The 60,948-nt window shown below is 55.8% G+C and overlaps 2 protein-coding genes across 2 annotated transcripts in view; one reads left to right on the top strand and one right to left on the bottom strand.

Annotated features, from left to right (window-relative positions):
* Positions 1 to 9,969: 9,969 nt before the first annotated feature.
* Positions 9,970 to 34,571, top strand: RCC2 (regulator of chromosome condensation 2). The gene is made up of 13 exons (XM_075551203.1): positions 9,970 to 10,169; positions 11,234 to 11,520; positions 16,629 to 16,722; positions 19,812 to 19,955; positions 22,087 to 22,218; positions 22,563 to 22,651; positions 23,920 to 24,034; positions 26,395 to 26,561; positions 27,931 to 28,111; positions 28,376 to 28,481; positions 30,009 to 30,081; positions 32,108 to 32,185; positions 32,592 to 34,571. The coding sequence occupies exons 2-13, from the start codon at positions 11,242 to 11,244 to the stop codon at positions 32,694 to 32,696; spliced, it is 1,563 nt and encodes a 520-aa protein (XP_075407318.1). The 5' UTR covers positions 9,970 to 10,169; positions 11,234 to 11,241; the 3' UTR covers positions 32,697 to 34,571.
* Positions 34,572 to 53,665: 19,094 nt separating this feature from the next.
* The window catches only part of LOC142460365 (protein-arginine deiminase type-4-like), a 23,966-nt gene continuing 16,683 nt past the window's right edge, over positions 53,666 to 60,948 (bottom strand). Inside the window, exons 10-16 of the mRNA XM_075562485.1 lie at positions 60,332 to 60,439; positions 56,710 to 56,864; positions 55,867 to 56,011; positions 55,571 to 55,673; positions 55,182 to 55,252; positions 54,589 to 54,720; positions 53,666 to 53,899 (exon numbers count right to left, since the gene is read on the bottom strand). Of these exons, the coding sequence (XP_075418600.1) occupies positions 53,666 to 53,899; positions 54,589 to 54,720; positions 55,182 to 55,252; positions 55,571 to 55,673; positions 55,867 to 56,011; positions 56,710 to 56,864; positions 60,332 to 60,439 (948 nt within the window). The remainder of the gene's footprint in view (positions 53,900 to 54,588; positions 54,721 to 55,181; positions 55,253 to 55,570; positions 55,674 to 55,866; positions 56,012 to 56,709; positions 56,865 to 60,331; positions 60,440 to 60,948) is intronic.

Raw genomic sequence — 60,948 nt, 5'->3', positions numbered from 1 at the left:
ATATGTAGATCCTTATGATCGGATGCCCCTTTCTACCCCACCTTAAATCCCTTTTTTAAAGAGTTGGACATACATTATCACAATCCGTTCTAAAGCCCTCCCTGTCCCCGCCCCCCCAGCCCCGCCGCTCCCACAACAACTTTTAAGTTTATTTTTTCCCACGTAGGCCCCATGGCCTGGTGCCTGGCGCACAGTCAGTGTCACTGATGGGTGCAGACTGGGACTCCTTGGTTCAATGTAAGCACTTCTTTCTTTCATCTTGGTCCCAGCAGGGTGGGGGCCGGGGGGGGGAGGGATGGTGTAAATGGTGGGGATGTAATTGCTCACCTAAAGGCTGGTGGTTCAAATCCACCCAGCCGTACCATAAAAGACAGTCCTGGCCATCCGCCGCTGACAAGATCACAGCCAAGATGGCAGCCGTTCTCCTCTGGAACAGATGCTTCTTCCTGATTCAGGTCTGCCGAGTGACGGCGAGGACGGGGCAGTCCGGGGATTTGGCACAGTGGGTCTGATTTCTTCCTTTTCCAAAGGGTTATGCCTGATACGTCTGGAGACAATGTCTCCAGGGTCACCTGTCCCATCAAGCACTCCTTCTTGCCTGTCACTCCCCTTCCAGGCAAATCATGCAGCAGCTCTCGAGCTGTGGCCTCAACTCTTTTTTTTAAAAAGCGTTTTATTAGGGGCTCATATAACTCTTATCACAGTCCATAGATACATCAATTATGTAAAGCACATCTGTACATTCATTGCTCTCATCATTCTTAGAACATCTCTCTCCACCTAAGCCCCTGCATCAGCTCATTTTTCCCTCCTCTCCCCGCTCCCCCCTCCCTCATGAACACCCGATAACTTATAAATGATAAGTTATCTGTCCGACGTCTTCCTTAACCCACTTTTCTGTTGTCCGTCCCCCAGGGAGGAGGTCACATGTAGATCCTTGTAATAGTTTCCCCCTTTCCAACCCACCCTCCCTCCACCCTCCCAGTATCGCCCCTTACACCCCTGGTCCTGAAGGGATCATCTGCCCTGGATTCCCTGCATTTCCAGTTTCTATCTGTGCCAGTGTACGTCCTCTGGTCTAGCCGGATTTGTAAGGTAGAATTGGGATCATGATAGTGGGGGGGGGGGCGAGGAAGCATTTAGGAACTAGAGGAACATTTCATGTTTCATCATTGCTACACTGCACCCTATTGGCTCGCCTCCTCCCCGAGACCCTTCTGTAAGGGGATGTTCAGTGGCCTACAAATGGGCTTTGGGTCTCCACTCCCCACAACCCCCCTTCATTCACTTTGGTAAGATTTTTTGTTCTGATGATGCCTGATACCTGATCCGTTCGACACCTCATGATCTCACAGGCTGGTGTGCTTCTTCCATGTGGGCTTTGTTGCATCTGAATTAGATGGCCGCTTGTTTATCTTTAAGCCTTTAAGACCCCAGATGCTATATCTGTTGATAGCCAGGCACCATCAGCTTTCTTCACTACATTTGCATATTCACCCACTTTGTCTTCAGCGGTTGTATCGGGAAGGTGAGCATCATAGAATGCCAATTCAATAGAAGAAAGTATTCTTGCATTGAGGGAGTACTTGAGTGGAGGCCCAATGTCCTTCTGCTACCTTAATACTAAACCTATAAATATATGCACATAGACCTATTTCCCCATCGTCATATATAAATATATTTCCATATGTACATGCCTTTATTTAGACCTTTATAAGTGCCCTTTGCCTCCTAGCTCTTTCCTCTATTTCCTTTTACTTTCCTCTTGTCCCACTATCATGCTCAGCCTTCATTAGGGTTTCAGTAATTTCTCTTGGTTACATTACCCTTGATCACGCCCTCTTAGGCGTCCTACACCCTCCTCACCACCTATTTGAATCACTTGTTGTTCCCTTGTCCCTGGGTTAGTTAACACCACTTCCTTTCCCCCCACCTCCCCTTCTCCCATGTCTGTCTGGAACTCTTGGTCCTGTTGTTTTCTCCTCCAGATTGTTCATCCAGCTTATTTTATTTAGACAGACCTGCAGAGATAATAAAATGCACAAAAACAAGATAGAACAAAACCAAGCAAAAATATACAACAAAACAACAGCAAACCAATGACAAAAACAAACAAAACAAAATACAACAAGAAAGAAAAGCTTGTGGTTAGTTCAAGGACTGTTTGTTGGTCTTTAGGAGTGTTTTCCAGTCCAGTCTGTTGGGGCACCATGCCCTGGCCCCAAAGTCCACCTTCAGCATTCCCTGGGGACCTTGCCGCTCCATTCTCTTGCTGTTCTGTTGCACTCCCTTAGTGTTTTGCCTCGGTGTGGTGGGATCAGATCGGGCACAATTTCCACACTATGTTTCCAGTGTTGTCCCTGTAGGGCTATGGGTCAGTCAGTGAGGGACATCACGTCTCATAGTGGGACCGACCATATGGTCTTCTCTGTGCATTGTCTGCTCTAATCGGGAACATCGTCGTCAAGGCCTGGTGGTCCCGGATGCGCTCCACTCTCTCCTCCTTCCCCTTCATCTGCTCCTGTGTGCTCTGATCAGATATGCCCCTCTCCCGGAGCTGCAGATTCAATGTCGTCCTTTGAAATAAATACTTCTGGGTGGAGGGGCAGGTGTCCACATAGTAGTTGGGATTGGGGCTGGCCCCTCAGACCTCTCCACTGGTTCCCTACTCCACGCTGGCATGTGTGGCCTCGACTCTTGTCCCTTCAAAGCCTCGAGTTTCTTGACCTCCCTGGAAAGGCTCCTTTCTCTGATTGCCACCTGTGATTCTGTTGTCCCTCTCCCTCTCGGTCATCTCAAATCCTGAGTCCACACTGCCGACCACCAGGGGAGTTGGAATCTCTGCCAAAGATGGCTTTTATTTTTATTTTTTTTAATTAAAAAAATTTTTTTTCGAAGATGGCTTTCATCGACAGCGTGAGTGAGGGACCATCTGAGAAAACGGCAGTAGAGCTATTGATTAGAAACCAAGTTGTGGGTGCTAACCCGGGCCGGGAGCACAGCACGAATGTGAGCTTGTGATCAGAATCAGGAGGGGCGAGGGGGATGCAAGCAGCCTCCCCAACACTGAGAACATGGAGTTCCCCCTCATTTTCCCGGGTTTGTAAAATTGGATTTAACCCCCAAGCTGTGTCCATTTTCATTTCCTGTTTCGTTGGGCCTCTCCTGTCCTAGGGAGAAATACAGGGTCAGCCAGGGGCAGAATAGTGACACACTGTGGATGGTGGGGCTGCCACTGAGTTGTTCCCCGTCTTGAGGCGGTGACCACATGCACGGTGAAATGACACACTGCCTGCCCTGTGCCTGCGGTTCCAGCTGTCGCTGCGGATCGCCCCGCTCTGATCCAGAGGGTTTGGATTGGCTGTTTGTCCTAAATAGATTGCCAGGCCTCTCTTCCGTCTTACTCTGGAACAGTGGTTCCCGAACTTCCTAATGCCGCGGCGACCCTTTCCTGCAGTCCCTCATGTGCTGGTGACCACCCCCCCCAAGCATAAAATTATTTTCGTTGCTACGTCATCACTGTCATTTTGCTACTGTGATGAACTGTCACGTAAATATCTGATAAGCAGGATGTATTTTCATGGTTATAAATTGAACGTCATTAAAGCATAGTGATGAATCACAAAAACAATGTCATTACAGATTGTGAAATATTTATTTCTAATGACAAAGAAATGATATTGTGTATTGGAGCATGGTGTAGCATGGGTAACAGTCTTCATGCCGGGTGCGCTTAGGTGGGCATCTCTGCAGGTGGGCAGACCCGCCTGGAGACAGATAGAGGAGCGGTGTCTGAGTTTCCAAGACCATCAGAAAGATGTGTTTTCTGGTGGTCTTAGGCAACCCCTGTGAAAGGGTCGCTTGAGTCTCAAGGGGGTCGTGACCCCCAGGTTAAGAACCGCTGCTCTAGAAGTGCCCTGCAGAATCCTGCTGGGCAGTACAGCAACCCCCCCCCCCGCCTCGCTGGCAGAGGGTGGTAGGTACACTTCAGCTCCCTTGGCTGGCAGTGCAACCCAGGTCTCCTGCGGAGCAGAAGATTCTGCCTGGGAAACACCCCACCCCACTCCCGCCGTGGGCAGAGGAGAGGCTCAGCCCAAATGTAGCTGCATTTCCTTCCATCGCAGACCGGGAGAGGCCAGGATGCATTGGGCACCCATCAGCTCCTCACCTGGAACCAGACCACTGACAACTTCCCTGGGACCCGGGTAGTGTGAGAAAGTTGGCCGGTGTACCTTACAGCTGTGCCTGCTTCTCAATGTTCAAAACTCAGACCCAAACTCCTTGGCATCGCGTGACCCTGCGGAACAGGGTGGAACTGTCCCTGTGGGTTCCTAAGGGCCCCTCAATCGTTAAGATGCATACAAATCAGCTGGGGTCCTTTACGTTTGTTTACTCATGTTCTAGCACACAATACACACACCAGACCCTTCACCAAGGTCACACCCGCCATGCACTGTCATGTTACACTCTTCAGCGCAGGCAACCCTTGTTGCTGTCGCTTTGCAAAGCCTTCAGCCACCATTAACATAACGAGCTCTATGTTGTCTAAGCACCGACTCCCTTGCCCTCCCACCCACAACGCCACCCATCAGCTTCGGTTTCTGAAGATTTGCTTAGTTCACGTGTGACCCCGCTGCAGCATCTCGGTTTCGTAGGTCGCTCCACCGGGTGACAGGCATGTCACTGAAGGGTCCTGTTCTAGTGACCTTTCTGACTCAGCAGTTGGGGAGTCGGGCTTGGGAGTCTATTTCTCACCAGCTTCTAACTGATGTGGATGCAGCTGGTCCAGAGGCCACACGGGGAGGCAGGGTAGTTCTCCCCTGGTTCCAGGGGCCTGTGCTCTTCTCAGCTCCACTGCCAACCAGCTGTGTGACCTAAGGGGGGCACAGAGCCGTCTGGCCTTCATTTCTTCATCTGGAAACGATTTAGACCAACAAGCAGATACAGATAGCTTACTGCACGCCAGGCTGCTCTGGGTACTTGCTGAGAAAACATAGATGGATCAGCTACAAGCCAAGCCCAGGAGGCAGTCACAGGAGGGGGACCTGAAGGCCCCAAACTATAATATTTAAAGGCCCTGGCAACTCTGAAGCTTTATGACTTCGTGGCAGGAATTGGGTTCTAAGATCTTTAACTTCCAGAAAGCATCTTTCTTTCCCTAAATCCTCTACCAGGGACCCACCCCATAGCCAAGTACATGATTTTAGAATCAGTCATGATGAAAACCTCGTGACGGGGAGGATCGGCCACCATTCCCTGCCACCACCATGCCGCTGCTGTGTGGATCCGGGGAAAGGTGAGCCTCGGAGCAGAAAGTGTTGGGCTCAGAGTGAATGACCATTCCCCAGCCAGACTGACTAGAAACAGAATCTGGGCCCCATGTTTTCCCAAGGAGTCATTTTAAATGTGCGGTGCCAAGTTCTCAAGGTGAAGAGTGAAAAGTCACAGGAGAAATGACTGCTAATATTCCACTCAGCCAATGGAGCCCACACATGATCATTTTAACATGTGACCAACACAATAAAAGGATCGAGATAGTTTATACTTAAAAAAAAGGTGCTGTCTTTGAAATCCAAGATGATTTACACTCAACGCAGGTCAGGTATAAGAAAAGTGCTCATTGCCCACCTGCCTGGGTTTGGTGGCTGCCATGTCGGGCAGGGGTGGGGGTGTCTATGGTGAGTCATTCCATTGCAGTCCAGTGATCAGCCCTACAGACCCCCAGGACCCCGCTTCCTTCATGCCCATGATCCGGGGCTTCATTTCTGATGTGCCGTGAGCCCGGAATCATGTCATCTTCAGACTCTCTGTGGCCAGGTTGAATGGAATTACGCTCCTGGGAGAACCCGAAAATGCCTTTCTCCATCGTATTTGACTTTGTCAAAGAAACCCCCTTCCTCTCCAAAACAAAACAAGAAGAGACAAAAAATAGAAAAGAAACCTATTTCCGTGGAGTCGATTCAGACTCATAGGGACCAGGTAGGACGTGGGTGTCCGAGGCTGCAATGTTTACAGCCACATCCTTCTCCCTTGCAGCAGCTTGTGATTTGAGTCCCTGGCCTTTAGGTTTGCTGGGTCAGCAACAGAGCACTTTAACCAGTGTACCACCACAGGCCCTTCTGAAGAACCAACCCAACCAAGTTCCCTACCATTGGGTCACGTCTGACTCAGAGTGACCCTGGAGGGCCGGGTGGAAGCAGAAAGCCTCATCTTTCTCCTGCAGAGTGACTGGTGGTTTTGAACTGCTGGCTTTGTGGCTGGCAACCCAATGTATACCCACTGTTCCACCAGAGCTGCCCCCTCCTGAAGCCCAGAAGAGGCCAAAAGGCAAATGGAAGCCACTGCTGAGAGGATTCTAACTCCACCGGGAAGCAGCTCACCAGTCCTTTCTTCCACGGAGCCTCTGGGTGGTCAAGGGCTGATCCATTTGCGACACTCCCACCCCCTTCCAGGGATTCCTTAGACACCTGGTTAAATAGCCAGGAGCCTCCACCTCCTTCTTTCCTTTCCCCTCTCAGGGTTTTGCACCAAGTCACACACACTGCCCCCAGAGAAGCTGCTCACTGGGAGGGAGATCAGATTCATAACAGATCCTGGGGGCGGAATGCGTTTCCAGCTTGCCTGGGAAGGTGCATCTCGCTTTTGCATTTGTTACATAAGCGGCCGTGTGACACACCTAGCTGACGGATGTCTGCAGCACACCCTGGGCAGCCGGGAACGTCACTTGGGTCTTCCCTCGCGGAGCGGCCCTGTGGAATGGAGGGAGGCATGTGCTTGTAAAACTGCGGTCCTCGGACGAGCAGAGCCAGTTCTCCGATTTTAGACTCAAGGTGCCTTCCTCCGGCAGCCCAGCCTCCAGAAAAACCAGTTTCCGACGCGAAGCACCACACCTATGGTCATATGATGCAACCTGATATTAGCGTCTCATTGCATCAGTGTTCTGAGACCTGCGTCTTTTACGCTGGCAAAAAGCATGATAATGGGGAAGGAGGGGTGGGGGGCGGAGCGGGGCAGGGGGGGAGGGGCTCGCTGGCTGAAGACCAAAGGTGCTTAGCTGTCAGAGCTGTTTCTAATTGGCCACACAGGATGCTTTGGAGGAGAAACACCCAGCCAACCACAAGACCTGACAAGTATCAGCACGCCACTTCCCGGGGGTGGGGGGAGGACGTGATTCATATTTGGGTAGAATCCTTTTCTGGTTGATGCTCCTTAAGCTTTATATCAAAGCATGAAGGTTGAATCTCCTTTTTAAAACAACTTTAATGCAGGGCTATTAGAAGGGCACTTTGAATAGATGCTTCCATTCCTTGTCTTGATCTTCTGAAAATCTTGGGAATTGACCAGTTTGAGGTTCGCCTCTTTTCCAAGATTTTTTTTTTTTTAAACCTGGTGTTCATGGTTCCCTGGATGGGCTTTCTGGTTTCTGACACCCTTCCATGTGGTGGTTCTTGAGAGTATGGACCGGCTATGGGGAAGGAAGGATCGTTTGCAGAAAATCCCAGCATTCCCTCCCATTTCCCAGAAGGGTCTTCTAAAAGGAAGCCCCTGGTGCAGTACGCCTCAGAAAAAGGGAAGCAGATGGAAATCTTTAGCAGGACACCAAGCCCTAGTGAAAGTGTCCTGTCATAACCCAGGCGTTGTGTAAGGGACAAGTCTTACAAGTCAAAAAAAAAAAAGATGTCTTTTTTTAACCCCCTCCCAGAAAAAGCCAACAAGATCATGTAACTGAAAGCGGCCGTTTTAAAACAACAAAAACGTTTTACTGTGGATTGGTAAAGGTTTACAGAGCAGATCAGCTTTCCATGTAACAAGTTACACACATTTTGTTTTCCGTCGTTTGTAATCCCCACAGGGTAGCATCACTCACCCTACTTCTTCCTGTGTTCTTGCCTTTCCTTTTTCCTAACCCTTCGAAAAGTTGTCATGTTTGAGTGCCAATGCATCCCTCCCTCCTGTAACTCTTCCCCTGTAGACCTGTCTATTGTTTGCATGAACTGCAGAGGTGAGATCATTTCCAGTCCTGAAGGCTAACTAAGGACCACCGCCTCAGGGGCTCCAGCAATCTCTCTCCGACCAGTGGGCGGGATCTTTTGTAGGATAGTGAGTTATGTTCCACACGTGTCTCTCACTCTGGCCCAGACCTTCTAATGTGGTCACTTTCAGAACAGTTGGGGGTGGTAGCTGGGCACCATCCAGTGCTTCTGGTGGCAGAGTGGTGGCGATTCCAATGCTCCATTAGACTATTGTACTAAATGTCTCCCTGTCTCTCCAATTTTTATCACTTCTTTCCTCTGGACAGGGAGAGACCAATAGATGCACCTCAGACGTCCACTCGTAAGCCTTTCAGACCCCAGTCAATAGCAAAATAGGATACAGAACTTAGCCTTTGTGGACTGATGTATCAGTGTCTCCTGAAACCACGGTCCTGAGCCTGTAGGTCTAACAAGGCGTTTGGTTATGTCCAAGAACTTTGTATAACTTTGCCCCGATATGTCTGACAGCACATTCATGGATATATTTGCAGTGATGATAAATCCTCATGTTTGAATATCCTCCGACAACATATGCATATTTGTGGGTACATGCTCAGCCTCACTCTGACACCCGTCCAGTGTGCATGTCTATCACACATGTACTCATAGGTCACTGTTGATGCAGGCTTTATATGAGTATTTACCTCTGCTGCCTTTGACTAATTCTTCTCCCAGTGTCTTCCCCTGCCTCCATCTCTGTTGGCCAACTTCCCCCTTAGTGCACACTGCCTTTCCAAGTGAACATGCGTCTGTCTTCTAGCCAGTGACTTCCCTTCCCTCGCATCCCAGGTAACCACCAGAGAATGTTTCTTTTAAGGTTTTCTTTGTAATTTTTATGATACGAGCCCTTGATGAGCTTAGCAATTACCGGTGAGTCAATTCTGATTCAAGGTGACCCACCTGTGTCTGAGGGCAAGTGGGGAATCAAGCCTGTGGGTGACATGACCCTCCAAGAACTCCTCTGGGAGCTAGCTAGTCCCTGCCTACTTCTGACCCTGGACACAGGGCTCTTTCAGCCCTGACCCCACGGGACGATCGCCCCTCTCAGGAGGCACTGTTCAAGGCTCTAGGACTTTGTAGTACTCCTTCCGGAAAGATTCTGTTCATTTGATTTTTTAAAAAAATTCATCCTTTAAGTTTTTCAGTTTCACTTCCCGTATCCTGGCACTTCCCTGATCCCTGGACCAGGCTAAACTCCCTCGCCATAATGTTCCTACAGGGGTATCAGTTTACGGTATTTCCTTGCTGTAGGGCCGCTAGAGTGGAATCGATTGGATATGTATAATTTCCATCACCCTTACGACAGCATGCCCCAGTAGGCTAGAAATCTTGGTTTCTCAGCCCTCTAACCCTAGCACCCAGCATCTTGAACATATTTGTTAAAAATTGAAAACATCTCCTTCAAAATTAGCCTTCAGTCCAGTGCCCCCATGGTCCTCCAATCAATTACTCAATGAGTAATTAAGGACCACGTGAAACCTTTTAGGGAAGTGCCACATAACGCCACCTCGCTACATACTGGGACACAACCGAAGGCATACAGAACACGGTTTGCTTTGGAGCAGGAGGAAAGTATTCAAATTGTACTACTAAGATTCCAGTCTGTCGATTAGGCACGGCCCTTGGTGGTGGGTGCGTGAACAAAGTAACTTTTTTCCAGCGAGTGTCCTCAGGTGACCTGTCTAGACGAGCTCGGGAAAAACAATCTAGCATACTCCTGAGCCCTGTGACGCGCTGCGTGGAAAGCCGAGGCGCGCTCCGGAGCGGGAAGCGCGCGGCCCCGGGAGCTTGCAGGCTGGCGGCGTGGCGCGCGGCGCAGGCCCGGTGGGCGGGGCCGCCTGCGCGCGGGGGCGGCGCCGGCGCCGGAGTCCGCCCGCCGGCAGGGGGCGCGCGCGCCCCGAGCCGCGCGCCGCCCGTCCCGCCGCGAGCTCGCTTGCAGTCCGACGGCACATGTGTTTCTGTTTTGTGTTGTAGCATTTGTTCTGGAAGCTCCTATTTACATTTTAAGTGTATCTGGCGAGTGGGCTGGAGCTCTCGTCTGGGCCGGAAAAAAAAAAGAAAAGAAAACCCTCCAGGTCGTTTTTGTTGAGTTGCTGCTCTTCCTTTTTCTCGCCGCTTTCTCATCGCGCAACCCAGGTACGGGCTGAAAATCGACAGCAATCAGTTTGCAGGGTCTGGGAAAGTTGTTTTGTTCTTCTTTTTTTTAAAGGAGAAAAGGTTAAAAAAAACCCTAAGGAAGGGGGTTGGGGGATTGAATGAATAAAAAGGGGGAAGGCAGGCGGATCCACGTGGTTTAATCGGAGACAGACAGAGATCCCATTGTTCAAAATCAATTAAAAAAAAAAGGCAGACAGGGCGCGCGCGAGGGGACGCGAGGAGGGGCAGTGGACCGGCCGCGGAGCGGGCCACTTTGCAGCCCAGACCCCGGAGCGCCGGCCGGGCCGCACGTTCACGGAGGGGGAGTCGGGAGCGAGCTGGACGCCGTTAAAGTTTATTTTTCGGGTCTTCGCGAGCAGGTGTTTGGGGGCTGGGGATGGCTTTATTTTGTGAACGCCCCCGCCCCCCTTTGCTCGCCCGGGCCAACCCCCCCTTCCTGAAGCCTTCGGCTAATTAGAGCCTGTGGTCGGAACCCCCGGGGCTAGGGCGAAATCTGGGGCTCCGGCCGACGCGGGCGGGGAAAATTGCCTTTAATTGAGTGGGCTGGGGGGGGGGGGCGCCGAGACAAAAGCAGCAGGTGGGGTGGCCTGGGGAGGAGGGAGCGCCTTCTCCACCACGGAGCAGCCAAAGGGGGCTCATTAAAAGTGGCTCGAAGCTTGATTACATTTGGAGGACCCGAGGTTCCGGTGCTTTGGGGACCGGGCTGCAATTGGGATGCGGTGTCGGCAACCCTAACTTGAGAGTGGTCCGGGTGGCGGTGGGGGAGGGAGGCAGGCTCCCCCCCCTTTTTTTCAACCTCCCCAGAAGCGGTTGCAATTTGGGATTTGGGCTCCCGCACGGGATTCCCCCGGGGAGCCGGCCGGGCCCGAGGGAGGGGCCCCACTTCCTCCCTCCGCTCGCCCCCTCTCCGCCCACCCGCGGCCGCCACTTTGGGGCGGGCAGGGGAGGAAGTGGAGGCCGGGCGGCTCGTCTCCGCTCCCCTCCCCCCCGCGCGCAGTTTATAACCCGTCCATTGTGCGCCGCGGCCCCGTGTCTCCCTGCAGCCGCGACCATGCCCAGGAAGAAGGCGGCGGCGGCCTGGGAAGAGCCGAGCTCGGGCAACGGCACGGCCCGCGCCGGGCCCAGGAAGCGCGGCGGCCCGGCGGGCAGGAAGCGCGAGCGGCCGGAGCGCTGCAGCAGCAGCAGCGGCGGCGGCAGCAGCGGCGACGAGGACGGCCTGGAGCTCGACGGGGCCCCCGGCGGGGGCAAGCGCGCGGCGCGGCCGGCGGCGGGCAAGGCGGGCGGCGCGGCCGTGGTCATCACCGAGCCGGAGCACACCAAGGAGCGCGTCGTGAGTGCGGCAGCCGCCGGGGGAGGGGGGCTCGGGGCGGGGGCCGGCCCGCACTCGGGGTGGCCGGGCGGGCGGGCGGGCGGGCGCAGGCCGCGGGCTGAATCATCGCCGCCGCCGCCTCCGCACAACAAAAGGGCTCGGGCCGGGGGCGGGCGCGGGGCGCGGCCTATCCGGACCCCGCCGGCGCGCGAGGGCCCGCTCGTTGGGGCGCGCGCCACGGGCTCCCCCGCGGCGGGGGAGGGGCGGCCGGAGCCCGCGCGAGGGGGTCATGGCCCCGCCCCCGGCGCCTCCGCGAGCCGACTCCTTCCTCCCCTCCCCGCCCCTCCCCCGCCCCGCCAGGGAGACTTTCTTAAGTTCGCGCAGGCGGAGGGGGGGCGCGGGAGGCCGCGGGGAGCCGCGCGCCCGCCGGCCGGCCCGCACTCGGGGCTGGCGGCCGGGGCGCCGCGGGGGAGGGGGCCGCCGGCGCTCGGTGGGGAGCGGCGGTTCGCGCCGGGCCTTTGAGGTTCCCGCCGCCTCGGCTCCGGCGCCCCGAGGGGGCGGGGCCTGGCCGCCGACGCGCATGCCCCGAGCGTCCCTGCGCCGGCTCGGCCCGCGCGGCCCAGAAGGTGGGGGGGGGGTGCTGGGCCTGGGCGGGTGTGAGGGCGCATGCTCGGGGGAGTCTCTCGGTTCCCCCCCCTCTCCCCCCCTGGCTGAGTGGTGCTTGCTTTGTTTCCTGCGTTTGGGCTGGGGGTGGGGGGCGGCGGCCAGGTGTGTAGCAGGCGCCCCCGTGGCGTGCTTAGACACTAGACAGGGACTTGATCATCACCGAGGGGCCTGCAAACCCCAACCAGGGTCGCAGCGGGCAGAACTTTGGTTGTCTGCAGAACTTGGTTCACAGCCGTGGTTCTCAGTCTAGGGTCTGAATTCTCTCCTTTCGCCGAGAAGTTTGCTGTGGCTTTCAGAGAGGAGAAGGTGAAAGCTTTCACAGGAGCCTCTGAAACCCCTCACCCATTAAGAACTTCCATGAAGGCTCTCGTCTGATGCTGTGGAGAGGTTCTTCCCCCCAGAAACTCAGCTCACTGCTCCCGAATCAATTCTAACACAGTGACCTTGAATGACAAAGTAGACCTGCCCCCCCCCCCCCCCCCCCCCCCCCCCCGGTTCCTGAGCCTGACTCAGGAAACCACCTTGGAGCAGGTGGGTTAAGCTGCTAGCCATGGGGACGCACTACCCCACCCTGGCTTAGGACCAGACTTCTCTCCCCTAGAGGAGCTGAGGGGATGCCTGCATGGTGGACCCACCTTACAGATGAGGAAACTGAGGCACACGATGTATGAGCCCCGTGTCCACCATCATATGGAACCAGATTCACAAGTGGCTCAGGCTTTCTGATCCCCTCCTTCCTCTTGTAAATTGTCTATGGGAAGATTACTCTGTACCTGTCTCCTAGTGGAGGGGGGCACCCATTGGGAAAGGCAGTGAGGAAAATAAAGGAGAGCCAAGGTGCCCAGCACGTTTACTTTGTGTCAACAGGTCTGGCCAGGACTTTGGGTCAGGCCAGAGTATTGAGGAGCCGGAAGACAGGAGCTACTTTCTCAGACAAAAAGTTTCTGGGAGGCTTCTGCAGACACGTTTCCAACCGCAGTGTGGTAGGAAGAAAGAAGGGACGGCCAGGTGGGCTTCTGCCCGGCCCCATTGTACGTAGAGCCACTTTCCAGAAACCAGGACTCCATGTTTTAATATCCACCCCCACAGTGGTCATTTAGAGCACTCTGGTCAGTGAGTTAGGACCGTGGGCTTCCTGGAAGGAAGGGTTCCTGCCTCAGTGCGGGATGCATAGGAACGGGCATGGGCAGCAAGCAATGCAGCCTCTCCATTCAGCCAGCCCTCTGCTTCCAGCAGTACGGCAAGAAGGCCGTTTCTCTGGTCCAAGTGGCCCTTGGGTAGACTTACTAGAAGATTCCGTTGCTCCCCAAGAAGACCCAGCAGCGGTCCGTTGCAATTTGTTTCCACCAGGCACTTGGACAAGGTTTGTGGGGAAGTCTTATCTTTCAGTTCAATTTTCCCCTGAACTTTGCAAAGACCCCTTCATACTTAACAGGTTTAATCGCTTCCATCTATGTATTGATCCTTATTCCTTTTAAAACGCGAGGACCTGCTAAGCTACTTCCTTTGGGATGGGGTGGGGGGGTGGGGGAGGCACACAGCTGGAGCTGCAGCCTCATGAAGACGGCCCTGTGGAATGGATGGTCCAGCCAAACAAGCAAGAATGCTGCTCTTGATGTCTCCTGGGAAGCGAGCCTCCAAGTGTGAAGTGTTTTCAGTAGCACAGGTGGAGTTTGGGTCCAGCGTTCCATTAGCCTAGCATTAGTTACTGCCCCTGGCCGTGCCCAGGTCTCCGGCAGCTCTTCCTGGCTCAGCTTCTGGTCTCCTAGAGAAAGGCAAGGTCTCCCCTGTTGAGCAGTTCCTGGGGATCCTGTCTGCTGCCCCGGCTGCAGCAAGCTCCGAGCATGTACCAGAGGAGCCCTTGCCCGAGCCTCAGCACTGATGAAGGTTGTCTAAACCCTGCTCCTTTTACTCAGCCCAGAGCTGCAGGTGGTGAACTTGTGCAAGGTGAGCCCAGTCCTCACAGGTGAGGGACAAACTGGCTTGAGTGAGAGACGGGTGTTATCAAGCAAACACTGATGGCTTCTGTCTCAGACAGTACCCGGTCGAAGGGCCCCAGGTGTGCAGGTAGTTGTCAGTGAGGATTGTAGCCTGGCTGCCCTGTGAGCGTCACGCCCTGCCACACATGACTCGAATGGTGCTGAAGAACCGTGGAACACAGGTGACTGTCGCAAGCCAGTCCTTGTTTCCCCAGACTGTGAGGGGACCCCTGGACAAACTGTCCAATCTGAAACGACCAAATAAATAGAACTGAGAACTGCTCTTTGAAGTCTGTTTTAGTTAATGGCCCTTCGGGGAATTCGTTGCTGCCGGCAGTCTTTCTCTGGGCGGTTTCCCAAATGGATGTATGTTAAAAGGTTGACTCTCAGCCTCGTAAACATGTTCCTTGCACTCAAGCAATAACTCAGGAATCGCTTTGGACCAGAAATCCCATTTTGTTGATTGAAGGCGCCTGGTGCATTTTTCTGCCTCTTGCCGTTCATCTCAGCCCAGGTTCTGTGACCGCGTTGTCGGTAGGCTGGGGTGAAATGAAATGGCTTGGCCTGGCTGGGGGACTGTTTTGAAAGCTTTTGGCCTTTAGACACAAGCCGCTGTTTTATAGCCAAGTGAATTCATCTGAAAGACAATCTCTGGTCCCATCAACGCAGGCTTGATTACACCCTGGAGGTTCACAGCACCTCTTGGCGCTCCCAGCCCTGGGGAAGGGCCGAGGCTAGCCTTGTAGATGGGGAGGGGGAGGGCGCGGGCGCGGGGGTGAAGAGTGGCAGGAGCTTTACTGGAAGGTGGAGGCATGCAGCAGTAAATAAATAAATGGTGGGCACATAGACTGGGCATGATGATCCTGAGATGCCGTGAAATGCCCTCATTCAAAACCCCAAACTACCCTCGAGTCGCTGCCCACTATAGGACAGGGTAGAACTGCCCCCCCTTCCCCCTGAGGTTTCGGAAGACTGTTTAAGGGAGTAGAAAGCCGGGTCTTTCTCTTGAGGGTCTCTTAACGGTCTGAATGGAGTTTGCTGCTGTTTTAATAAACCCTTCGCTGACCAGATGGGCCAGCACCCCCAACCCTCGCCCCCGCAGGCACCTCCTTGCTGTGAAGGAAACCCCCTGTGCGTAAGCTGCTCCCCCGTCCTTGGTAGCTACAAGCTGCAGTTGTGGCAAGTCTCTGAGTGGTGGGAGCCAGCCTCGAGTCCTCTAGTGAGTGTCGGGTCTTTCCGGCGGCCTGGCAGTTGCAGCGGACGGACGGGGAGAGCGCTAAACGGGAAACTAGGCTGCCCTTCAAGCAATCCGAGGCCGGGTGCTGCGGTTGTTTGCTAAATAATTTAGGTTGTGACAGGTCCTTGATTCCCCAGCTGTTACCTTCCTCCTTTCACACCGACTGCAGGCTGTCCTTGTAATTGGACCACCTTCCCCTGCCACGTGGAATGGACAGCAGAACGGGCCGGGGACCAGGGTGGTGGGGAGGCCATGCCTGCACGGCCACACAGTTGTGGAGTTCACGCGTCACAAAGCGTTTGGTTTAAGAATGCATGGACTGTACTGCCTTGAACCTTCTCAGCCTGGTTAGGACGAGTGAGTCTGCATCTGCAGTCTTCCAAGAACGCTGTTCTGGAAACCAGGACCTCTATCCTGGGAAGGCGTCACTGAAACACGACAGCACATGGGCTGCGGGGTTGTGGCTTCTCGTCAGGGTGCACCAGTAAGTGGCTAGTTGAGGACTGAACCTTTGTCTCTGGACTTGGGGAAAAAACAGCAGGGAATGTTGTAAATGCCCCCCTAGACTTGGCAAGGGACCGTGTGAAAGGACAGGATAGGTACTGGCATCTAGTGTTTGAGGACTGGACCCATCATAGCTTGGTATGTTGGAGACTCCTTCCTGAATTGAATTCACTGGCCGGAGACTACTCAGCCCGGGATTCACCTGGGGCCCAGTGTCCTACGATTTCCCCTCCTGATCCCAGGAGAAGTTCTTGGTACCGTGGGCTGATGGTGGGAAAGGGGATGGCCGGATTACTCTGCCTCCTAGGGGTTGGAATCTGTGTGGGATGACTGATAGCTAGCGTTCAGGATGAGCTGGGCTTCTTGCAAAATACCTGTATAACTCAGCTTGCCGAGAGAAAGAGAGAGAGAGAGAGTGTGTGTGTGTGTGTGTGGGGGGGTGGGGGGCGGGGGAGAAGGAGTGCTGAGAGGGAGGCAGGCCATCTGGCTTGTTTTTTAGGTGGTAAAAGGCATTTTAAAGAAACACAGGATGAAAGCAGGCCTGCTACTGTGGGCAGGTTGGGATTAGGAGGGAGACAGAGGCGGGGCCAGGATTGGGCTAGCTCCGCCCATTGCCTTAAGCTGCCAGGTAGCAGCGGTCACAATGAATGTTTCTCTTTGTTTCCTACCATTGTTGGAGATGGAGCCTTGGAAAGCTGGAAGCAAGCTAATTCTTTCTCCCCTCCCCCGTTCTGTCTCTGTAGAAACTTGAAGGGTCTAAGTGCAAAGGGCAGCTTTTGATTTTTGGGGCAACCAACTGGGACTTGATTGGTCGAAAAGAAGTGCCTAAACAACAAGGTATGTTCGCTACTCGTACGTCACCCACTGCCAGCGAGTCCCTTCCCAGCCCACAGCAACCCTGTGCTTCCAGGGTAGAGCTGCCCCTGTGGGTTTCCTGGGCTGCAGATCTCAGTGGAAAAGCCCCACTGCCCCAGTGCCTGGGGTCCCAACGGCTGACCAAGATTGGCCTGACAGACTGGCATTTAGCCACCGGGCCTCCGCGGCCTCAGTGCACTTTCCTGAGTTGTTTCCAATGGACCCAGCACCGTGCTCATTAGCAGGGAAGGCATCGGTTCTCTTAAACCGGGACAGCTGAGCTCAGGGCCGCACAGCCAGAAGGGCAGTGGAGTTGGGCTGGAACCCTGGTCTTGTGGGAGACTCGTTGACAGGTTGTGCTTTAAAAGGAGAAGCCCCAGGTCGGTTGGTTCAGATGAAGCAGAACACCTCAAGTAAACGCCTCCTTGCTGACACCTTTTTCCGTCTTCCTTCTCGTGTGACTTCACTAAAATCAAGATGCTGGTCCTGGGGGATGATTCCGCAAGCATGCTCCTTTGCCCGCTGCCAAGAGCGTTTCAGGAGCTGGCCTGACGGCACAAGTCAGGTCCGTGGGGAGACGGGAGAGCCACAGCGGGCCCAAGAAGTGCCTTTCTGTCTCCAGTTGCCTTTCGGAAATCTGGAGAATAAATGCTGGCCCATTCAGCAGCCGGAAAGCCGGTACATTTCCCCACTTCATGGCAACTTGGCTTTATTTGGAAAGACTCCCGATGGAACAAATATGTACACGTTGCCACTCCCTTGTCCTTGAAGATGGTGCGCTCTGCCTCGCCCTGACCCACCGCAGTTACATGTGGGCGGGACCTGAGCCACCTGCAGCCGCTCTGGTTCCCACCTTAGGGACCAGGCCATTTACATTAGGACTTAGGCTCCATGCAGAGCGTGCTGTTGTCCAGCCCCCCGCCCCGCCTGTGCTGCCTTCCATGGTGTCCCCAAGCTGCTTTTGAGCCGTGTGGGCCCTGGGCCCTGCTTGGGGACACAGGTGTGGAGGAGGAGGTAGGTTGACGGGGCCTGGGTTAGAGCCTCTTGCCTCTGGCAGATATACAGGGTGCACTGGTGCCGCTCTGGGTGACTAGCTGTCACCATCAGTGCGGCCATCAGCGAGTCCTCCCCCAACCTTCCTGAAGCCAGCCCCCTGGGACACAGAAGTCTTGGATCCTCGTGTTCAAGTTGAACAGATTGACCCTAATTATGAGGCTTGTTCCAGCCTTTCCCCGTTTCCACATTTGCCTCTGTGATTTTCCCCCCTCCAGATGAATTTTCCTGTATTCCCTTTTCTTAAAAGCTATTTTTACATAACCTTAGGCCCTCGGTGACCTGACCCTCTCAGCTGTAAAGGGGTGGGAGGAGTCACACTGGGAGGAGGATCTCTCCCTAACCCGTGTCTTCCCTGTCATGGCCCGGGAAGCCCACCTGACCTCACGACTGCTGGGGGACGAGCGGTAGGCAGGAGCGTTTTGTTGGCAATATCAGCAGTGGGGAGACCTTGCTGGAGTCACTGCTCAGAAGGGGGGTGGTCTTTGGGGGACTCCCCCTGGCTGGGCATTGGGTTAGCGCTGGGGGCCTAGAACAGGCACCGTCTGCCGGGCAGGCGTTAGTACAAGCTGCAGGGGCTGCCGTCTGGGGGCTCCGCTTTCCTTCTGGAAATTGCTGGCCAGTCTTTCCATCTTGAAGTGCCTTCAGGCACGGAGCCTCGATGCCCATTGTGGGGCTTACCTAGGACTTCTAATGGAAAGATAATGTCGCTTTTCAGTGCCGTATTTGAAAGTCTGGCCCTCTTTCTGAGAATGACTCCCCTAGAAGTCATTGAGAGTCTTGGTCGGGTACTTAGTGTTGTTAGCTTCGGAAGCCCAGGAAGTGGAGTAGAACCCCTAGCCTTTCACGGGGTTCCTGCAGCGCCGGCAGTCTGACAGCCTTGATTTGGTAGCTGCAGGTGTTTCAAAACAGCCCCCACCGATCTGGGAGCACGCCTAGACTTCAGTGCAGGAGAGTCCCAGATTGAAACTATGACGTGGAAGATGCCGGGCGTTAGCCATGCCCCTGCTAATGCCAAAATAGGAAACACTTTCATTGAGTAGATGCCAACTCGGAGCCGCCCTGTATGTAGGACAGGGTAGGACTGCCCCTGTGGGGTTCCAAGACTGTTGACGGAAATTCAAAGCCTCTTCTTTCTCCCAAAGAGTGGCTGATGGTCTCGAACTATTGACCTTTCAGTTAGTATTCCAACTTGTGTTAACCCCTATGCCACCAGGGCGCCCTTCTCTGTTCATGAGGCAGGGTCTTTGGAAGATGGCCACAGTCTCCTCCCTTCCACAGTGCTGCTAACAGGAGTGTGTGCTGGGTGCTGGCTTGGTAACTTTCTACCTGCTGTGAATGGCAGTCTGATGAGACCTGTGGCTGAGGGGCGAGTGCCAGGTGCAAAGGGACATTCTAAGTCACTTGTTGGCCATGGGGCTCTCCATAGGAGAGATTCCTGCTTGAGTTTTGAGAGAAAGTCAGGTACCGGAAAGGGCATTCAGGGGAAGCAGAGACAAAACCTCCAGCCCCTCGTTGAGTTGAACCTGACTCAGATGCCCTTGTGTTAGAGAGGACTAGACCCGGCAGGATTTGCTTGGCTGTAATATTGAATGGAACCGGATGTAAGGGACCATGAATTAGCCAACAGCACAGTGGGATCCTTGAGAAGGGACCAGCCATCAGGAGCTTGAGCTGGCTAGGGGACTGGCAGGGTAGGTTGGTGGCTGCAGACTCAGTCACAGCTCAGAAAGTGTATCCTGGCTGCAAAGTGCACACTCCGGGGAGGGCTATTAGGAGACTTTGGTGGGGGGGTGAGAGCACCCGAGACCTGTCCTGGGGGTGGTGAGCAGGTGCCCGGGTCAGCACCTGCAGGGCCCAGGGATGTTGGTCTCGGAAGGCTTAGGAAACAGCAGGTGTCCCGTGAGGCTGCAGCGAAGTCCTTGTGAGGCCAGCCCAGCCCCTGGGGGCCCCTGTCCTCGGCTGCCAGCCGCTGCTCCTGGAGTGTTTGATGTGTTCCCTTTTTTTCCTCTCTGCAGCTGCTTACCGCAATCTAGGTCAGAATTTGTGGGGGCCCCATCGGTATGGGTGCCTGTCGGGGGTCCGGGTGCGGACAGTGGTTTCGGGGTCCTGTGCTGCCCACAGTCTCCTCATCACCACGGAAGGGAAGCTGTGGAGCTGGGGTAAGTACTGAGCTGGGGGTGCAGCTCTGTCCTGCCTGCCCTGCAGGGTTTCTGCCTGTGAAAGAGGATGGCGCCTTCCTAAGGCACCCCTTTCCCTGCGCCCTCTGCCCCCATGACATCTCCCACACCCACCCCTACCCCCCGTCTCTCCTGCATTGTACTGATAAGCTGTGTCCCACTTCTCTGAATCCTCCTCTTCACGCAACTTTCACCGATTCTGGATCCTGAGGTGCCTGCAGCAGAGTTGCTGTGTGAGGCATGTTCTCTCTGCTTCATGACAGGATGGTCTAAAACCTTCACGTGCTGCTGGCTTCTACAAAGCTGTCACTGCATGCCATAGCCAAGCACACAGCTCTGTCCAAGTGGGCCCGCCGCGGGCTTGTCCGGTCCTCGTGTCCCTGGTATCTTTCTCTTCTGTGCTTCCTCACCCAGGACTGGGGCTGGCTTCCTTCCTTTGCCTTGGAGCCTGCCTCCTCCCCCTGGCAGGGCTCTCTGCAGAGGCTCGCCTATCACCGCCTGCTTCCTCTTCCAGATGACTGAGTTTAGCCCAAGCCCTCTGGTAGCCCCTGGCCCTGTCTCCCAGCTGCGGGATTGGCTCCTGTGCCCACCCTTTGTTTCTGGTCCTTTGGCTGGCTGTTGGTCCATATGACCGCCGTTTCAGCCCCGTCTGCTTGAACTGCTTTTTGTGATTTTCTGAGCTCGTGTACCAAAGTCCAAATATATTAACATCTGCTGTCTTCCCTGCACTTTGCTAATTTTGTAATTCTGGCGAGAGAGAAGGAAAAAAACTTAACAAGTTTGGCCCAGATTTCCACTTTGTCATCTCTGGGTGCTGACATTGCCGGGTACGTTTTGTTTTCTGGGGTTGGTGTGAGGTGAGCTTCCAAAGCAACACCCCCAGGATCTCTTCCGACACCTGTGCTGCATTTTGTGTCCGATTTCCCAAATAGCCCGTTTCTCATCTCTGCGCTGCATTTCACTTACGTGGTGTTGCTAAATATGTCCCGTGTGCTGACCCCAGGGGCAGGGAGCGCTCCCGGGGGTTGGCAGATGTGACCTGCCCAAAGCCGATGTGCGGCCCTGTGCACCGAGCAAGGTGGCGCTCCCCCGCCCCCCTGCCCCAGGGAGCCGGCCTGTCAGCTGGCCCTCCTGTCACCAGCGTCCTCCCGTGAGGCACGCTCCCTCCTGTCCGGGGAGGCTGCTCTCCCTTTTGGGTCTCTCCGAGGTGGACGGCCTCACCGCTGGGGCTCTGCGCTCAGCATCGCTGTTGGGGAAGTCTGGGGGTCTCTGCCAGCAGAATCGGGTCTGATGCTGGGGTTACAAGTCGGGGGCTTTGGGAGTGACCCTTGGCCGAGTTCTGTTTGGGGGACTGTCGTAACCGGTGTTGGAACACCGGCAGGCTTTCCTAGCGGGCTCCAGCTCTCCTACAGACCCCTGTTCGCCGTGCCTGCCATGGAAGCGGGGGGCTGTGCTAGAGGGCATACCCCATCGGCTCTGTTGGCAGAGGGGTCTGCTCAGAACCGGGCTTCGTGGTGAAGGGCTGGGGGCAAGGACAGGGGCTGGCTCGGCTCTGTGAGCACCCTGTTCTAGGCAGAGACATGGCAGCAGGAACACTGGCCCAGGGCGGATGCCCAGAGGAGCCGGTTAATGAGCCCTTGTGAGGCAGGTGCTGAAGATGGTTGTCTGAAAATACCTCCCAGAGGGGGAAGGACGTGGGGGAGTTGTCTGTCAGATACTGTGAGAAGCAAGGAGGAGCAAGCTGTGTGTTTCCCCATGTTCCCCACGCACTGCGTGTGCACGAGCAACACCCATGTCAAACTGCACACTTGTCCACGTGCATGTGTGACCGCTGACCCCAAAGGGGGGCGGTCAGAGGAGGTGAAGTAGGTGGCCGCTGCTGGCAGGCTGTCCTGCCTGAAGAGGCCGCCTCTCGGGACAGCCCATGTCCCTTACCCTTCACCTGGCCAGGCCAGTCTCCGGAGGCTGCTGATGACTGAGAGGTTGGGGCCTTCTTCCACCCTGATGTCTCACCTGCCCAGTGCTGAGAGTTGGTTTGGTGTTGGCTGGAGAGCAGGCGGGCGGGCGTCCCCGGCCAGGTTGCTCTGTCCCCACGCTCTTCCTGGCCTTGCAGGTCGAAACGAGAAGGGGCAGCTGGGCCATGGTGACACCAAGAGAGTGGAGGCGCCCAAGCTCATCGAGGCGCTCAGCCACGAAGGGATTGTGTCGGCCGCCTGCGGGCGGAACCACACCCTGGCCTTGACAGGTAGGCCTGGAGCGGGCACCGGGGCACCTTCTCAGTTTGGCAGGAGAGCGTGGGTTCGCCCACTGCGTGACTTCCGTCAAGATGGCCCAGAGGGTGATTTTTTGGAGGCGTCCAGAGAGTTACCCCGGGGCACAGGGAGACCCTGGCAGGGGAGGGCCTGGAGACCAGGGGCAGGCTTTCTCCGCCCCCAGACTCCGGGGTAAGGTGGGCTTGCTCAGAAGGGCCATCTCTCCACTGCCTTTGGGCACAGTCTCTTACGGCCACGCTGCCTGGCGCCCCTCTTTCAAAGTCTAGTTCAAAACGTTCAGCCTGATAATTCTTCCTTTCCTGTCTCTTCCTCCCAGAAACGGGCTCTGTGTTTGCTTTTGGCGAGAACAAGATGGGGCAGCTGGGCCTGGGCAATCAGACAGACGCGGTGCCGAGCCCTGCACAGGTAATTCGTGCCTCTCCGGGCAGCCTAGCTGGCCTCTTTTCCCTGGCTCCCTTAGGGTCTCAGAGGTGGGGCTGCAGACCCCCCTCCATCCTTCCAGTTCCTTGACCCCTTGTCAACACAGGGTCGAGGTGGTCTGAGGAGAACTCTTCAGCGGAGCCCTCCGCACACGCTCCGTGTGTGGTCACAGTTGGGAAACATACTGTAACCAGGGATTCTTTCCAAATGGGAAGGGGGTTTGCGAAGCCTTGTTTTGAGCCCGATGAGCCCGTTTCCCAGAGAGAGAGAGAGAGAGAGAGAGAGGAGACGGTGCCCGTGCAAGTATTGTGAGTTTCCACCTTGAACACAGTCGCCTCCCGGGTGCCCAGAGCAAGGATGGGATGGCAAAGATGGCGTAGTCTGTCGCAGGGTCATGAACAGCTGGTACAGGCGGGAGGGCTGGGGCTTGGGAGCCTGGTGACCCATTTGGCAGCAGCTTGCGGAGTTGTGGGAGCATCTGATTTTCCAGAGTCGAGCAAGCAGTCAAGGATGTGGCCCCAGAGCCCGGCTCACGTCTTTGCTTTCTGCTTGCTACCTGGTGTCCACTGGCCTCCGGTCCATACCCGGTACTCCCCTAGGTTGAGTAGCTTGCAGTCGCAAGTTTTAAATGTACTCTCTTAGGTCTGTTTCGAGCTCCTGTTGTAAATTATTCAGGGCCTTCCCTGTCTTCCTTCTTGCTCCTTAATTTTGAACCGTTTTATTTCTTGCTCACACCTTCAATTAGACTAATTGGCTGAGTATCTCTGCAGTAGTAAAGAGAAAGTACAACAGTTAATTCTCCCAGCTGCCAGTGTCACTAGCAATTGCTTACCCTTCTAAAGCCAGGCGTGTGTGACATTGGAGCGAGGGGCTCACGTGAGGTCTGGGGGATAAGTGTCGGTTTTCTAGAAGACGGGTCAGTGGGGCTGGCGTTCTGGAAGCACCCAGTGACGTCCATGCCAGGCGCAACGCTGCGCTGGGTGTCTGGAGGGCTCCAGAGACAGCCCTGATGGACCTAACCTGTCTGAACTTGGCTCTGCCGAAAGCTAGGGGTGATGGGGGTGGATTCTCCATCCATTTCCCAAGCTTCACGTTCGAGAAAAGCTGAGCTTTTTACATTACGAACTGCTGAGTCCACTGCGTCTGCTTTTGTAGCCGGAGTGACGGTTTCATGCCTCCCGCAGAGAGCAGTTTTTGGAAATCTTTTTTTTTAAGAAAAAAATGTCTGAAAGTCTGCTGTTTTGTCTTTTCAGATAATGTACAACGGTCAGCCAATTACCAAAATGGCCTGTGGGGCCGAATTCAGTATGATAATGGACTGCAAGGGGAACCTCTATTCCTTTGGGTGCCCTGAGTACGGCCAGCTGGGTATGGAAGTGTCTGTCTCTCTCTCTCTCTCTCTCTCAGCTCTGTAATCCAACTGTATCTGCAGCCAGGACTCAGGAGGATATACAGGTTACAAGTGTGGGCAACTGATCTCAGATAATGGCCTTTATCCATTAAGTGGGCCGGCCCCATGTCTGGGGGAACAGCATGTTGTGGAGAGGCTCACAATGACTTGCCTCGGTGGGAAAAAAGTCGGCCCTGGAGTCTGACAAAGGCTTCTTTTCTCTCATTTGTGAATTCATTTACACGAAAGGATTTCAAAGTCCTGTTAAAAAAAAAGGGTGGGGGGAGCCACATCCATTCAGTTGCACATTTAAAGGTTTGCCTTTGTCCAAAGTGAAAAAAAATCCCTGGGCGGTTATTTTTAGGGCCTTGTGTGAGAAGCTGCCCTGTGGCTGAGTGACTGGGCTCCCTCTCGATTTTTCGTTCCTGAACAGCTGCTGGTCACCCCAGAACACATGGATTCCCCTCCTTTAGTAGGAAAGGAAAACATGCAAAGTGGATCCCAGTCAGTGGAGAATTTCAACGGAGCCTTGTCTCCATTTTCTCTTCCCTCTGACACAGATGGATTTTCCGGGTGGGGGTGGGGGTGGAGTGGGGTGCGCGTGTGCGCGCACGCTCATTCCCCCCTTGCCCCTCTTCCTGGCTGCTGTCCACTACCCTGTCCACTTCCGGGCAGGGGTGGGGTGAGTAGGAGGTAGGCAGTGGGCGCCCTCTGCTGGCATCTCCACTTGCCAGTTCAGCAGCGGGCCCCTACTTATCTGGGTTGCTGGGTCTCCACGTCATTGGAAGCAGGCAGATGGAAAACTGTATAAATAGAACAAGGATTGTCTCATTGGCCTTAGACTTGGGGAACAGAGACTTTGTGAAACTAAATATGCCTCAGGGCGGCAGCGCAAGAGAACAACCCCTTACGCACGTTCTGCCTTGGTTGTCAGAGATGGGGTTGGAGAAACTGTTTCCATGGCCACGGGCACTCCCACTAAGCCCAGCCCGCAGCCAGCATGCCGGAAATGAGTTTCTGGGCTGCTTCCTGCAGCCCTCAGCTTTCCCAGGTCTGCACAGCAAGCCCGTTTTCCTTTCGGCAGAACGAAGCAGCCGTGGTGGTAGCAATAATGGCAAATGTTTGTCCAACCGCTACTGCGTGGCCCCATCCAAGAAAATTCTCCTTTGTTCAATGTAGACTTGTTTTAAATTGGCTGGGTTTCTTCTTATGAAATCAGTCATTGACTTGCCAGTTGGCTGGCATCCTCACATTAGCCTGTCTTCCAGCCTACATCCAGAAAGATTCCTTACCGAGTTAGGATGCCCCTGTGTCCTGGGAAGAGTCCAGGCAGTCTTCCCCGGGCCTGCTCTGTAACAAGCGCTGTCCCCTCAGCACGAGAGAAGCCACTCTCGGCCCAGTTTTCTTGGGAGAGCTCCGCTCCGTGGTTTGGGGAAGCAGCTTCACGGGGAGGGAAAAGCAGTCCCCATGTACCCTGCCCTCCTGGGTTGCCTGTCCGTCTCCGTACCCGATGCTGCTTGGTTGTATAGTGGAGGGTCTTCTGAGGCCTTGTCCCGAGAAGTGTGCGTACAGTCGTGTGTGGGCAGGAGAGAGATGCAGCCTTGTGTCCTGACGTACAAGTGCTTTTCATTGTGAGGCCCCCCTCCCTCAATTCAGTACAGCCTGGAGAGGATGAGCCCCCCCCAACCGTGACCTTGGGCCTCTCTCTCAGTGGAGGGGCACAGCAGAGGGGCTGTGGCCGGCTCATCCGAATCCTGAGAGAGGGATGTTTTGAAACCGTGCCTGCTAATTTTATTGTGGTCCCGGGATACATTGCAGTCAGTGGCGTGAAAGCCACGCATAGAGGTGTACTAGACACGCCTGATCAGGGACAGCTGTGACGGGCAGCTGACAAGCCACTGACAAACGGTAGCCACTCAGGACGAGGGGGACTGTCATCACCCCGCGTGTGCAGCGGGAACCAGTTTGCAGGTGTGTGGGTGGTGTGGCGTGTCCCTGTTGACTCACGTCATGGCAGTGTGGGAGCAGCTCCTGCTGTGGGGCGTGGGGATGGTGGGCTTGTCAGAACAGACGTGTGGACAGCTCAGGGAGCACTGCTGGCCGAGCGTGGTCCCTTGGGCGCCCCCTGAGGTGTCCCCAGCTGCAGCAGACAGACAGCCTGCAGCCAGTAGACATGCGTGCAGATAACATTCGGAACGGAGTGTTGTTTAAAACATACAGGAAGACTGGTTTCCACCCACAACGTCGATTCTGTGGCCCACCAGTTAGTGATCCTTGGGCCACCCCCTGCAGGGCCACCATCACTGCTGGTCCCTGACTGCTGCCGCCTCGCCCCTAGGACACAACTCCGATGGGAAGTTCATCGCGCGGGCGCAGCGGATAGAGTACGACTGTGAGCTGGTGCCCCGGCGTGTGGCCATCTTCATCGAGAAGACGAAAGATGGGCAGATTTTGCCAGTCCCAAACGTGGTTGTGCGTGATGTGGCCTGTGGCGCGAACCATACGGTGAGCTTCCCTCCTCGGGGCCTGCTTCACGTCCCTGTTTCACCCGGGAGAAAGCTGACTGGAGAGAGGCTTTGCTCAGAAGCAGGGGGCCTCCAGGCTTGACCAAGTCAAGCACTTCCTGCCGGCACAGCTGGAGCACCGAGTCTCAACCCTTCCCGCCTCTTTTCCTTAAAAGAACAAGAACACGCCGTAGTTCCCTGTCATTGCTACTGATGTGGCTGACTGGCGGACTAGACTTCAAAAAAGTCCAATGGCTTTTAATTCCACTTTTCCACAAACTCTTTGAAGCCCCTTTGCTTTCTGTGCTGTGGGCTGAGCAGCGTTTTCTTCCTCCGTAAGGGATGGGCGATGCACGAAGGGCACGCACACACACGCACCGCACCCCCCCCCCAACTAGGAACACACACACACCACACACACACACCCCAACTAGGAACTAGGCCCCAGACCTTCTGTTTGAGCAAGGAAGTTAGCTCTGGTTGGCAGGCTTCCTGCGGTCTCATTGTTGCTAGTAGGCCTCGAAGGGGAGAGCTCAGGTTCCGTGCAGGATCTCCTAAGTTGGGGTCTACGTGTGTGTGTGTGTGTGTGTGTGTGTGTGCACGTGCACGTGCACGTGTGCGCGCGTGCGCTGCTGCTGCTGCTGCTCATTGACCACCAGAAACCCCAAGCTCACTGCCATCCAGTCGATTGCTGGCTCACAGTGACCGTGGAGGACAGCGTAGAGCTACCCAAGACTAGCTCCTGAGTAGAGTACTGCTGACCTCCCTGCTAGCAGCCCAAGGCATAGCTCGTTGACCAGGTCGGCGGCTGTGTGCCTGTGATGGGGAGCTGCCAGCACAACCTGGCAGGCAGGTGCTTTCCTCCTCCGTCAGTCTGTCATCCTGGTTAAATGACAGAGTTGAGGGCACTGCCCTCTACAGTAGACACCCGGGCTAGGTTAAGATAAACTACGCCGAGTGGAAAACAGCGTTTCTGGCAGAGAAAGTGGTGCACTGGCCACGTAGAAACTCAACTCAGGACCTTGAGACTGGTGACTCAAAAACAGTGACCTCGTAGCACAGGGTAGCCCTGCCCCTGTGGGCTTCAGAGACTGAGTCTACAGGAGTGGAAAGCCCATCCTTCTCTTCCGGAGCCTCCAGTAGTTTGAACTGCTGACCTTTCAGATCGCGTCCCAAGGCCTGAGCAGGCCCCTCACAAGGAGGGGCACGTCATGTTGCTGTGCCTGCTGTTGGCACGGCTTTCCCCGGGGGAGATGGGTGGAGGTGGGTTCTCATTTCCGGCTCCATTGTTGGGCTTAGGCATGGGAGCCGTCCATGGCCTGCCTTGTTCACTCACTGGTGTGTGTCATCCTGCATTTGCCTCCCTGCAGCTGGTCCTGGACTCCCAGAAGCGGGTCTTCTCCTGGGGGTTCGGGGGCTACGGCCGCCTGGGCCACGCCGAGCAGAAGGACGAGATGGTGCCCCGTCTGGTCAAACTGTTCGACTTCCCTGGGCGCGGGGCGTCTCAGATCTACGCCGGCTACACCTGCTCCTTCGCCGTCAGCGAAGTGGGTCAGTGACACGCACGCGCACACCACCCTCACCCCCGACGGGGGCTGCCCCCGGGCGGCAGCTGTTGAGTCAGGCCTGGGTCTCCCTTCCCCTGCAGCTCGGGCTTCCGAGATGGGCATCCCACCCTGCCCTGTTCCCTGGTGCGGTGCCGTGGTGCCACTGTCAGCCATGGTTCATCCGCGCTCCCCAGCAGTGTGGGTGCAGGTTAGGCCGCCCCTCTCCCCAGGTACCGCCTCACAGGGGTATGTGTTTGTTCTCCTCCAGGTGGTCTGTTTTTCTGGGGGGCCACCAACACCTCTCGAGAGTCCACCATGTACCCGAAAACAGTACAAGACCTATGCGGCTGGAAGATCCGGAGCCTGGCTTGTGGGTACGTGCAGGACTGCTGCTGTCCCTCTGTCTGTCCTACCCCGGGGATGTGTCAGACACTCTTGGGAGGACTCCTTCCCTTCTGCCAGGCCCTCCCTGCTCTCGCGTGGAGGGTCAGACTGTCCCTTAGCAGAGACAGCGTGGAGGACCAGCAGCCAGGGTGCTGGGCAGTGAGGCACAGAGACTGTCGGGAGGTGCTGTTCTCCAGGTGGTCAGCACGGGAGAGGAAAGCTAGCCCTTGGCTGAGTCTTTGGAAGACTGACCACTTTGAAGATTTGCTGTGTTCTGTGGCTGCAGGTTCAGAATTCCTGCTAGTTAGATCTGTGGGGCTTGGGGGTCAGTTACTCTGACCCACTGAGAAGAAGGCATTCTCTGGGCACACCTGCTGAGTTACCTCGTGCTTCTGGGTGGGCAGGGTGGTGGTCGGCTGCCTGCGCGGGAGGCGGTGCAGCATGACCAGAATTTGTTGATGAAACTCTTGAAGTCTCGCCCTGTGGAACGAGGTGTTATGGTTCCACTGCGGTCTAATCCCCCACCCACTCAAGCCTGGTTCCATGGCCCTTTGTCCAGTCTTACCTAAAACTGAAAAAAAACAAAACAAACCCCGAACTCATTGAAACGGAGTGGATGGTGATTCCGGGGCCATCGCGGGCAGGGTAGGGTAGAGCTCCTGTGGGTTTCTTCGAGACTGTAGCTCTACACGAGTAGAAAGCTTGCACTGTCATCTGCAGGGCAGCTGGTGGGTAACAGCCCACTGTGTAACCACTATCCCACCAGGGCTCATCCTGCCTAAGTGGGGCTCGTTTTTATGAGAGGGAATACCTGCCTGCCCCTCAGTTTGTTTGCTCTTTGGAAATGGGTACACTGGGGTTCATAAAGGGTAGGCAGCTGGCCCTTCCCTGAACAACGTGGGGGTGGCTATCCCTTCCTGAAGGCCATTGAAAACCACAATAACTAATAGTTCATCCCAAAAGCTTTACTCATAATGAAAGTGGCTGGTGAACACCCTTTTTGGTTAGCTGTATTGTAACATAAAAGTCAACTCTCAATGTGAGGTACAGTATTTCACCAAAAATGCATGTTTTTCACTGTGCTGGGATTACTGCAGCCGTGACTTTGAGAATTGCCTTTTTCACATTGGCTGCATGCTGGTGTCAGCAAAGCCAACACCCACAGACCTCAGTCTGGGCCACAGATCCTCAGTGTGGCTCATCTTGCCGGGTCATGACTGCTTCTGCTTTTGGGAGCATGCCCAGGATCTCAAGGCACTGGGCAGCAGGAACCGAGAGAGGACTCTGCTTGCTGTGTGCCCCTTGAACCTGGGGAGGAATGGCTCCCTGTTAGTGTTGTGTGAAGTCTGAGTGGACCGGTTCACGTTCAGAGTTTGAGGGTCAGCTGTAGTTGATGTTAAAACCAGTTGCTCATATCCTGGGCGTGGGCAGGTGACCCAACCGGCAGCCTGGGGGGTTCTGGGTGGGACCTGGCTGAGGGCTGTGGCCTGGCAGTAATGGCCTCTACCTGATTCCAGGAAGAGCAGCATCATCGTGGCCGCCGACGAGAGTACCATCAGCTGGGGCCCATCCCCCACCTTTGGGGAACTGGTAAGCTGGGTCCCTGTGGCAAGTCCAGTGGTGCCGAAGCGCTGGGACGTTTCAGGGTGTTTGGTTCACATTGGCCCTCAAGGACAGTCCTGTGCTCGTTGGATTGGGGGTCACTTCTGCCTGTGGGTGGGCTGTTTCGTCCTCAAGTGATTTGTTCATTTTTTGGTGAAGCGCTACCGGTTAGCTTCCCGTTTGTTGGTCCCCACCTCATTTGATAAACTCGGGACCTCACTGGCTGTGTCCTGGCTGTCCGCGTCCGCTCATCGCTCCTTTGAAGGGAGTCTTGGCCTTTGGGCTCAGGCAGGCGTTTTTACGAATGGAGCACGGTCCCTGGTGTAGTGTGATGTCCTTCTCTGTCGGAAGGCGGCCTGGTGGGTTAGCTCGGATGTCTCAGGGTGGTCTCGGCCAGCCCAGCTGGACTTAAAGATTTGCATTTTTGAATATGAAGACAGTTGTACAGCCCTTCTGATACAATTGAATTACTGAATTGTATGACATGTGGATGAAGTGCTAATAACACTAGAACATAGTTATTTCAACATGTAAAAAACATTTGCGTTTTTGTGAGCATTTTAATTCTGTTTGGACGAGAATCTGCCCAGATTGATCGGTAGCTGGACGCCCCATTCTTCTGGTCTCGGGCTAGTGGAGAATTTAGAAGTGATTCTTCTGATATCTGGGAAGGCCTTCTTCCTCCTCTTCCCCTGACGGTGGGGTTTGCAAGCCTTTCAGACCCTCAGGCCATGCGCAGCGTGAGTCCCATGTGGGTGTCAACTTGCCTGTTCATGGAGCTGTCCTGGGAGACAGCCCTCAAACCTCCACTGCCCTCATTTTAAAATGAGGCCATTGGGGTCAGTTGTGGTCCCACAGTGCTCAATGAGGCACATCCTTGGTTGCTGCATGCAGCTCACAGCTTCTGCCATTCCTTTGAGCAGCATCAGGCTGGTGTCTGGCTGAGCACATCTGCTCAGATGGCCTGCGGTGGCCCACCCTCCTCTCCTGAGTGATAGGAGATGAGGTGCTCAACTTGTGTCTGAACCGACTTAGGCACCAAAGAAAGGTTTCTGAATAGAAAGCTCACCTGGCGTTGAAGGCGACCTGTTTGTCGAGTCTACAGGTCTTCACTCTGAGGAGGAAGCTAGCTGTCTGCGTAGTTTCAACTCCTGGTAACTTGGCTCCACGTAAACTTGTCACTTCCGGTTGCCCATCCTCTTGGTTTCCTCCCCCCTCGCACTTCCTCAGCTGTCCCAGGGCCATGGCTGAATGTGCCTTCTCCTTGATCTGGCAGCTTCAGGGACACATGGCCCAGTGCAGGGGACACAGAGGCCCACCCCCACCCCCCCCACCCCCTTGCGGGAGTTTGAGAAGAACCAGCACCACCTTACAGAAGTTGTTTCTCCTGAGTCTTTCGGAACTAGACTTTCTCGCCTTCTAAATCCTTCTAAAGTAGACTTTCTTGCCTTCTAAATCCTTCTAAATTCTGAATTTGAACTGGTGGGGAGTGTGAGGGGGGCAGGGGGGCCCTGGGAGGTGGGGCAGGGAGACACGGAAAGGACTGGACCGGCTGTGGAGGGAGGTCTCTGCTGGTTTCATGAAGCCCATGGCTCTTGCTGGCCTGTTGGTTCCCATCTCTGACTCGTGGCTGTCACATTGATTCTGGCTCACAGCGGTCAGTCCCTACCCAGGACCTTGTTCTTCACCAGGGGACTTGGTCCTGGATTGTTACTGCTCTGGGGAAGGCAGTCGGCCCTGTCGCCCTGGGGCGTCACGGGTTTGTGGACCAGGGCTCCAGTTGCCATTTCTCCCTGCTTGTCATGCATAAACTAGCCCACGGCCTCGTAGGGCGGGTGCCGTGGTCATGCATGGTCCCCGCCTGGCAGCCACGTGTGTCTGTTGGGAACCCCAGGACTCCCCGGCCCCCACCAAGCCAGAGTGAATGGAGCCTCGGGGCAGAGGCTTAAGCCCGCCTGCAGTGAGCAGGGCGCCTGGAAAACCCGCCTTTGGCCCCGTGTTTGTGCTTTGTCAGGGCTATGGAGACCACAAGCCCAAGTCCTCCACGGCAGCCCAGGAGGTGAAGACGCTGGACGGCGTGTTCACGGAACAGGTGAGCGTGGGCCTCCGTGCCAGCCCCCCGCAGCCTGCACGCTCCACTGTGGACGGACACTCCCGTGTCCTTGCAGTGTGACAGCAGGGAAGGTGGGAGCAGAGGGATGCTGCCAGGTCTCGGGTAGGGTGGGTGGGGTGGCAATCTGGGCAAGAAAGCCAGGAGGGCTGGTCCTGTGTGTCCCAGAGATGGTCAGCTAGGCCCTCTGTCTCCCCCAGTTCCTGCCAGCCCAGCCCAGCCCAGGAGCTTCCTCCCAGCCAGGTCTCCCTGCTGCTGCCTAGGGGGGATGTGGTTGGCTGGCAAGGGCTGGGGCGTGATTCCAGGAGTGACCTTTACACTGCTGGCCAGCGGGCTTGTCCACTCTGGGGGGCCCCTGCTCACCAGCCAGCCCCCTGTGTCCCCTCAGGTCGCCATGGGCTACTCACATTCCCTGGTGATCGCGAGGGATGAAGGCGACACGGAGAAGGAGAAGCTCAAGAAGCTGCCGGAGTACAACCCCCGCACCCTCTGAGGCCGCCGCCGCCCAGCGCCGCCTCACCTGCTGCAGCTGGGGCTCGGGCCGGGGCCGGGGCGCCCGCGGGATCGACAGTCTGAAGGGGACCGAAGGTGCATTTTTGTTTAGCCCCCCCCCGCCCCCCAGGTTCCGTTTTATAAGTGGTCCAACGTCAGCTACCTTTTTTCTGTATACTTTCCAGAGTGGGTTTTCCTCTCCTCCATGTTGAATTAAAACATTTGCTCAGAGTTGATTTACCATTCCTACAAAAGAGGCAGACACTTTGAGCAACCTCTAGGTTTTTTGTTGTTTTGGTTTTTTTAAAAGCTGTTTTTCTCTTTCTTTTAAATACACTTCCCAAAAGGACCTGTCCCAATTGTATTTAGCCTTGTGATCAGAATGGGTGCTACGTGGGAGAAGAAGGACCACTTGCTCAGAAGTGGCCCCTCCAGGCAGCCGCCCCCCCCCTCCCCCCTTTGTTAGACACTCACAGGATTTGCTGTCCTCCCTGGGCTGTGGGGCCCGGAACCTGTGTTTCAGCGACTTCTCGCTTGTTCTAAAAGGAAGTCCAGATGGGTGGTGATCTTGGACCCAGTGGCGATGTGGGGGTGGGGAATGAATGGAGGCGGGGCCCAGGCTGGTTGGTGGTCACTGCAGCTCATGGACCTGCTGGGCGGCCTCCCGGCCCAGGGTTGGCCTTGCCAGGGCTATCTTCCTTCCCAAGGCGCCTCGCTGCCCCGCTCAGAGGCCCTGCTTGACTCTGGTCCCAAGTAGTCGATGACTGAAGAGTCCCCTTACCCTCCCTGCACGGCAGTGCAGATGCCGGGACCCCCCGCACCCCCCCACCCCCCCAAGTGCCCTCTGCCTGAGCTCGGCCCCGGTCACCCTGCTGTGCCTTTCCCGGAACCCTCCTCGCTTGGCCCCAAGGCCCGGCTCCCTCTGGCCGGCTAAAGGGGCTGGACTGGTTTGGGTGCTTTAAGTAGATGATCCGTTTAGCGGTGCTTATGGGGGAGGAGGGGGCTTCAAGTGTGAGGCTTGGGTGGACGGGGAAGTTCAATACCAGTCTCTGATTTTTTTTTTTTGCTTTTGCTGTTATGTCGCTGTCTGGATGTTAAAATGCCAAAAAATGACCAGCCGTCGTTGCTTTGCCCTGCTCTCCCTCACTGTGCAGTTCCCCGGCTTCAACCAGTGCCGGCACCTGCCATAGCAGATTGGCTTGCGTCCCTACAGGGGTTAGTCCCCATGCTCATCTCTACGGTCCTGTGTCTAAGGCTGTAGTCCAGGGGAGACACTCCAGCCACTTCAAAGCTTCTGCTCAGCTAACCGAATGCGCCCAAATCGCCCCAGTCCCCACTCTGCCTCCAGCTTCCATGCCAGGACCTAATCTACTTGCCTGTGTGCTCTGCCTGCGCCCAGGGCTGTGTGGGCCCCGTCCTGTGTGCAGGAAGGAGGACCCTAGGCCGAGCTGGGGCCTAGATCTTCAGTGGGTAGATCTGCGCAACGGCCAGACTGTTCCAAAGCCCCTCTGCAGGGCCTGGAGTCAGGAAGGGACCATTCCCTTCACAGTCACGCTACCTGACTTAGGAACTTCCCAAGGAGCAGAGTCCCCTAGTGTTGGGGAAGGTCGGAGCACTCCAAAAAGGGGGTGGGGGACGGAGTAAGCCAGGTTGCGAAGGGGCTTGGCTGTGCTGACCCTCGGGGTGTCTGCCATGTCTTCCAGCTCAGGAAGGAGAATATGAACGAAGAGGCTTAGAGAGAAGGGGACCCAAGAGGTTGTGATTGGTCGCAGGTGCCTGGTGTAGTGCTGTAATTGTCTGTCTTTTTTTTATATATATATACATATATATATTTCTGGAGTAAACATTTTAAATAAAGGACATCTTGTTTACTCTGTTTTAGCCTTGGCGTTTGTTTTTCAGTAGCACATAAGAAAGAAACAAGGCGGACCACCTGCTCCCAAGCCCCAGCACTCACGAGCTTGGGGGGTGCCCTTTCAGCTCAGCCCCTCCCTGGGGCCTGTGTGAAGATCAGGGGTTTTTACGTTTATCTGAACCCCTGTGAAGCCTGGAAAATGGAGTTTCCAGAACAGCAACTGGCACACAGTGAGCCAGGGGAGCATTGCTCCACTCTCTCCCTGCAACCCTGCCAAGCCGACGCCTGAGCAGCCGCCATCAGTTCCATCCCACCTGCGCAGCGCTGCAGCGGCAATCTTGACGAAGCAGGCACCCTCCTTTTCCTCGGCGACCCGTAGGCTTGACTGGGACTGCCTGTGGCTGATAGGTGCTAACTTCACCGTGTAGAAAGCCGCCTCTCCCTCCTTGGTGCGTTGGTGATTTTGAAGTCTACCCTTGTGGAAAGCTGCCCACCATGTAACCCACTACGCCCACAGGGCCCCTTGGGCTTTTTAGAAGGGGAACCTTACCAGGTTAAACACCGGCCTGGTTCAGCTTGTCCAGCTGCTCTGGCAGTAGCAGCCCCTGATACAGTGTGGTGAGCTGTCCACTGGGAGGCACCAGTCCACAGCTTGGCCAGACACCATAAGCAGGCTTTGCTCTGCCCAGATGGAGGCAGTGAGCCTCTAGGCTGCTGCTCCCACGTACTGGGCGTGGTCCGCGCTGGCTGCTGGTGACCCGACAGAGCAACAGACCCTCCAACACTGCCTTGTGGGTGGTAGGCAAGCCCCACCTAACATGCGCATCTTCGGCTCCCAGGGAGCGCCCTGACTGCTGGCCACGGCCCCTCTGTTATGAAGCCCACTCCCTGCCTTAGGGCCTCCCTCAGTTGGGAGTGTATCAGATCAGAGCACCATGTCTGTGATCTCCATGGCGATCCTGTGAGGTTGGCCATCTTAACAGAAGAGGGGTGTGAGGCATAGAAGGATGAGACAAGGCCGCAGGGATAGGTGGGTGGGTGGGAAAGCCCAGGCCTGGAAGGGCTCTGCCACTGCCTGCACTCCAGCCACCCAGGAACTGCTGCCAGCCAGGACAGCGAGCAGGTGTGGTCCAAGGCCACCTTGGAGGGGTTTACTCAGAAGCCCCCCGCCCCACTCTGATGTCAGGCTGCAAGCCCAGAGGGAAGACGGTGGGGGTGGAGAGGGCAGGCTTTCTTGTGAGTAGCCAAGGAGGTAAGGCTTCGGTGAAGCAACCACTGCTGCCGGCCAGCAACCTGGGCTGAGTGGACACTGACTGACTAGCCCTACCACAGCCAGGCTGGCTCTGTCCTCAGCAGGCCCCAGGGCCACAGAGGACGACCCGCACTCTGCACTGGGTCAATGGGGTGCCGTTGGCTTTGCCCACAGTATGTTGGAAGGGCAGAGTCCTGGAGATAGATACCTGTAGGATGGCCATCCAGAGAGGACCTCATTCCCATCTCAGCCAGTGACTCCGGGGAGCCAGATCCCCAGGAATGCTGCCAAGAGCCAATATGGCAGCTGGGGCATCTAGGCATGTGGAGACCTTGGGTCCAATCCACAAAGGTTTGAGTTTGGTTCCCAAACGTTCAAAAGCCCATCCAATACTGGCTGGACACATCCAGATTGGAACTGACCGGGGGGGGGGGGGGGGGGTGCAGGAATGCCAAGAAGTCAAATGAGAGGGTGGGGAGTTGGAGCCCCACCTGCCACCACTGCTGTGAGTGAGCCTGGGTGACCAGCTGCAGCTGGAATTCTACATGGGGTGGACCTGTCCCTGTCCCTGTCCTCAGGGGCAGCTCTGGTGTGGGTACAGGTGGACAAAGGGCTGAGGGGGCACCTGCAGCCGGGCCTTTGGGGTGGCATGACCCTGAACTGACTGCTGCCATCTCCTCAGGACACCTCCAGTGAATGGGGCTCACTGGATGGCCTCACCCACAAAGCCCTGGGGCCATTGGGGTATGAACTGGCCTCTTGTGGGTGACAGGAGGGAGTGGAGAGCATTTCTTGTCTGCCTTCAGACCCCAGACTCAACGTGTCACCCCACCCCGAGGGCTCACTAAAGCAGCTTGTAGTTGAAGCCTGCTCAGCGGACCTTGGGGCAGGGTTGGACCTACCCCCTTTGAGTTTCCGAGATTGTCCCCATCTTCCACAAAGCCAACCTTGAGGATGGCATCTGGAGTCTAATAGTCCCATTAGTTCCTTTGGCTTTTCCAGAACTACCTGGGAATGTAAGCGGCGGGGCCCCTCAATGGTCAGCTTTGACCCTTATCAGCGGATCCCTGACTATCTTGTAAAGGTTTCCTGAGGCTCTGTTCTGTTGCCTGAGCCCTGGCTGATGTAGGCTATACAGCAGGAAATGTGACAGGTTACTTGCTCAAGGTGAAGGAGATCACTACACTGGCCCAGAAGTGTGTGTGGAGGGGGTGGGGGTAGGGGGGAGAACCTAAATCAAACCTGTATCCGGCTTGCCCTGGTGCACCCACCCACATAAAAATGTCACCAAGAGACCCAGGTGTCCCGTTCCAGCTTGGTTACATCCCTAATGTGTGGCCTCTAAGTCCCTTCCTCTCCCATCTCCCACTGGAGATGACAGTGAACCATTCGCCCCGGGCAGCTGTGAGCATCTTGACACGGCTGTCCCTGCCTGGTGTACCTGCAGAGCACTCTCAAAACCCCTGGAGACGGGATTCCCATTCTGCAGATTGGGACACCGAGACAGCATGTGGCCAGCCTCCATGGGGGCAGTGTTGGGCCCCTGGACCAGGGTGCTGGCTGAACTGCGACTAGGGCCGCCAACCCTGTCTCAGGAGGCTTCTCTGGGAGCAGGCAGGCCTGGGGGGTTGGCCTGGCTCTGCCTTAGGTGCAGGGTGGGACATGACCAGCAAGGGGGTAGGGGTGTACCAGGAAGAGGGCCCAAGACGTGGCGGCGGCAGCAGCAGAGATGGCGAAATTTCAGAGCACGTTTGTTTAACTAGCTCTCTGTGGTCAGGTGGAAACTGGTGTGGGCAGCCTCTTTGGTTTCCTCAGTGTTACAGAGGTAGCCAGGCCTGCCTCCACAGAGACCCCGTGGGGGTCAGAGCTATGCCAACTGCCCACTCAAGATTGTCAGTGTAAACTTTTACCGAGAACACAGAGACCCTAAAACATATCCCTGCCCCCACACAAGAGGGTCAGCCCAACCACGGGTGTGTTCCAGCTGCTTGAGCTCAGACCTGTTCATCCCAAACGAGGGGGCTGTGGCCAGGTGCGCTCTGCACCAACAGCTAGACCCCTATTGGTTATTTTAGTAAGCATTTCTCCACTGGGGAGTTTTCTGTCTTACCCCCAGGAGTTCACACTGGCAGCATTTCCTGCCCACTTACATGTTGGGCTGCTAACCACAAGGTCAGTAGTTCAAAACCACCAGCTGTTCTGCCAGACGAGATTTTCTACTCCAATTCAGTTATATCCTCCAGTGTTGTCCCTCGAAGCCCTATGAGTTAGTGAGGGACGTCGTGTCTCATAGTGGGGCTGGCCCTACGGCCCTCTCTGCATTGGTTGCTCTGAGCAGGAATACCGTCCTCTGGGCTTGGTAGGCCAGGATGTGTCCCACTCTCCTTTGATTGCTTCCATGTGCTCTGATCAGACACGCCCCACTCCCTGAGCTATAGCTTCAGTGCTGCCCTCCGAAGTGAATTCTTCTGGGGGAGGGGGGGTGCCCACATAGTTGGAATTGAGGCCGATCCTTCACACCTCTCGGTTCCTTGCTTCATGCTGGTATGTTGCATTCACGTCTTGACTCACTGGGTTGAAGTCTGGTCCCACTCTCCCTCTCCAGCACCCTCCCCTTGGGTGGGAGGGACAACACTGGAGACACAGTGTGGGAATTGAGCCTGATCTGACCCCACCACACGGGCAAAACTAAGGGCGTGCAACAGAGCAAGCAGCAAGGGGAGCCAAGCATTGAAGTCCCAGGGAATACAAAAAATGGACTTGGGGCCAGGGTGTGACACCCCATCAGACTCAACCGGAAAACACTCCTAAAGGTCAACAAACAGAAATGGAACCATTTATAGGCTTTTCTTTCTTTGTCATCATTTTGTTGTTGTTTGGTTTTTTTGCTTTTCTTTTGTTGCTTTGTTTTGCTCTGCCTTATTTTTTGTGCTTATTTCTGCATGTCCAGGCAGGATAAACAATCTGGAGGAGAAAAGAACAGGACCAATGGTTCTGGGAGAACACGGGAGAGGGGAGGCGGGGAAAGGAAGTGGGTGTGAACCCCAGGGACAAGGGAACAACAAGTGATTTAAAATCCGCGGTGTAGGAGGCCTGGTAAGGCTTGATCAAGGGCAATGTAGCAGAGGAATTATTGAAACCCAAATGAAGGTTGATCATGATAGTGGGACAAGAGGAAAGTAAAAGGAAATAGAGGAAAGAAGTAGGAGGCAAAGGGCATTTATTGAGGTCTAAATACAGGCATGACCATATGTAAACGATAGGGAGATAAACCTGTGCACATATATTTATATGTTAAGTATTACGGCAGCAGTAGCAGATGGACATGAGGGAGTACTTGAGTAAGAACACTTTGTAAGAACACTTTGTTCTAATAACCTGGCATTCCGTGGTGCTCACCTTCCCGACACGATCTCTGAAGACAAATGGGTTCATAAGCAAATGTGAAGAAAGCTGATGGTGCCCGGCTATCAAAAGATACAGTGTCTGGGGTCTTAAAGACTTAAAGACAAACAAGCGGCCATCTAGCTCAGAAGCAACAAAGCCCACATGTAAGAAGCACACCAGCCTGTGAGGTATCATTGGGACCAGCTATCAGTTATCAAAGACCCAGAACAAAAAATCATTTCATTGTGAATGAGGGGGAGTACAGAGTGAAACCCAAAGCCCATCTGTAGACAATTGGACATCCCCTTACAGAAGGGTCACGGGGAGGAGAAGAGCCAGTAAGGGTGCAGTATAGCACCAATGAAACATACATCTTTCCTCTATTTCTTTGATGCCTCCTCCCCCAACTATCATGATCCCAATTCTACCTTACAAATCCGGCTAGACCAGAGCATGTATACAGGTACAGATAAGAGCTGGAAACACAGGGAATCCAGGACAGATAAACCCCTCAGGACCAACAATGAGAGTAGTGATACCAGAAGGGTCAGGGGAAGGTGGGGGGAGACAGGGGGAACCGATCACAATGATTTACCTATAACCCTTTCCCTGGGGGACAGCAACAAAAGTGGGTGAAGGGAGACATTGGTCAGTAAGGCTTCATGCAGGGGAGGATGGGGCAGGGAGGGGAAAAAATGAGCTGATATTAAGGGTTCAAGTAGAACATTTTTTGAAATGATGGCAACAAATGTGCTTGACACAATATATGTATATATAGTACTAAGACCTGTATGATCCCCTAATAAAATGATTAAAGTCTCAGTCACTCAGGGGCAGGTCTACCCTGCCCTGTAGAGGCACTATGAGTTGGAGCCAACTTGATGGCAGTGAGTTTGTTTGTTTGTGGTTTGGGTACAGAGGGACAGTGAGAGTGGAGGAGGAGTGTGGGGCCTTCCTCTGAGCTGGGAAGTTAACTGGGAGGCTGCCTTAGGCATGACAGGGAGGAGCCATCTAGTCTGGGCCTGAGCTGGTAGCTGCAGGGACAGGTTATCACCCACCACCACCTGTAGGCCAAGGGTACCTGGTGGCCTTTGGGCCAGATGTATCGGTCAGTGTTGTGGCAGCAAGGTCATTAAAGAGGGCACATTTGAAGCCCAGGGGCTCCAGCAAGTGGCAGACTTTCTTCTAGCTTTTCCCCCCTCCCCCCAAGGCCTGGGAGGTGCTGTCTATCATGATCCCCTGCAGCTAGCTGTCAGCCAGGGGTGAGGCTTGGGCAGGGACCACAGTTATGGCAGCCAGTCCCCTGCCCCTCAAGGGAATTCATCAATCCCAAGTCCAAACGGGTCAGAGTAGGACGGTCCTTGTATGGCTTCCATTGGCTGGGGTTATTTTTTTAAAACCATTTTATTGGGGTCTCTTCCAGTTCTTATACCCATTCATCAAGCACATTTGTACATATTTGCCATAATCAATTTCAAACCATTTCCTCCTTGAGCCCTTGGTATCAGCTCCTCTTTTTTCCCTCCCTCTCTCTTACTCTCCTGCCCTCGTGGACCCTTGATAAATTATAAACTATTATTATTTTCATATTTTACACTGTCCACTGTCTCCCTTCACCCACATTTCTGTTGTTCATCCCCCGGGATGGGGTGCGGTGGGGTTGAATGTCGATCATTGCAATTGGTTCCCCCTTTCTCTCCTCTCTCCCCCCACCTCCATCCTGCCCTCATAGTATCATTACTCCCATTACTATTCCTGATGGGTTTACCTGTCCTGCATTCCCTGTGTTGTGAGCTCTTCTCTGTGCACCAGTGCACATGCCCGGGTCTTTGGTGCTCTGCTGCACCCTGGCTGGCTCGTCCCTTCCTTGTGACTCTTCTTTGAGGGGATGTCCACTTGTTGCAGATGGGCTTTGTCTCTCCACTTGGACACCCCTCATTTTAATCGATGAGCGTTTGTTTTGGGTCTTTTGATGCTTGATACCTGATCCCGTCGACCAAGCCTCTCTTCCAAGGTGCCTCTTGGTAGACTCAAGCCTCTAGCTTTCCAGTTAGCAGTGGTGTACCTTGATCAGGGAACTTCGAGTAATGAAAGACCACCTGCCTGTACAGGAATGCCAGCACACAGAGCTGCTTCCCAGGGCTGCCCTCGTGCAGACATCACCAGTCTCAGAGCCAGCGCCACGTTCCCTTTTGCTCAGTCCTCGCGTGGCTCCCAGAGCCTTTCCCAAGATCAAAACCCAAATGGCTGGCCTGGCCCTGGTGTGACTTCACCACCTCCCCAGTTTCCATCTCGGTCTCTGTCTGGGCTTGTAGCTCTACTTCTGCTACCTCTCCTCACCTGGCGGTTTGCTCCGTCGACTTCTGTGCTGCTCCCTGCCACCCACCCCCACCCCCAGGGGCTCCTTTCATGCCTGGAGGCCCACGCCTGTCGAGGGAAGTTAAATCCGATCCACCCCCCTGCCTCCGCCCACCCCTCCACCCGTGGCTGGTGAGCCCAGGTCTGCCTGCTTGAGGAATGAATGAGCTCACGTTCTTCAGGAGTTAGGCTGAGTGTCTACGTGAAGGGCCACAGTTGGCTGGGAACGCTTGCCATCGGGACTGGGCTCAAACAGGCCTGGGGGAGCAGGGTCGCCTGTGCTCCCTGCCCACTCAGTGTCTCAGCTTCAAGCTGAGATGCCACATAAACCAAAGCCGACTCCACCGTCTTACAGAACGGAGTAGAACTGCACCAAAGCATCATGAGAGGAGATAGCCTCGTCTTTCTCTCAGCGAGGGGCTGGCGGCTTGGAACTGTGCAGGGTCAGTGAATTATTTAGTGTGCCCAAAGCCTCTGCACGCACCGACCTGCAGTCTCCCTGCATTCTGCATCATTGCAGGCAGCTGCGTGAATCTGAAGAGGGACTGAAGGGCCAGGATCAATCACTTCTTGATAAAAAGCTCTCTCTCATACATATATGAGGGTCCCTGGATTTGTTTCTCTAGTGAGCCCAGCCTGACCACTGGTATCTTGCATGGTGCAGGCCAAGGACATGAAAGGGACCAGAAGAAGGGACCTGTCTGTCTTGGAGGAAGGGTTGCCAGAATGCGCCTTAGAAGCGAGGGTGGCAAGACTGCGCCTCACATCTGAGGGAGCAGTTCCTGGAGACGACGACATCATGCCTGCTTGATAGAGCAGAGGGTCGGTGGAAAAGGGCAAACCTGGCGATGGTCGACACGGTGGCTGCGACAGCGGTGAGGCCGGAGCAGGGCAGGGCAGTGTTTCGTTCCATGGCCCCGAACGACAACATCTTGGTTGCTTGGGCCACAACAGCAGTTACTCAGTGATGAGCTCAGCTAAATGATCCCCACTCAGCACACGTGCACTGAGAGACCAGCCGGACCGGCGACCGGGCGGCCACCCCACCCAGCAGTGCCCCTCCATGGTAGGGAAGTGGGGCCTTTGGAAGCGCTGCCCGGTCTGCTGGCTGCTGAGAATGCTGGTCAGCTGGTTCAACAGAGGAGCTGGGGGGCGTCAACGGTGACGTCTCTCCACCAGCGCGGCTCCCACTTTCTACACCAGGTGAAACCCCTGCTTGGGGATGTCCTGGTTCAGGTGCACACTCTGCTGCAGGTGGGAAGGGCCCGGAGGAAAGGGAGATAGGAGCCGGCAAAGGCCTGAAGGCACGGCTTCATCGATGAGGTGTCTGTGAGTTGAGCATCCTGCCGCCTCTCTCAGAAGCGAGGCCCTTGGGTTTCCCTTGGACAAGAGACAGCTAGGGGTCCGAGAAAAGACCTAGTCTCATGAGACCAGGGCCCCATGCTCTTGTTTAACCTCGCGTGGGGCCATGGGCAGCGGCAGAGCTGGGCCGTCAGACCCAGGAGACCCTGGCACCTTCCTTCAGACGGGAGCTGAGCCGCTGCCCTCCCCTGGGCACGGGAAGTTCAGCACCAAGCATTTCTCTGCATCTTCAAAGCAGACTCAGACTGACTACAAAGCTGGGGTGCCACCACCAGGGGCTCAGGATGTCACTGTGCCCGGGCTGACAGCCCATCCTCACTGTGCTGGCAAGTCCCCACTCTGGCCCCTGAGTCTACAAAGGCCAGGGCACAGAAGGTTCCTGCGTCTGGAATGATGAGGACCCAGTGACCGCGTGACCTTGGCTAAGTCCGGGCTCTCCCTTCCCCTCTGGAATAAGGTGGAAAACAACCAGCCCCTGAGCCACACAAGGCCCCGAAATCATGCACACCAGCTCAGAGCACACGCCTCGCCAAAGAGAAGCAATTCTAGCCATCAGGTCAGGGGTGAGTGGATTAAGTCTTTGAGCAAATAGGCTAATTTGTTAAGTTGTTAAATGTCTGACCCCCAAATGATGTTATAAACATCCGAGCGAGCTTTGATCAGAAAAAGGTCCCCCAGCCCAGCTCTAGAAGGCGGCGGACCTAAGGACTCTCTTTGCTTCTCACAGCCCGGGTTTCACTTCTTGAACATTCTCTCTGAAATGCCCACCCTGAGCAGCTCAGGGCGGAGCTTGACAGACGGCCACGTGCCACCCAGGTGACCCCACTCTGTGACCCTGTCAGACAGCGTAGAACGGCCTCACAGTGTGGTTGAGGCTGTCGGTCAGTCTGATGGGGACAGAATGCCTCCTCTTCCTCCGGGGGAGTGGCTGCTCTGAGCTGCTGCCCCTGTGGCTGGCCGCCCCCTCGTAACCGCTGTTGCGACCAGGGCTCCTTCCAGAACATTTAGAGGTGCAGCTGCGGGGCTTGTACGTGGATCAAGGGGTGGGTGTGCGAACAGAACACGGTGTGCTGCACCATTTAAAGTCAGGAAAGGTGCGCCTTGGGGCTGTATCCTCACCATCCTTGTTCCACAGTGTGCTGAGCATCATCAGAGAAGCGGGATTGCGTAAGAGTGTGGCGTCAGGATTGGGGAGGATTTTTAACAACCTGCGATATGCAGACGACAGCCTTGCGTGGTGAGAGTGAGGAGGCCTGAAAACGCTGGATGCAGCTCGAGGATTGTCGCCCTCAGAGGGGATTACAACGCAATGTCAACAAAACCCACGTCCTCACAACTGGACCTGTAGGTGACATGATCAATGGAGCAGAAGATGCAAGTGGTCAAGGATTTCATCTTGTTTGGATCCATGGGAGAAGCAATTGAGGTCAAACGATGTATTGTGTTCGGCGAATCCACTGCACAAGAAATCTTGGAAGTGTTGAAAAGCAAGGATGTTACTTTGAGGACTAAGGTGTGCCTGGTCCAAGCCATGATATTTTCTTAATTAAAAAAATCATTTTATTGGGGGCTCGTACGACTCTTATCACAACCCATCCATCCATCCATTGTGCCAAGCACATGTGTACATTTGTTGCCCTCATCATTTTCAAAACATCTCCTTTCTGCTTGAGCCCTTGGTATCAGCCATGATGTTTTCAATCTCTTCGTGTCCATGTGAAGGTTGGATATTGAACAAGGAAGAATAGGTGCATCTGGACTATTGTGTTGGTGAAGGATGCTTCAAGTACCATGGACTGCAGGGAAAGCAACCAAGCAGATCTGTCTTAGAGGAAGTACAGCCAACATGGCCCTTGGGGGCAGGGATGATGAAGCATCGTGTCATGTGCTTTGGACATGTTGTCAGGAGAGACTGGTCCCTGGAGATGGACATCTGGCTTGGTAGAGTGGAGGGGCAGCTAAAAAGAGGTGGGCCCTCGATGAGATGGATGGATTGACACAGTGGCTGCAACTGAGCCCGAGCACAACAACGTGAGCGTGGTGTTGGTCCTGTTGTACACAAGGTTGCTGGGAGAACCCATTCGACACCCCCTGACAGCGGCAACCCTAGAGGAGTTGGAGTTGACTCGTGTATGTGGTTGTCGGTCCTCAGCTTGGGGGCTTAGGGAGGTGGGGGGGAAGGCGTCTGTGAGGAGGGATGCTGGCTACCTTATCTGTCATTCCTGGGAAGTGAGGCACCCCAGACACTGAGAACATTACAGAGGAACATGGGAGTTAGAGTTAGGATCCAACCCAGTTCCCATCTTGTTGGCCCAGGCTAGTAACTTTACCCCGGGTCTCTGTATCCTGCTACTAGATCCTATATCCCGCTGCCATTGAGTACCTTCTGACTGATAGCAACATCCGGCTTTCTCAGGCTGGGAATCTTCCCAGGAGCTGATAGCCTCAGCTCCCGGGGAGAGGCTGGTGGGTTTGAACCACAGGCTGTGTGGCCGGCAGCCTAACGCTTACCCTGCAGAACTCCTTATTCTCATAGATAAGATGGTTTTTATCTTCTGGGCTTATTTCCAGAACTTAATCAGGCCCTAAGGGTTGTGGGAACCGCGCTGACAGTGACAGCTCGAGGTGTGTCTGGCCCAAGCCGGGGTCTTTTCATTTGCCTTCGAAAGTCGGATAGTGAACAGAATGCATATTACCAGTCTTAGAAGAAATCCAACCAGTACATTCCCGAGCCACGGGAATGGCAAGACTGCGTCTCACTTACACGGACACAGGGAAAGACCAGTCACTCATCAGGAACTGCGTGGCGGCGGCAGCGGGGCTCCGAGGAGAGTAGATTACACCGGAGCCTCAACAAGGGGCCCCTCATGACGGCGGTGCAGGACCGGACGCCCCTCATTCGTGACACTATGGCAGCTCCCTGCTGTCTTCAGCAGTGCTGGGCCCGTGGTGCTGATCACTTCGGAGATGGTGTCCCGTCCGTCCGCCACCTTCTTGGCCCAGGGAAGTCGCGAGAGAGGAGCGCACGCTCCCGGTACATGAAATCTCTCCGTCGTCGCCTCCAAGCACACCGTCTCCTTGTTCTCTCTGCATTCCGATCCATGCCCTCAGTCATCTTTGGTCACAGCTTTGGAAAGTGATGCCGACTCCGTGTCATTTTGGGTCTCTTCCGAGTGTCAATCCTCCTGTAACCGATGCGACAGACAGGGCCCGCCTTGATTTGTCACCTTGGAGGTTTAGTGTGAGAGTCCATCTGCTGGGACCTTCGTGCCTGTGTGAGTGCAGAAAGGGTGCAGTCCCAGCACCAGAGACCCCTTGCCTAGAGGTGCCCACTCGTTGTATCGAAGCCGACCTCATTTCAAAAATGCCCCTTTCAGTTCATTCAGAACGCCTTCCAGTGTGGGGGACCTGAGGTTGCAACAGAAAGCTCAAAGCAGCGTGCGGTTGGAGCTACAGAGGCCCAGCTCCTCGCTCCTCCTCCCTGGTCCACAAACCAGGCCACCGAGGGGAGCTCGGGCCCCAGAGCCGAGCCTGAGCTGGAAGTTGGGGGACTGGCACCTGCCACCCCAGCGGGATTTGGGCAGGACTCTCGGGCTGAGTCCTCTTTCTTGGAGATGTTTGCCTGTGTCCGGGGCTAGGAGTGGATGGATGGTTCTGCAGCCTTCCTGCAGGAGGAGCCGAGGCCAGTCCTGGAGGGCAGGGGCTGGCAGCGGGCTCCAGAGCTGGGCAGACGTGTGTCTTCCGGAGCCGTGTGTGTGGTGAGTGGCCTGGTCCAGAGCTCACCTCCATTCCACCCATGTCTTTTATCTGGGGCTCACAGGACCCACAGCAGAAAACCTGGACAGAACTCCCACCACGCCAGGCTGCCCTGTTCCTGGTGGCGAGCCGTGCAGCCCACGCTAGGCTCTGAGGGAGGCAGTCTCCAGCGCCCTAGCAGGCTGGCCTCGGCCCCTCCTCACCCCTCAGCGGGCACGTCTGTGAAGGAACCAACAACTATGAAAACCCAAACCGAGTGAGCTGTCTTCTAGTCCATTCCCCTCAAGGTGGCCCGTGTGTGACCACGGAGTCTCCTGACTGCAGTCATCAGCTTGCCCTGCAGTGGCCCTGCGGGGTGGTTTTGAACCATCAACCTCTGGGGGTGTGGGTAGGTGCTATCAAGTCGGTTCCGACTCACAGCGACCCTGTGTACAACAGAATGAAACACCGCCTGGTGGGGCTCCATCCTCACAGCTCTTCTTATGTTTGAGCCACTGTCGCAGCCACGGCATCCGTCCAGCTCGTCCAGGGCCTTCCTCTTGTTCGCTGCCCCTCCGCTTGCCCAAGCCTGAGGGCCTCCTCCAGGGACTGGCTTCTCCTGACGACAGGTCCCACGTACGTGAGAGGAAGTGTCCCATCCTTGCCTCTGGGGAGCATTCTGGCTGTCTTCTTCCCAGACAGGTTAGTAGTGGAACGCACATCGTTTGTGTCCTCTGAGTGTGTGTTCTACAGCTCGTGGCCTTGACCGGGCCTGCCCAGTTCACCCACTGCCTCCGAGTGCGCACCAAGCGCTCAGCACCATTCTGGTTCTTGGTTCCTGCTCGGTTTCCTCCCTCGGTGCCACTGAACCCTGGAACCACTGGCCGTACAGTTAGCGACCCGGCACTTAGCCAACCGGGCCACCACCACACCCCAAACCAAATGCACCGCTACGGAGTCGGTGCTGACTTAGTGACCCCTGTGGGTTTCCCAGGCTGCCACTGTTCAGGGGAGTAGAAAGCCCATTCTTTCTCCCGAGCAGCCGCTGGTGGTTTCAAACTGCCAACCATGCAGATGGCAGCCCAACGTGTAAGTGCGCCTGTAGCTCCTGTGTTATTCTCATACCCCCCCAAGAGAGCCCTAACACAGAGCCAAAGATTCCCAGGTGGTCACTTCCAATGGACTGAACACTGCCCTGGGACCTCCCACCGAGAGCGACAAAGTAAACGGGCTACAGCCGAGGACGGGCACTGGGGGAAGGGACCTGCGTCGCGTTTAAGCTGAAGGGGGCATCCTTCACCGTTAGAGGCAGGGCCTCTCTGACCTCTTTAAGCAGGAACACAGGCCCACAGTCTCCCTCCTTTCTCTCCGGGACAGTTTACAGCTGGGGCTGGGGCTGGCCAGGAGTAGCCGGAAGCCCTGGGAGGCAAGGAATGGGGGCCAGAGGCTAACCTCACCTCGGGATGCATCCAAGCATCTCTAGTAGTGTGGGGGACGTGCTGGGTGCCAACAGCAGTGCGCTTCTCTTTGGTCACCTGCAAGACACTGGACAAGTCATTAGCCAGTCTGCAAAGAACTCCACCGGGGCCTAGACTTACTGGGTGTCAAGGAAGTCTCAGAAGATGTCACTCATGCTGAAAGGCTGGGAGAGGCGGGAGCTCTGGAGTCAACCTGGCCCTGCACGTGCAGGGTCAAGCCAGTGGCCTGGCCACTCACCGCGAGCGACTGGTCCATAGGTGGTGGTGGTGATTAAGAGCCTTCATCATCACAGCGGAGCTCAGAAGCTAAGCTCTGACCAAGCTCAAGACAGAGCTAAAGTCATTCTAGATAGGACATCCTGGTGGCAAGTCTGATTTTAGAATAAGGGCCACCAAGCGGCCCCACATATCCCGCTGGGTCAAGAAGACCAAGCAAACAGAGCCAACACCCAGCTGACCCCGGGTGTGGCGGGGCAGCACTGTGCTCCGGGGTTTCCGTGGCCTTTTCTCACAGTGCATCTGGCCTTTCTTCCAAGGCACCCCTGGGTAGAGCCAGACGGCCGACGTCCCCGTCAGCGGCCAGGCCCGTGAATGCTTGGCTCTACCCAGGGGCAGCTGCTTGTTGCTGTGAGGTTGCCATTCAGTCAGCGCGACAGAACGAGACACCACCTGGTCTGGCGCCATCCTCACAGTTGTGCCGAGGTGTGAGCCCGTCGTGGCAGCCACTGTGTCCGTCCATCTTGTTGAGGGCCTTCCTCTCCTCCGCTGACCCTCCACTTTACAGAGCAGGATGGCCTTCTCCAGGGACTGGTCTCTCCCGACAACACGTCCAAAGTACGTGAGAGCCGGGGTCGCCCTCCCTGTCTCTAAGGAGCATTCTGGCCTTGCTTCCTGCGAGATGGGTCTGCTTGCGCTGCTGGACGGGAGTGGGTTCAAGGGACGGGGACGGGCGAGGAGACTGAGGCAAGCGCTAAGGCACAGAGAGGCAAAGGAGCGGCTTTGAAGAGTTCCTGGAACGCGTCTTACGAGACAGGCCATGTTGCTTGTTCGTGCACAGGGCAGGATTCCGAGGCTTCTTGCGGGAAGGAACGGATGTTCTGGAGCAGAGGTTCCCAACCTGTGGGTCACGACCCCTTTGGGGGTCGGACGACCCTTTCACAGGGGTCGCCTGATTCATCACAGTAGCAACATGACAGTGATGAAGCAGCAACGAAAATAAGGTTATGGTTGGGGGGGGCAGTGCACCACTATGTGAGGAACTAGATGAAAGGGTCACGGCCTTAGGAAGGCTGAGAACCACTGGTCTAAAGGAATGTTCTTGAGTGAGTGAGTGAGTGAGTGAGTGAGTGAGTGAGTGAAGCAGGGAAAGGGTTGGATGCAACAAGAACTCTTAACAAGCAACGGCACGTGGGTGGAGAACTGATCTCGGGGATCTACGTGTAACCTCCTCTCTGGGGGATGGGCAACGGGAAGGTGGGTGAAGGGAGACGCCGGGCAGTGTAAGATAAGATAAAATAATAATTTATAAACTATTAAGGGTTCAGGGGGGAGGGGGGATCGGGGAGGGAGGGGGAGGGAAAAAAAAGGAAAACGAACTGATTCCAGGAACCCAAGTGGAAGGTGAATTTTGAGAATGACGAGGGCAACGGATGTATAAGGGTGCTTTACTCAATTGATGTATGTATGGATTGTGATAAGAGTTGTATGAGCCCCAATAAAATGACTTATTAAATTAAAAGAAAGGAAGAAACGGCATGTGGGTACCGGACCTGGGGAGGTGGGTTGACATAGAAGTTGCTTCTGTTTTCAGAAACTAGGTCAGCAGGGCTCGTGAGGGCGGGAAGACATGACTGAGCTCCGAGAGGGGATGTGGGAGTGGGGAGCTGTCAGCTGATCCATCTCGGCTGCATGGGAGGCAGCTGCTTACAGGGAAGTCCCCTTTGGCTCGTGTGCATTTGACAAAGCCCGCTCCCCTTCGCCAGTGCGCACCAGTGCCAGCGGGGGACAGCCCAGTGGGGCCACGCAGACTTCCCTGTCAGCCTCATATAGCATGCGACCGGAAGCTGTGGAAACAGCACCCAGAAACTCCTGGGACACCGGAGGGCAGGAGTCAGGAGTGGGACCCCAAGTTTGGATCCTGTTTGGTCATGCCACCTTGGTCTCATGTCACAGCCTCTGGGGACACAGTGTGCCCATGTACTTAGGACCAAGTAAGGATCTTGCCTGTATCTACTTCTAACCCCCCAGGGCCGAACTAGCCCACTCAGGGGCTCAATAGCATAACTGTGTGTGCCCCCAAAACACAAATTCCTCTTTTTTCTAGAAAAGGTAGGGCCTGGCTGTCTGCAACTTGAGGCCAAGCTTTGAATAAGCCCTACATGTCTCCTTGTTAGTGCCCACCCTGCTGTGACCAGAAGGTGGACAGTGGGAAGGAGGGTAACCAGCCTGGGGGATCAGGCTGCTCACCTAAGAAAAGAGGGGTGCCTGGGGTGGAGAACTCAAGTCTTTCCCTTGTCCGACACAAGCTTCCAAACAAAGCCAGCCCGGCCTTCTGCCAATGGTCCTGACCTTCATTGTGAATCAGAGCAGGCTACTCACTGGCCAGGCCCTAGCTACACACACGCCATCACCTAAATGGAAGCTGCTGCCCTCCAATGTCAAGTGCATGACCCTGCAGTCCACTCCCGAGGTTGCTAGTGGCCGAGCCCGGGCAGAAGCCCTATTTGTCTGGGCCCAGCTATGACACATCATAGCCTCAGTTCTTAAGATGGTTCAACTTGTACTACCTGCCCCGTAGGGGCTAGCCTGCCCTGGCAGGGGGCATAGAACGGGCAGGAGTGCCCACTTGCCATCGTCTTTACTGTCTACCAGGTGCTGCAGTAGCTTCTGACTGGCAGCCCTTAAAGTACATCGCTTGCTTCCCCAGTCGTCCTCAGTCGGGCATCACATCAGAATCCCCGGAGAGCTTGGAAGTGCTGCTGCCCTCAGTGGGGGCGGGGGAGAGCTGCTTTAGTTATTCCAGGATATGACCTGGGTGTTGGGTTTCAGGAAGTTCCTGGTCATTCTAATCTGCAGCCAGAATTCAGCCAGCACCACTTGACCCAGGACAAGACTGATGTTTATGCTCGCTCACTCACTCACTCACTCACTGCCATCGAGCCAATGCCGAATCATGATGACCTTCTAGGGCAGGGAGTAGAAAGCCTCATCTTTCTCCCTTGGAGTGGCTTGTGGTTTCGAACTGCTGAACTTGCAGTTGTCCAGGACGCCACCAGGGCTCTTTGATGCTTATGCTACAAGGTGGAAACCCTTCTCCCCGATACCACAGGTGCCCTGTTCAGGAGCCAGCGTGGATGTGGGCTCGAACCCTGGGGGACTCCTCTCACACGATGCCACCCAAGGTTAGCTGCATCCCTCTCTGCTCTGGGGCCTTCCTGTATTAAACGGGAGCAGCACTGACCTCCCGACATGTCAGAGTACCTCGTTCATCACATGCATGTAATAGGCCTTGCCTTTAGGTTTCATGAAAATATCCGCATCCCACAGGGATGGGCCAAAAAGCCCATGTGGCTTACGCGGAAACCTTTCAAGCCGGGCTTTGAAGGAGGCTGGTCTGGCAGAGGGGTCAGGTAGGCATGCCTGCGGAAGACAGACTTGCTCCAGCTCGCATTCTGGCAACGGCTGGCTTAGGGCGGCTCTCTTTCGCACCCTCAGTGTCTCACTCTCCTCATCTGTCAACAGGGGCATGCAGGGCCCCATTCACTCAACAGCTGGTGGCCATCGGTGGGCGAGATCCAGCACCCAGAGGACCTGGCCCTGCATTTTCACAGGCTCCGGCTCAGGGCATGTGGGGTTCCAGGGGTGTGCCCTGTTCCTTCCACCGGGTTCAGCTTGTCCTTGTCAGGGGCAGGGCTGGGCGAAACCATCGTCCCTGGCACCTCCACAGGAGCAGACAAGGACCACCTGGTCGTGGCCGCCTCCCTGGTCTTTAGGGGCCCGTGTTGCAGACATTTCATCGGAGCCCCTGAAGAGGGTGAGGCACAGAGGTACACCTCGGCCTGGGCCCAGCAGGGGAAGACCTGACTCCACGCCTCTTAGGGTGTTGGGGCCGCGGCTGCTGGCTTTTAGCACATAGTGCAGCAGCAGGTATTGAGCTCTCAAAAAGCCCATCAGTTGGATTAGAAGTTGCGAAATTCAGCAGGTTCATTCTCTGGGCGAGCGTCTTACAGAGGCAAGGTTTGGGGTCGCCGGGGGCAGGCCGCTCCTGCGCCCTTCAGTACATGGGAAATGAGACAGCGAGGGCAGTGTCGCAGGCGGGCACCGGCCTCCCACAGCTAGCAGGTTTGTCCCACACTTGACCAGTGCAGGGCGGATATTGTGCGCCCCACCCCCTCTCGTGTGTGAGCCCAGAGACCCTTCCCCTCGAGGCACAGACGTGGAGGAGGATCGATCAGGTGTCTCATGTGCCCAGGTGTGAGCAAGAGACAGAGAAGGCTGCGGTGTGCCAGGGCAGGGGAGACTCCTCCCAACAGGGAGAAGGAACCGGAGAAGGAAGGCCTCCCTGTCACCAGTCTCCCGCTCTGACGATGTTCTGGGTGCTAGGCCTTTCCTTCCGCAGCCTGGATGGGCGTGTAGAGGTGGACCATTTCCCCCATAGTAGGACACATGGCGGTGTCACCCAAACCGTCATGAGACGCCCGACAAAGGGCTTCCTGAGAGAACCTGTCTGCAGCCGCCCACTGAGGACAGAGGCACGTCTACAAGTTCTGTTTGTAATAATCAGCCTGCACAGCAGGTATGAAGCAGAGCTCTAGTTGAGCTACTTTTTAACGTACCCTCCATTTACTTATGCAAACAGTCCACCACGCTCAGCTGCTAACAGAAGGATTGGGGTTCCAGTCTACCCAGGGGCACCTCGGAAGAAAGGCCTGGAGATCCAGTGCCGGCACATCAGCACTAGATGATGATGGAGTAGCCACCAGTCAGTAGCCACCTGCTGCCAATGGGCGACTCCACCTCAGAGCAACCCTGTAGGGCAGGGCAAGCCTGCCCTTTGTATTGGTCTGCCGAGGCCGGCAGGCTATGGGAGCAGAAAGCCTCCTCCTCCTCCTGAGGAGCGATTGCTGGGTTTGAACCGCTGGCTTTCAGTTAGCAGCCCAGCTCCCAACCCATTATGCCAGGAGAATAAAAACACGCAACAATGTTAGCCTTATCCTAGTGGAATGTCGAAGTCTTCAACATTGAATTCCAGGGGAGTGAATGAATGAGTGATAGGAATGATCTGTACAAAGTGACTCTAAAAACATTGTAAACAAAGCAAAACAGACTTAACCACAGCTGCTCGTAGGAAGGGGTTTGCAATGCTAGGACAGTCTTGGGGTCTTCAGAGGGGACCCAGGGAAGCAAGCAAGCCACTGCTGGGAGAGTCGGCAGCTCCCGGGAAGCCAAAATGTCCCCCAGAGCTCTGCACTGTGGCGCCGCAGGGGGACCAGAAGCCTCTGGCTAGGAGGTTCTGGGAGGAGAGCATGCTGGGAGGGGCCGGCTCAGAGCTCCATGTTCCACCACGGGAAGGGGAAGGGCTGCCGGCGCACGTTGGTGCCGCAGTGCACCTCACCGTGCAGCATGTGGTATGTGGTAAAGTCATCGATGAAGGTGCAGTGCAGGCCCAGCGGCTCCAGCAGGGACCGCACCTTCTCCTCCAGGCAGCAGCGGCCATTGACGAGGGGCCCGAAGGGCTTGGGGATGCCCAGGAACCTGCCCAGCACCAGCATGTTCACCTACAGAGAGGCAGGATCCCAGGTCAGAGGCACCACTGCCTTCACATGGGGCTGTGCTCCCCAAGCCGGCAGTTCAAAACCACCAGGAATTCCTTGGAAGAAAGACACAGCTTTCTACACCTGTGAAGCAGAATCTTGGCCGCTCACAGGGGCTGTTCTCCCCTGTCCTCTGGGCTTGCTATGAGTCCCTGCTGACTCGATGGCAGTGGGTTTGTCTAGATGAGGGACCTTGTGTAACACCATCCGGCTGGGCTAGGACGATCCCAAACCTGTAGAACTCCAGGCTCCCTGCTCACAACATGCCCTCTCCTCCCCACCGGAGACCTCCTGGCAACTTTTGTCTATCACTCAAGGCTCAGCTCAGGCGCCACCTCCTCTAGGAGGCAGCCGTGACTGCCTGCACTCAGCTCCCTCCTGTGTCTTCACAGAACCCCCAGCTGACTCATAGCAACCCCAAAGGGCAGGCTCGAACTTCCCCTGCGGGTGTCCGAGCCAGCGACTCTTGATGGCAGTAGAAAGCCCGTTGTTCTCCTGGGCAGCGGTCGGTGGTTTCGTACTGCCGACCTTGCAGTTAGCAGCTCTGTGTGTGACCATTATGCCCCCAGGCTCCTCTGTAGACTGAAGAGCTGCACAGATCCCAGGCCCCTGAGGGCCTCCCCACTGCGGGTCTCTTGGCTGCCCCTCCTCACCATGTTTGGGAAGAAGGCTCCAGCTGTGTGGGGTCCCTTGTGGAGCTCATAGAACTGGGGGATGTCGATGATGTCACGCTCCGTCAGGCCCAGCTCCCGCTTCAGCACCTCCCGGTTCCAGTCGATGCAGCTCTGCGGGGTGGGGGAATGTTGAGTCCACACAGTGCCCTCAGGGCAGTGCCCGGGCCTGGCAGCACCCTAGCACTCCAAGGACCTCTTCGCTCCTCTTTGTCTCTGCTCTGTGCCTCTGCCTGGGTGCAGGACCACCCTACCCCACCCCCTGCCCAGCTCGTCTCTGCCTCTCACTCTGGTTCTGGGTCTCCATCTTCCTGGGCCCTGCATCACAGTAACCCTTGGCCTCTCAGGCTGCCCTTCTGCCTCACTTGGTCCGTCCTGTGCATCCCCCTGTGCCGGGGCAGGTGGCTGAGCCCTCTCTCTGGTGACGCTCCTTCAAAGGAACCCTAAGGGATGGCCCCATGGCCCCCAGGGGACCAACCAACATGAATCCAACATGCAGCCCACGGAGGCTCCAGCCCTGCGCCCCCACTTGCAGGGAAGGTGGCTGAGGTAGGCTGGCCTCCCCTGGCTTGTACCTCCACGTATGAATTATGTTCTCGCAATTTCTTGTTCGATAGGATGCTCTTTATTTTCTGCTGTCTTTTTCCTGTCATGGAGGAAACAACAACAAAAAACAGATGAGCTCAGGGGTCCATTTCCCTCTTCTCGGGCGGTGTTGTGAAGACTGTTTTCCCAGCCACACAATGGGGCGAGCACTAACTAACGCCTCGCGCATGAGTCGCCGTGCACGCTGGGAAGCAATGCTTTTTTCAGAGCAGACACCTTGGGCACACGTGCTAAGACGGGAGGACGTATCCGCCTGGCTTTTCCTGACAGATCTGCAGCTCTCTGTCTAGCTTGCGGTCACCTGCCCGCCTGCCCTGGCCCCAGGGGGAGTGGGGGGGCACAGACACGCTCCACTTACCCCTGACCCCTTCAAACATCACAGCCTCCCCGTGGCCATCCTGCTCCAGCTCCTGGAACAGTTTGTAGCAGGCCCGGGGGCTGGCCAGGAGCAGCCGGAAACCCTGGAGGTGGGAAACACGAATTCAAAAGTCAGTGTTGCCCTTGGGCTTGGCTAAAGGAGTGGGAGGGGAGGACTTGGTCCCAGGCTGGCTACCTCCTCCACACGCCCTACCCAGTGGTGAGGGAAAGAGAGTCAGACCTAGGAACCCAGGAAGGAGGTATGCGGCCTCCTCCAGGCAGGCCTCCAGATTGTACCTTCTGGTCCTGCGCCGGCACAAAGCTCAGGAACTCGTCAATGTGACCCACACTCAGCCAGTCAGAATAGAGCTTCACGGGGGCCTGCACACGCTGGGCCGCAAGGAAGTCCTGCAGGGTCTGGTGCATGTCCCGGTTGGCTTGGCTGCAATGCAGGGGAGAGGAGCGTGTGATTGGCAGGTGATCAGCAGGGGCAGGGCACTTGGTAAGGGGTCAGGATTCTCCTGCATCTAGTGGAGAGATGCCAGAGACCGGAATGCCTCGCCCCTTTATTAGAGTGGAGTTTGGGGATGGTTATCCTGCCTGGAAATCGAGGCACAGAATGACTAAGATAAACTGGGCCAGCCGGCCAGAGCTTAGCTTGAGAACCTCTGCTGTCTGGGGATGTGGAAAAGAGTGGGGCTTGGGGTCAGTCTGACCTGTCAGGAGCCCTGGTGGTGTAGTGGTTAGGAATCGGGTTGAGATCCACAAGGTCAGCACTTTGAAGCCCTGGGGAGGCAAAAAGGGGCCTTCTACTCCCATTAAGAGTTCGGGTCTCGGAAACCCACAGGGGCATTTCTCTCCTGCCCTTTGGGGTCACCATGAGTTGGCATCAGCTCAGTGGCAGTGAGTTCAGTGAGCAGGATGCCTGGTATACAGCAGACGCTCAGGAACTACTCACTGCCTGACAGTGAATCTCAGAGGTGGAGCTAAGATTTGAGCTTAGGTCTATGGGCCTCAAAGTCCACGTTCCTTGTCCTGGACTTTGGTTCCTCTCACAGTCTCTTAAGCTTAGTGAGCTCTCTTGGCTTGGGGCAAGTAGCAGAGGCACCTCTGGGCCCTGACCACCCCTCCCCTTTGCACCTGGGGTAACTGTGGCTTCCAATGAGAATCCTGCCAAGCGGGTACTCCTTCTTCCCGACTGTGACCGGGGGGCTCACTTCAAGGTTCCCAAACGAGTCAAGGCTGGTGATCCCATCCTCCTGGGTCCCTCGAGCCACGTAGCCAAAATCTGGGCCCTGCCACGGAAGAGGCATGCACTGAGAATCCCTGCGTGAGGAGCCGCAAGCGAGGCCCACGACTGCAAGATGGACGTGGTCACAAGGAGGAATCCCGTGGCCCCCGTGGTTAATGCCCCGCCAGCGCTTCGGCATCATGAATGGTGGTGGGAACTCTGAAAGGGCACCAGCCTGGCTGCTGGCTACCTTAGAGTTAGCTGCTGACCCACAGCCCCGGCATCGTCCCCGCCATATGGTTGAGTTTTGGAAGGGGGTCTCCAGGCCTTTCTTCCTAGTCCACCTTCACCTGGAAGCTCAGCTGCAACCTGTTCATAGCAACGCTGACAGCCGAGGGGGGCTGCACAGGAGGGCACTGGCCAGAGCTCAAACTCGGCCAGGGGGTCAGGGTCCTCCTCCAGCATGGAAAACCCCACCCCGAGCCTCACAGTGAATCTTCTCTCTTAATAACCGAGCTGTCAAGGAGCCTCCCATCCTTATTTTGAGATGAAGGAAGAAGCTCCCAGTGGGGGCAGGGCTCGCTCAAGGCCAGTTTGGGGAAGAGCCAGGACCAGAGTTTTCTCCATGGCAGGAGCCTGGCCACACCAGGCTGGGTCTCCATCTCGGCTAGACTGAGAGTCACAGAATAGCCGTGGCATGTCCACGTGGGTCTTCATGCAGGACCAGGGGACAGACCTCCAGCTCCCTGGGTGAGCTCCCTGGGGCTGCTGGGATGCCTGCAGGGCAACTTGAAGCAACACAAATGCATTTCCACAAATGCATCGGCCCACAGTTCCAGAGGTCAGAGGCCCAAACTCAGTCCCACTGGGATTAAGTTGAGGTGTCAGCAGGGCTGGTTCCTTCTGGAGGAGGCTGTCCCATCAGCTCTGACTCATGGTGCCCCAGGTTTGTCGGAATAGAGCTGTTTCTAAAGGCTAGTTTTCATAGAAGTATATCACCAGACCTTTCTTCTGAGGGGCCTCTGAGTGAACATGACTCGCCACTGGTTAGCTGCCCAACGTATTAACGGTCTGCACCATCCGGACACTGGTGGAGGCTCTAGGGGAACCTTCTGTAGTCCTAGTCATCTACAGTCCCTCCTCTAACTTCAATGAGCATCAGTGTGATCCCTGAGCCGCTCATCACATCCGTCGCCTCACCCCCCCCACCCCCAGCGCTGGCCCTCTGCCTCCCTCTCACTGGGTGTTATGAAGACGGATTTCCAATGTTGGGCTGTTGACTGTGAAGTTGGCAGTTCAAAACCAACAGCCGCTCTGAAGGGGAAAGATGAGGCTTTCTGCTCCCGTTGAGTTACAGTCTTGGAAACCCTCAGGGGCAGTTCTATCCTACCCTGTACCCTACCCGGTACAGTCACCATGAGTCAGAACCGACTCAACGGCAGTGAGGTTGGGGGTTGGAGGTACAGCAAATGCACTCAATGCATCGCCCTGCTGGTGTAATGGATTGCGCATTGGACTGCTAACCACAAGGCCAGCAGTTTGAAACCACCAGGCTCTCTGTGGGTGAAAGGTGAGGTCTTTCTACACCCGTAAAGCCTTACAGTCTCAGAAATCCGCAGCAGTCGTTTTACCCAGTCCCATGGGGCCAGGATGAGTTGGCATCGACTTGATGGCAGAGAGTTCGTTAGTGCCGGGGAAAGCAGCCCCGGCCCTGGCCCTGATGGTGTCTACTGTCTAGCTGAGAGAGAATAAGTCATCGAACTGGCCAATGGATTATAACACAGTTGTCTAGAAGAAACCAGGAGGTTGAAGTAGAGAGAGCGGGGCTTGGGCTAGGGGGTCCTCCTGAGGTCAATGAGAAGGGCATTGAAGCTGAGACTTAGAACTCGAGAAGCAGCCCGCGATGTGAATGGGGAAGAGCATTGCAGGCAGAGGGAACGGAACGGCAGATGCAACGGCTCAGAGGTGAGGGCAGTTGGGGGGGCTGCTGGGAGCCCAGCGGGCCCACTGTGGGGAGAGAGCCCGAGATGAAGCTGGGCCGGTGGGCCGGGGCCAAGCCTGGTGGTGAGCTCGGCTTTGACCCTAACTTCCCATCGTGAGCAGTGGAGTGGGCATCCTTTGCCTGTGCTCCACCACGAGGTCACCGCGGCTGTCTTTCTTTGAGGTAGTCTGTGGGAAAGGGGAAGACAGCTCGGCTGATGCGTCTGTCTGTCTGTCGTCTGCCGGGCGTTTTCCTTTAGGAGTCAGAAGGCTTTTCTTGTTGGGCCAGAGAAGCGGGTGTTTGTCACGTCTAGAGTGTCTAATGAGGCTCTGAACCAGCGAGGGAGGGCGAAGCCACGGGGCAGGGGTCATGTTGGTTCTGCTGACCCTGAAACAACACTGACCTGACTCCAGGGCAGAGCAGACCCTGGGACCCAGCAGAATCCCGGCATCCCTACCGCCAGGCCCAGGGCTTGGCTGGGAGGAAAGAGGATGACAGGACAAGCTGTTGGTTAGTTTCAAAGCCTCCTTGTGGGCAGGGTGCCCACAGGATGCTCCTGGAAAAGCCATTGACCAGTGCAAATTTGGGCACCGTTCCCTGGGCACCCGAACTCAAGGGGCAGGAAGGGCTTTGATCGAGGGTCTTCCAAGAGCATGCCCAGAGCCTGAGCCTCTCCACCTCTGAAATGGGTTTATTCATATAAAAAAGAAAAGACTCATTGCTATCGAATCGGTGGCAACTCACAGGGACCCTATAGGAGTTTCCGAGACAATAACTTTATGGGAGCAGAAAGCCACATCATTCTCCCTCAGAGCTGCCTGGTGGTTTTGAACTGCTGACCTGGTGGTTAGAAGCCTGACTCATCACCACTGTACCACCAGAGCGCCTTTGGGCCAATGAATGACATCCACATAAAAGGCTCTTGGGCGAAGTCAGTTAAGTCAGTCAGTGCTTTGTGCCGGGAAGAGAACACCTGGGCCACCGGCTTCATCTCGGTGGTGGTTATTGGTATTCTCGCTGTGTCTGCGTGCACCTGCTGGGACGGTCCAACCAGACTCACCAACATGTCACCCAGCCCGTCACACACTCACACCCTCACTCCCACACTTGGGCACCCACACAGACATGTAGACACAGCCTGTGGCCAATATTTTCACAATCAGAGAATGACCAGTCTGGTCCTGAAAGCCACCAGGGAGCCCCGCAGACTAGACCCTGCCCCTACCCCACAACACAACATGCCTGTTGGGAAAGGTAGCGATTCTGGCTCCACCCCCGCCCAGTCCATCAAGGGCACTGGAGGCTGCCCTGTGCCTTTTGAGGACAAGGTGAGCTCCTGGGTGCAAAGGTTGTTGCAGGCTGTTGCGAAATGAGCCAGATTTTACCATCCAACAAGAGCAAGAAGAACTGGCCCACCTAGCCCTGCCCCAGGCTGAACAGGCAGGGATTGTGCTCAGTGTGTGTGTGTGTGGGGGGGAGGGGGGCTGGTTAAGGAAGGAAGGCCGGGAGGCTTGGACAGCAGGCCACCCCCCCTACCCCCACTCGGGTACCAGCAAGTGATTGATGGGGAAGTCCTTCAGGCCTCTGTTCCGGGGCGAGTCGAAGACCACAGGCAGTATTTTATGTGGGGCTTGGATGTAGCCAATCTCCATTTCATCCTGGGCAGGGCAAGCAGGAACGTGGCTGAGACAAGGGGCAGGGAGGGGCGTGGAGCTGTCCACTGAGTCTCACATTCCATACCCCCCCCACCCCCACATCCTGCCTTTTCCTGGCTCACCCTTCACCCCCACTCCTGCTGGGTGCCCTGGCTGGGGGCTGGAACCCTGACCTTAAGGAGCCTGCATCTGAAAGTGACCAAGCCAGGCAGCTGGGCAACTGTCACCCATGGTAGAGGGTGATGGGAAGTCGGGAGGCCTGTGGGGTTGTGGGGAGGGGCACCTCATACTATTGGGGTGAGCCAGACAAGGGTTCCTGGAAGGAAGGCGGCCTGGAGGGAACCAACAGCCCCCTCCTCTGTCACCCCGGCCTGTGCCAAAGGAGGGGCATAAAAGCCCCCACCGAGGGCATGGGCAGGAGGTTTGGAGATGAGTCTGGTACAGATCCTGCTTCAAAGGACCTGTGTCTTATTGGCAGGGAGATGTGATAACCCAAACTCAACTCACTGCCA

This window comes from Tenrec ecaudatus, chromosome 1 (assembly GCF_050624435.1).
Source record: "Tenrec ecaudatus isolate mTenEca1 chromosome 1, mTenEca1.hap1, whole genome shotgun sequence".
NCBI lineage: Eukaryota > Metazoa > Chordata > Mammalia > Afrosoricida > Tenrecidae > Tenrec > Tenrec ecaudatus.
Note: the sequence above shows the minus strand (reverse complement) of the source record. Positions and strands in the feature narration are given on the sequence as shown.

What these genes read in the sequence shown, in the direction of transcription:
- RCC2 (XM_075551203.1), top strand. Translation starts at nt 11,242, where the DNA reads ATGCCCAGGAAGAAGGCGGCGGCGGCCTGGGAAGAGCCGAGCTCGGGC. An exon ending in CTTCGCCGTCAGCGAAGTGG is followed by an intron (nt 28,112 to 28,375) that starts GTCAGTGACACG and finishes GTTCTCCTCCAG; the next exon opens with GTGGTCTGTTTTTCTGGGGG. An exon ending in CCCCCACCTTTGGGGAACTG is followed by an intron (nt 30,082 to 32,107) that starts GTAAGCTGGGTC and finishes GTGCTTTGTCAG; the next exon opens with GGCTATGGAGACCACAAGCC.